The sequence below is a fragment of the Anthonomus grandis genome, chromosome 11, assembly GCF_022605725.1.
Source record: "Anthonomus grandis grandis chromosome 11, icAntGran1.3, whole genome shotgun sequence".
In the NCBI taxonomy this organism is placed as follows: domain Eukaryota; kingdom Metazoa; phylum Arthropoda; class Insecta; order Coleoptera; family Curculionidae; genus Anthonomus; species Anthonomus grandis.
The window spans coordinates 3,366,614-3,424,213 of NC_065556.1; the positions used below are offsets into that span (position 1 = coordinate 3,366,614).

The 57,600-nt window shown below is 34.4% G+C and overlaps 2 protein-coding genes across 2 annotated transcripts; one reads left to right on the plus strand and one right to left on the minus strand.

Annotated features, from left to right (window-relative positions):
- The first annotated feature begins 16,421 nt into the window (after positions 1–16,421).
- LOC126742159 (uncharacterized) lies at positions 16,422–48,764 on the plus strand. The gene is made up of 6 exons (XM_050448735.1): positions 16,422–16,931; positions 19,992–20,162; positions 27,921–28,079; positions 28,138–28,281; positions 28,784–29,015; positions 48,477–48,764. The coding sequence occupies exons 1-6, from the start codon at positions 16,864–16,866 to the stop codon at positions 48,492–48,494; spliced, it is 792 nt and encodes a 263-aa protein (XP_050304692.1). The 5' UTR covers positions 16,422–16,863; the 3' UTR covers positions 48,495–48,764.
- A 4,113-nt stretch (positions 48,765–52,877) lies between these two features.
- On the minus strand, positions 52,878–55,747 carry LOC126742161 (uncharacterized). The gene is made up of 4 exons (XM_050448738.1): positions 55,561–55,747; positions 55,377–55,463; positions 55,135–55,206; positions 52,878–55,078 (listed from the first exon to the last, which is right to left on the minus strand). The coding sequence occupies exons 1-4, from the start codon at positions 55,625–55,627 to the stop codon at positions 54,858–54,860; spliced, it is 447 nt and encodes a 148-aa protein (XP_050304695.1). The 5' UTR covers positions 55,628–55,747; the 3' UTR covers positions 52,878–54,857.
- Between the last annotated feature and the right edge of the window lie 1,853 nt (positions 55,748–57,600).

A 57,600-nucleotide genomic window follows, 5' to 3' on the forward strand; every position in this document is an offset into this window, starting at 1 on the left:
ATCGATTTTAATAGGTTATTCCATGCCCCTATTTCTAATTGATGTTTCGAGTGAAAACCGGTCGAAATAAATATGGCGTCGTCGAAGTGCGACTTTGCGAGCATTGCGGATTTCAGCTGAACTGTGATATGACGTCATTGAATCTCGACTATTCGAAATTAATTTCAACTTGAAGAAAGTGGTTGATGCATGCGATCAACCCCAATTCAGCCAGTTTATTAATTTGGAGCATAGACGAAAATGCCTCGCTGTGAAGTATATCTCAAATTTTGGAGATCATTAGACCGATCCAGGGAAATGCAGCGTCTTTCGTGCGAAAGTCTGCCCACTTTGTAGACCTTCTTGGAGGGATCGAAGTCGAGACCAATGACAGATTGGTGAGTTTTGATGTCAAAAGTCTCTACACCAATGTACCCATAGGAGAGTCTCTTAACATCATCCGAGACAAACTAAGCAAGGATGCAGCTTTCTCAACTCGGACCACACTACCTCTGGACGGGGTGATGGAACTTTTGGAGATCTGTCTTCGTAATTCTTACTTTTAGGTCAAGGATAGATTCTACGCCCAAGACGGAGGACTTCCGATGGGTTCATCTCTTTCCCCAGTAATAGCAAACATCTTCATGGAATGGTTCGAGGAACATGCAATAGACGCCTCCCATTGCAAACCCAAGCTCTGGCTTCGATATGTGGACGACACCTTCATCATCTGGGACAAAGAGGAAAAAGCACTTCAGAAGTTTCTGCTTCACCTCAACAGCTTCAGACCAACAATCAAGTTCACGATGGAGACAGAGAAGGAACCTAGATGTCCTCGTCAAAAAGGTCGGTGGAAATCTACGAACTTCAGTTTATAGAAAACCAACACACACGGGCCAGTATCTTCACTATGAGTCCAACCATACTGCAACCACCAAAGTAGGCATCATAAGATCCTTCTACAATAGAGCTCGAACCATCTGTAGAAACGACGAGGATCTCAAGACTGAAGTGGATACCATCTACAAAGACCTACAACAGAATGGATATCCAAAGAAGCTAATAAGTAGGACCATCCAAAGGACGCGTCCAAATCAAATCAGAGACGAGGCCACCACGACAACCAGACTTCTACCCATACCTTACATTAGGGGTACATCGGAACAAATCCGACGCATTGCCAGCAAGTACAATATTAGAACTGCCTTTAGATCTAGCACCACTATCAGAAGCGTGGTATCAAAGACCAAACCAGATGGCATGTTGGATATCAAAAATTGCGTCTACCGGATCCCATGTGAGTGCGGTGACTCATACATAGGTGAAACGAAGCGCCCCCTAGAAATCAGAGCGAAGGAACATCGCAGCTGGACCCAAAGAGGAGAGATTTCCAAATCTGGAATAGCAGAGCACGCGTGGCATAATGGACACAATATCCATTGGTCAGAAGCCAAGATTCTGCACAAGGAACAGCACTGGCGGAAGAGGAAGTTCGTAGAGGCAGCTTTCATTTCACAGAATCAGAGGATTTTCAGCCAGCCAAGCGTCGATATACCCAACATCTGGAAGCCTCTACTCTCAGGACAGTGTAGAATCTAGAGAGAGGCGTGTCCTCCCCCCCCCCCCAACTCTCTTCACGGATGACTTTCCTTTCCACATCGCTGCACACATCTAGTATATAAGCCTATAGAATAGTAGTTTGCTGTCAGTTTACACTTGATAACGGTTGGAGATACTTACCAACCGAAACGTCGTGTTACATTGAATAAATAAGACAATGCAAGTTCGACAAGATGTTTTCAGGAAGTTTAATATTATATAAAGCAGGTCTATCTTGAATGTACTTTATGAGTAGTTCTTCCCATGGCCCTTTATTTTTTTCCTGTGGTTCATCATGTTCTTTCTCAACTAAAAATAAATGTAACTATTAGTGGTGTATTAGTTTAATAATTGATACTTTCCAATTAGAAAAATCAAAAACTAATTTTATTTAAATCAACATGACAAATTATATTAAACAAGCAGTTATGCTCAAAACACCTACTTACCTATAGTAAGAACACCATTATCACTCACCAACTGGTGTTTTCTTTCATCATAATGTTGAAAACACTGATTTTCCCACAGGTTTTCACAGTTACAATTGATCAGGTAAAAACAAAGGCCACATTTATATTGCTAAAATAACAATTAATAATAATACTAATTATTGCTAAACCTTTTTACATACCTCTTTCATAATTAATATTAAATGTAAGAACAACAAATGAAACTAGCAAAAACCTCGAAAAAAACAAAACTAAGTATTTATGAAAATAGGAAAAATTAATACAAAACATGTGCACAACCCAAACATAAACAACGGAATACGCCAAAAGTTGAACTAGGACCAACTTTTTGCGCAACATAAACGAAAAGAAGCGGAACTGTCATTTATTCAATATGGCTGACTGCCGACCAATCACATCACTGCATTCACGTTGCGCCGTTCCGCTTTTCCGCCGTGATTGCGCCCATGAAGTCCCTCCATTACGTCCTAAATCTTTAAGCCTCGCATACATAGGCTAACGACGCGACCGACTAATTGATTGTTTCACGATATTTTAATAGTTAGAATGGGTTTTAATTAGGCACAGTATTATTAGTAGAATCTAACGAATAGGTAGACACCATTAGATTGGGTTTTAAAATATAATTTCTTTTATTTTATTCCGCTCGGTGAGCGGTTCAGGTTGACAGTTGTAGTTTTTATAACCCGAAGTTTCTTGGTCAACTTTGATCTTAAAAATTACCTTCTTGTCCAAATCTTTACCACATAAAGGTGTTTTAGAAATCCAAGTCCAAGTATAAAGTCTTTTGTAAGAACCACGTGAGTCCACCAGTAATGGCATTTTAAGATTGAAGATGTTATAATTAGAGGTACCATTGTATTGGGGCTGTTTTGCCGGTTTAGTGTGCCTTTGTAGCATTTTTAATTGGTTTCCCCTAAACCCTTCGTTGGTATATGTGGGACTTGGTAAGTTACTACATGTAACTTTGTTTCTAAAGTACATCTTTTTACACTCGTCAACCTCCTAGGATTTCACCATTTACATCTAGCTACAACAACCTCTAGTTTGAAGTCGAGAAAGCATAAAATAGCTGTGTGAACTTGTGCCGCACGTGGCACATGAAACTAATTTTTTTACTATAAGCTAGAAGGGCTTACCATGAAGTAAAAGAGGTATGTTCTTTACTTGCATTAATGTTTCGTTTGTTATCTCGACCATTTAAAGGTATTTTTAAATTTTTCGTTAACAAAGTATTTGGTTTGGGTCATCGGGTTTCTTCTTTTGCGTATCATATCCTAAAACACAATAACATGCTCAGGCTCCAGCCACCAACCTGCCACTGAGTGAATTTCACCAACCAGCCACCATTGAGCCACCAGTCGTATGAAACACCAGTGGTATGAACCACCAGTAGTATCAAACAGCAGTAACAAATCACCATCCGCAACTACCTACTTACAATTCTCGCAGGACAGCGCCTTGGCTAACATGACCATAGGCTGTTACAGAACTTCCGTCGACAAAATTCACAAATAAGACCTAATTTAAGTATTTACGACTGATTAACTTAAACTTCAAGGAACTTTTTTTATTTTGCATCCCTTATTTAAAACTTTCGCAACCATTTAAAACTCTTGTGACAATGTAAAACTTTTGTAGCCCTCGTAACACTGTTAGATTCAACTTTTTCATTTTCACTCTCTAAATAAAATACGGCTATAGTTTTTTTTAACATTGGCTTTTATTGACAACCCTACTAGACCAATTTGGAGTGAAGATCGAGCGAATAACATCTTGCCCAGTCTCATGCAGCGACTTAGAGTTTAACTTTAATTAGCAAGCTAGCCATAAACGTTTTTTGTCTAAGTCGTAAGACATCTCATCTTAACTTTCTGCAATTATTATGCAACCACTGAACGAATACTAAGGAAAATGGATTTAAAGGTGGCGCGTGGCAGGCGCGTCTCTCCTAATGGAAAAAATGGCGCGTAGTAAGCGCGCGGTAGGCACGTCTGTACTAAAAATTCTACCAGGTACGTTCAGTGTATACGCATCTTTAAAAGTGACAAATTCACGCAAATTTACACACTGTCCAATTAAAAACTGAAATTATTTAGAGGGAATTTTCAATTAAGCAGATATTTGTACTGCAGAAATTGTTGCTATTAATAAGAGCATATGCTATGCTCTATGCTCTAATATTCACTATCTTGTAATCCTTACCGACTCTCAAAGTGCAATAGAAAAACTTAACAAAATAAAATAGATCCAGAAATTACCCTGAACACTAAGAGAATACAAGCCACTGAGATATTTAATCTAAATTTTAACATTGAATGGATTCCTGGACATTCCAACTTGTCAGGCAATGAACGTGCAGATATTTTAGCTAATATTGGTAGATGACTTAATATCCCAAAAAAGTCTTCTTGAGCCGCCCACATTGAAAAAAGAAATTAGAGCTGAACATTCAAATAATTGGATAACCAATAAGAAAAAGAAGGAGAAGAATAAGAAGGGTATCTGGTACAGGCGAATTCAACCCACATTTCCTAACAAATCATGGTACAATACTTTCGAATTTATTGATCGGAGACATATTACTTCATCTCAATTTTAATATCTCAACACCTTTGTAAAATAGGTAAAAAAGCTGATTCACTCTGTGAATGTAGTCAAGTGGAGGACATATACCATATATTTTTAGGTTGCCCAATTAATCAGATACAAAATATTGATATGTATGAATTATTTATGAACAAAGGAATGTAGGCCCTATTATATATGGCTATAATTCTCTCAAAAGTTGATTTGAGAACTGTTTTGATAAATTTTGATAATAAATTTCTTAGTGTCAACAAGTTAAAATTCTGATTATGTCGACTATTAATTCCTCATCAATCTTCCAATCAATTAGCCTTTCAATAAAATTGCTGAAAATTAATTTTTGAAAAAACAAACCAAAAATGAAAATCTTATCAAATTAAATGCATATGTGTTGTCTTTCCAGTGGTGTGTATATCCTGTATTGTTCTGAATTATATCCAAAACCCTACTGTGTGTTATAACTGTTTGACACACACAACAGTAAAAGTAAAATCAAAAAGCCCTGTTAATCGGAAGCAAAGAGTTATGTAGAGCAAGCTAGGGATATGGTCTAGAGCCAGATACAACCCAAAGCTTAACCACATGAGCTCTTTGCAAAGAGCTCATGGCAAATTGCCCGAAAGGAGCAGAAGCCATAACAAAGAAGAAGAAGAAGTGGTTGAAATTTTCGTTTCGAGTCGAAGTTATGGACTGGAATTAGTCAAACGTCTATTATTTTTGTTTGTGTTTTGTGAGTCAAAGTAAATTTTTTTTCAAACCTTTCATCATTTAAAGTCGAAATACCCGTAATGGATATTATTTACTAACCTTAAAAGTTATTTTTGACTACCGTGCGTAAAGTACTCACTCTACACACTTTTCCGGGTTTAGAAAGCTTCACTTTTTACGCACAAAGTAATTTGACGTTTATTTGACATTCTTTTCTTGTGTTATTAATAAATCAGATGTGTCTTGCAGGTACTTAGTACACTTACAAGTGATGGTATTACTTTATGCAAATTTAATTCTTTTGGGGAAATTAGAACTTGAAGAGAATAGACGTGCACAACGGCTTATTAAGAAAATGCTCCAAAATACTCAAAACCCAGTTTCATTGAGCAGTACTCAATTTAGACAGCAATTTCGCTTAAATAAGGAAGCGGCGATTTACTTTCTAAAGTTATTAGAACCACATTTGGAGGATTGTGTTTATATAATATCCAAAATGTTTAGAGTAGGTACACCTACCTCATAATTGCAGTAAATATTACAATAAAATAATTTGGACAATTATTTTATATTGCAAATTTCCAAAAAGTGCCAATAAATCAAACTGTAACTTAAAAATGACTTACAAGATTTGACTTTTATTTCATGAAGATTGTTCTTTGTAATTAAGCCATGTATATATTAGTCAATCAAGCATTAGCCGCAGTATCACTGAAGTTACTAATGCAATAATTGGATATTTAACTATAAGATGGATTAAATATCCAAGGAATGATCTTAAGAAAAATGTTAAAAAAGGAAGGTTTTATTATCTCATTAAATGCCTAATTGTAGATATTAATATTTATTCATTAAGTACTTTTAAAGGTTTCATATAGAGTATGAATATGAAATATGTAAAAATTAATATGCCGGAAATAATAGGCATTGTTGATGGTACGCACATAGCATTAGTTAAGCTAATGATAAATAAACATATGTTCATAAAGGATATTATAGTTTGTGAGTGAAGTTTGATCCCATAGTTCTGAAACACCCTGTATATTTGAAAATTATAAATATTGTATCCCAATGGTCTGACAGCACACATGATGCATTTATTTCGAGATCAAGCTGAATTAAAACATCTCTGCATGCCAAATATGAAAATAAACAACGCAATGATGGAATAATGTATTTGTTTAGAAATCTTTATTTTATTTTATTTTTTCTTGGCAAATTATTGGAGACTATTGAATGGGTAGAACATTGAAAATAAATGCATTTCAACCTTATAATAAATATTAATTTCAGCACATCTATATGAATCTATATTAAAAATAATAATGCAAAATAATCTTACTTTTTTATCGCATCTAATATACAGTATCGCTTTGTATAATTTCTTTTAAATATACACACAGATCGTCTTTTTCGCATCGAGCATGCCCATAAGTGATAAATTTGGCAAGCCCAATTTGAGTGGGAAACGGGAACGAGAACGGACTCCGGTGAGAAAAGTGACGGTACCGTCCGCGTGTTTCGTGCGTTGAGATTCCGGAACCACTAATTTCTGGATTCAACCCAAATACTTGATTAATCGTGTGTGGGTGATGAATTGAGTAATCGCCATTCCAGTACCCAAGTCCGATTTAGAAACCTTATCAGGTAAGAGACTTGTGCGTATCGTCGCGCCGATTAAATCCAATTTTTTCTTACTTTATATTCTCATTCAATTTCATTATCTATTTCCTACATATTCAGTATTTGTTGATTAACTATTCAGTAGCTTTTTGAAGAGTTTTGATTAACAGAAGGATTTCATGGTAGGTTTTTACAAGGGTTTCTGGATATTCTTGTCTTCCATGACTGTTAGTACCAATTGCTCATACAATTACACCCAGACAAGAAGTATTTAATAACACATTCAAAAGGTCTCGCAGTGTTGTGCATTGGTGGAATGGTGCATTATAGGTCTCCTCACAAGTAGTTACAGATACCTTTTGAAGGCTGCAAGAATAGTTTCAGTCTTAGCAATATTTCATAATATTGCTATTTATTAGAGGGTGGAAGGTCCCATCCCCCTTTAAGACCAAATTGATTTAGAACCACTTCCATAACCTATATTGGATCAATAGGATATTGTTTTGAGAAATTTCGGTCAACAAAGTCGTCAAGCTTAAATGGACAATATTTAAATTTTGTCGATAATAAATGTAATTATTAGAATATTGAATATATTGTTTATGTGCATCATGTTTATTTTTAGATATAAAATATTTTTTTAAGAAAGATGATACAAAAAATATGTCAATTTATAATTATCAAAGCTAAATTAACATACATATGTAACAGATCGTGTTTTCGTTCGTTACTTATAGGAAACCGCATAGACGCAAAATTTTGCAACGTCGCGCGTGTACGAGTGCCTGCGACAGAGCACCGCCCCGGCCGGCTCGAGGACGGGATTAGTAAACATCTGACTTTCGTGGCAGCTGCGTCGCGTCGTTTGGCGACAAAATGTCCCAAAATATTCAAAATCCAGGCATTTTTAAAATATTTATTCTAATGCGGTTTTACAGACATGACAATGTGTAAAACCCGCATAGAATTGTAATCTTAAAATGTTTAATATGCTGTGTTTTGCATAATGAAAATTAAAGCGTTATTCTAATAAAAAATAAAATATCAACTCTGATAACAATATAATAAAAAATTAGAAATAAAACTCTAATAAACAAACTTAACAACATATCATTTTTTAAATAAAAGACTCAAATAAAATGCCTTCTTTCGCTAAACAAAAACTTAACCTATCGTAAAAGCTATTTCGCACCTCCAAAAGAGTTTCAGGTAAAATGGAATTGGCACCTTCGACAATTTTATTTCGCAACTCCTCTAAATTTGTTGGCCTACTAAATTCATGCTTGTAAATGGTCTGCTTAAGGTAACCCCACAGATAAAAGTCATTTGGAGACTTATCTGGAGATCTAGGAGGCCATTTAATATCGCCAGTCCCACTAATAAGGCGGTTAGGAAAAGTATTTGTTAAAAATTCTTTTACTCTAGCCGCGTTATGAGCAGGACAGCCATCTTGCTGAAAATAAACCGATCCCAGGTCTACATCAGGTAGGATTTGAATGGCAGGAAGAACTTGGTTTTGCAGCAACTCAAGGTATTTTTGGGCGTTTAAAGTGCCATTAATAAAAAATGGCCCTATAACATTGCCGCCCAAAATACCTGCCCAAACATTCAATTTCTGAGGATACTGGGTACGAAACTGAAAACATCTGTGCTCGTTTTCCTGAGACCAATAACGAACAATGGAAGGATTGTGTTTGCCATGTAATAGAAAAGAAGATTCATCAGAAAACAAAATATTTTTTAAAAAATATTGGGTTTCATTTGCCTTTTCCATCATGGTTTCACAAAATTCCATTCTTCGGCACTGCTCTTCAGGAAATATTTCCTGAGTTTTTGAATACTTGAAACATTTATACCCATATTTTTTCCAGATACGAGCAACAGTTTTATTGCTTATTCCCAGTTCCTCTCCAACACTTCTAGTGGACCGTGTCGAATCAAGTTCTAGGGTAGAATTCTACTGCAAACCATTTCTTCTCGCCGTTCTAGATCCTTAACCACTTCAACAGGTGGTTCTTGACGTTTTGTGTGGCATTTTTTACAATCTTAAAGACAAAAAGATGTCTCAAAATTTGTAACCACATTTAAAACCGTTTTTGCACAAGGAATCGGTCTATTCTCAAATGTCGCTGAAAACAAATCTCTACATTGTACTGCCGAATTGCCTCTATAAAACCATTTAATTAGCTGAACTCTTTCGGAAGGGGTATAAACAGCCATAGTGAAAAAAAAACACGAAAATTACGCTCAAAAATTATTAATGCAACATGCAGTAACACAGCAAAGTGAGGTCTGCTGACTCCCGGTTCAAAAAGTAAAAACCAAAAATTCCGCCGCCTGCAAGTCGCAACCAAGCGGTGTTGCCATTATTTTGGGTAATACGTAGCTCACGATAACACGATCTGTATAATGCCTAATACTTATCTTGTAGAAATTGAGAATTTAATTGATTTTAAATTTAAATTAAACCATTATTCCCACGTAAGAAATATTATTTATTTCTTTAATGGTTTTATTTCTAGCAAGACGATAATAAAACCTATAATTTTAAAAATTGAAGCATAATAATTATACTTAAAAAGTTACTGCGCTTAAAAATTGTTATAGGTTTCGTCGACTTTTCTCATTAGTGTTGCCTTTAGAAAAATAAACAAATATCTTATTACTGAGGCGTTTTTAGACGATACATGTTTAGCTTAAATCGACATAATAAAAAAAATTGGTAAATTCTTAATAGCCTCTTTGTGCCTTACACATGAGAAAAAAAATCTATATACTATGAAATACAGTGGATTAAAATTTACATATTACAATCTTAAATTATAAACTTTTCAAAAAACGCGGAAATCGCATTTAAAAATATGTGCAAAATGAGCCACAAACGACAAATGAAAAAGTGTAGCCAAGATAATAGTATACACTTACAGTATCGGACAAAATTAGAGCAACTTCTTAAATCATTAAGCTTAAGTCCCATGTTATGGTTTATATGTTTTAAATTAATTGGTATATAGAGTTTAATTGAAACACAGGTAAAATATAATTTATTTTATTATTTATTTTATTTATTTTATTTATTTATTTATCAACGTATATAACATTTCAAGTACTTATTAATAATTAACAGTAGTCTTAAGTAAAAACTATAATACTAATAAATAATACTGTGCTAAACCTAATCCAAAGAGTGGGAGTAGGGCACTATCCCAAGATAGTTGCCCTAGCTGACGACTTAAATTTATTTAAAGATGTACTGAAAAAATCAAGATCTTTTGCAAATCTATTCACTGTAGAAGCTATTCTATTTATAGGACTGTTTAGTAGATAGGACGTTCTGCAAAAGGGAATGTGGAGAAGCGCCTGACCTCGTGTTGTGTAAGAAGATACATGCAAAGAGAAAAGGCACAGACATTCCGGACTTCTAACAATACCATTCAGAACCTTAAACGCAAAGCAAACATCAAAAAACTGCCTTCTACTTGATAAGGAGTTTATGCTCAGGTAGGACATGGTCTCTGAACAGGTAAGATCCAGGCCTGACTTCATAAGAGTATATCTGGCAAACCTGATAAACTTGTGCCGGATATTTTCAAGCCTCTCAATGTGAATCAGAAAATGAGGTGACCAAACAATATTGGAGAATTCGAGAAGAGATCTCACCAGGCAAATATATAGTGTCTTCAATGCTGACACATTAGTAAAGTCTTTGCAAGATCTTTTGATAAAACCAAGCAGTTTATTAGCTCTATTTACAGTATTTTCGAAGTGGTGGGAGAAAGTAAGACTCGGGTCCAGAAAGACACCCAAATCCTTGACTGAGTCAAGCTCCTTCAAGGGGATACCATCAATAACATATTGACAAGGAGGGGAGACCCTTAAACGAGTAAACCTCATAAACCCACATTTCTTAACATTCAATGACATTTCATTCGACTTACACCAGGAAAACACTCTGTTTATATCTCTCTGAAGCACAACTGATCCTGAGAGGAGGAAATCCGCCGAAAAATTTTCAAATCATCAGCAAAGAGCAAAAACTCAGACTCCAGTAGGGAGCCGAGGTGATTGATAAAGAGACTGAATAACAATGGTCCCAAATGGAAGCCCTGAGGGACCCCTGAAGTTGTCAAAAATGGGTTGGACAAAAAACCACCAATTTTAACACGCTGCTCTCTATCCATCAGATAAGACTTGATCCAAAGTAAAAGAGATCCGCTGATGCCGAGATCTGAAATATGAGAGATAAGAATATTATGGTTGACCCTATTGAAGGCTTTACTAAAGTCCGTGTATATCGCATGTGTTTCATTACCGTCGGCAAAAGATTTGAAGATATAGTTGCTAAAAACAAACAAGTTTGTATCCACAGAACGACCTCTGCTGAATCCATGCTGTTGATCTCCAATTATTTCCTGAAATGTGCCAGATAGAACCACCTCTACACAGTGCTCGAACAGCTTAGGAATTGCAGAGAGGATACTAATGGGACGATAGTTAGTTATGTCACTCTTATTCCCAGATTTATAAATAGTACATACATGAGATAGCTTCCAGTTCTCTGAAAAAGTTCCAGAAGTTAGGGACAAATTGAAAATATGAAAAAGCGGAAGGAAAAGGGAATGGCTGCATTCTTTCAAAAGCCTGTTTGGAATTCCATCGGGACCCGCTCCCTTTCTGCTGTCCAGTTTAGCTAATGCTGTTTCAATTGTAGTAGCACTAAGGAACACGTGGTTGATATGGTTAAATTTACATGAGGTATCGAGACCGTCAGAGGCATTAGAAGAGTTAGTATTCTTGTTAAATACAGATAAAAAGTGGGTGGCAAAGAGATTTGCAATAGAGATACCAGTATCGGCCCTGAGATCATGAAGGAACATCTCATCTGGAACGGTAGAATCGCTTTGATTGGACTGAAGTCTTACAAATTTCCAAAAGGTCTTGCTATCGTTCTCTATTGCATTTTCGGCTCTCTCAATGTAATGTCTGTAGCATTCACTAGATAATGAACGGCATTCTGAGCGCAGAACACTAAAACTTAAGTAGTCAGTATTTGATCCTGACTGTCTGTACCTTCTATGAGCTATTTTTTTCTGAATAACTAGACTTTTTAGTTCTCTAGAAAACCATGGTGGATAATGTTTCTTGGGAGAATGTTTTTTTATTGGCACAAACAGATTCAAACAATCATAAACAACAGAATAGAAGTTTGCAACAGTGGTATTTAAGTTATCGTTAACAATTATAGACATCCAGTTGTATGTAGAAAAGTAGTTATTTATAGACACAAAATCTGCTTGATTAAAGTTGTAAAAATATGTTATAGGTAGTTCCAGGTAATTGGACTTACTATTGGGTAGTTGCAGCTCAAGGGCAGGATGGTAAGGATCTGACCCGACTAAACCATTACATTTAGTTGTTAAAGTGGAATGAAAAGTTGTAAAGCAAAGGTCAAGAATTGTTCCATGATCATTAACCACTGCATTGAGCTGCATTAAACCTAGAAAAATGAATGTGTCACATAACTTTATCAGATGTAACATTATTTGGGGTTAAGCCATAATGATCATCACTAGGTAACCATGAAATATTAGAAAGGTTAAAGTCACCAACAATAAGAACATTATTAAAGCTTTCGCAAGCCTTGGGTACAGAGGCACAATGCGCTGCATACACAGATAGATCCATGGATGGAGGAACATAAATGCAGCCAATGCAATAATCCTCGCCATCACCAAGACGCACAGAGATCCAGATTTCTTCAAGTGAATTGTCAGCAGTTGGCAAACGATGGGATTTTAGGGTGATGCTCACTGCATCCGCTATACCGGCTGGCCAGAGGTTCGGGTCAAGTAGTCCCTTCAGTAGGGACTCTTTTACCCCTATCCTAAAGGATACAACATCCTCATTCTTATCCAATATGGCACATTTAACATCTGAGATGTTTAGTTGCTTCTCAAGGTATTTTAGAATCTGCTGCTCAGTAGTGTCCGGATTGCATCTGCCCAAATACAACCACTGACGTCTATCAGCTGCAGATAGTGAAGAAGCTTCAGAAGAAGTCCCAATGATGACTGTTTGTCTGCCAGGGTTAGTTCGATGGATTGATTGTGGTGTCGACCTATTCTGTGATTTTGCTTCAGAATTGGCGCCAGCCATTGAAGAGCTACTAGGCGTAGTACTAGAGCTACTTTTTGCGTAGGTATGGGCTACTGTTTCTGTTTCTATCGGCAAAGACACAGTATTGTCCGGAGACAAAGATGTTAGAGAAGTTATATTAGTTATATTAGTTGGGGGGCAGGATGACTTTGATGGAATAAGATCCTTGAGCATGTTTAAATCCTCTTCCAGTGTTGTCAACCTGGCCTCTAGCACTTCGTTTTTTGCTTGTAGTAGTTTTAACAATTCAGAATCACTGTTTGAGGCAGAAACGCCCTTTCCTTCGATTCCTTTCTCGACCAATCTCATAAGTCCCTCCTGGAATGCAATATTAGCATCATGAAAACCACAAGAAATTTGGTTGGTTATTGTGTTTTGAAAGGATTTCATTTGAGCTTCCAGAAAAATAGCAGCATTTGTTGGGGAGCTGTTATCCGTGCTGGTTATCCGCAAGCTGGGTTTGCACACAGAACACACAAAACACATGACTCTAGTCTTCATTTGAGTGACCTGAGCCTCTGATGTAGTAAATTTTGAACATGATAAGCAATGCACGACACTACAGAAGTCGCAAACAATCTTATATTTTACCTCTCTATCTGTTAGACTTGCACCACACCTTCCGCAAGCCATGATATAGATCAAAATAGCAATATAACAGGCTCCCAAAAACTCCAAATCCGAAAACACAATGACTTGGAAATTATTATTAAAAAAATCAACAAATCAACAAATAATATTTACATTTAATTCTTGCGTCCCTATGATGTCCCTTGATTGTTATGACAACATCGGCTTAAATCGGCTTAGAATAATATATATCTATTTCTACTTTTTATTTTTAATCCAAAATGTAACGTCAATAACTTAAATTAACATTTTGATATATAGCTGAAAATTTCCTCGTTTGAAAATGCGTGTAAACTTGACAACAGAGAATGGATGAATATGTTTCTAAACAAAACACCCCCCTTGCCTTCTTTTATTTCTAAACATAACAAACTTATTGTTTACTAATCCTAGCCTTTCAATGTTCTAAGTGACCGCTAATCATAGAGTAATTAAAAGTATAATTTAATATTCATTTCTCTATGCCGCTAATAAAACGCGACTGTCATGGCAGAGTCGCTTTGAAATTTCGACATCGAAATGAAATAGAAAGCGCTCATATGTGTGAAGCACGAACTTCTAAATATACCTGGACTGCCAATTCAATGAAAAGTAAATGACCACTACTAGGGGGCCGCCATTTTGCGTGATTGTGTCCTTTCGAGGTTGGTCACTCTGACAAATTTTAGTTGTACCAACTGTAGGGAAACAAAACAATTAAAGTTTTTGAGAGGTTATGTTTACAAAATAGAAAGTTACATATAGGTAAGAATTTAAGATAGTTGCGTTAGATCTGTGATTTTTCTTGTACTTCATTAAGAATTTCGTTAAAATTTATGAAAGAAAGTAATCCTCACCTAAAATGAGACAAAGTTTCAATCAACTTGAAATAGATGCATGCACTTTAAAATATTTGTTTTATTATTCTGATAATCTTGAATCTTATAAATCCTAATAGGTACCATGACGATGATATTCATTTAAATTTTTGCTTGTATTTACTTAACAAATTCAGTTAAAAACACTTATTTTCTGTCTATTTTTACTATTACGACTTTTACTTTCCTTCTATTTACCACATTAATAGGTACAACCATCTATAAAAATCAACATATAGATGATTTTATAAGGGTTTGTAATTAGCAAGGGTTTATATAGTAAAAATATATTATTCTGTCAACAACTCTATACATTATTCTTTCATAAAAAATACAGACAATTCACAATAATTCGGTTTTAAGAAACTGAACCAAATACCTTTAAATAAAGATGGTGATACATCATTCACGTATTAAATAAGGAGAAAGATACATCGCCTGTTCCAGACGATATACCCCAACGTCGTTTACAAATCACCAAAAACTAGGCAATCCGCTATACTCACACGTCAAATGTCAACTTCATTGCCGTTATTTAATATATTTTTTGTTGGAAACACTAAAAATTTTCAGAGTGACCAACATCAAAAGGACACAACCACTATAGAAATGGCGGCCACCATACAGTGGTCATTTTTGGGTATCGTAGCCATATGCATTAGCAGTCCAGGTATATTTATTAAGTTCGTGGTGTGAAGCTTGAATGGTAGGGATCGGAATCGCAAGTCGGCCATTTTTCTTGACAATATTGACATAAAGCTAACATCTGTGTGTGAAGCTAGCGTCCAATCGATATCCAGCAACCAAATCGAGAACGCAGCATACGTCGGTCGTCGTTATTTAATTAATATTGTTATTTAATTAGCCCCGAATTCGGGGTTATTCTGTGATAAATATAATGCCCGCATCTCCTGAAATTCTTAAAGGTTTTTAATCATTTTTTGTTCAGATATTAACAATGACTACCTAAATCAAATTATGGTGGTCCCAAAGTCCCAAAGCTCTACAAACTAAGGTTTCGTTGTGAAAATGTATAAAAAAGTCAAATATTATAAAAATTAAAAAGGTTCGAACTCCCAAAATTCCTTGGGAGGAAAAGGATTTGGATAAAACATTTTTCTATATTAAGTATATTTTCTATAATTTTCTATATGTTGCAAAGCTCTACAAATGAAACTTGGTTAATAAAAAATTATTGAATTTTTAGATGTAAAATAGTTATTTATGTGCGTAAAATGATCCTTTTTTTTATGAATGGGAACTTGTGACAATTCCCAATACAGCTTGTGTAATGTGTGAATAAACATTTCATTTCATTTCATATAAATATTATATATTATGTATTTGTTGGTCTTTCATAATATACTAGCAACATAAAACTAAACTACTTGGAGCTAAACTATTTAATTGTGGAAAAGGAAATGAGAGGCCAGAAATGCCAGGCCATGAAACATCTTGATTAAAACCAACTGAATTTGATTTTATTACAGACTAAAAATTGACAATAAAAAAAATAACAGTAATAAATAAAATCCCATTTTCTTAATGGACACCTGGAATTGCTGCAAATAAACTAAAACATTAGTCCCCATATTGAAAAAGAACTTTTTTTTAGAAAAAAAATTACTGATTTAAAATAGCATCCTTAAAACAATCTCAACCCATGCTTCCAGCATACATTCAAATGAATAACAAACTCAAATGATATGACAAATGATGTTCAGTCAATGTCAACAACGTCATTTCTTTCAGCTCCTGTCAATTTTTCTAAGCGAGATGGCTGACATACCATTCCGATTTTCACCATACATGTGCATTAAACTGATGCAAAAAAAATGTGCTCGGGGGCAAGGGGTCGTTTTGTTTACAGAAATATTTACCGATTAAGTTTACACACCAAAAGAGGACCTTTTTAGCTATATATTAACATCCATAATAATGTTAATTTAACTTATTTGTGTTGGATTTTCCAGGAAAATTTAAAATAAAAAGTATAAATGGAAAAAACCTATTCTTACAATAAATATTACCTCTTTAATCTTTAAAAAAAACAAAAAAAAATTATTAAAACTTATTCCTAAAACTGCTTCTAAAAAAATTGGAACGGCAACAACGCAAGTCAAGGCGCAAGCGTGAAGTGACATCTTGTCAAACAGCTTTTTGTTTATATTCCTGAGCTTTTGTACTTTTGTGTCTTTTCTTGTATTTTTAGTTTCAAAACAAAAAGTAAAAGGCCACATTTGCGTGTTACGATGGTGAAAAGTTGTGTCGTTTGTGCCGCAACTTGGCAAAAAGGCGATTTAAGTCGTTCTTTTCACAAGTAAGTACTGATACTTTCATAAGATCACATTATGGGGGAACCATCATCATAAACGTAGAATAGGGGATCTTAGAAATAAACCAAAATTAACCCTTAAGTACGGACACTTGTTTTTCGAACAGTAATACTGACAGGGAGTCTCGTAGACTCCTGTCAATATATATATAAATAAAAACTATAACAAAAGCCTGAATGTCATATTTATACATTATTACATCAAATACATTTACCACACATTTATTGAAAATACATATTTGTATATTATTTACGAAAAAAACTAACAAAAAAAGTTAAGATATAAAATTTTCAATTTCCAAAACATAATACAACTTAAGGGTCCTTATTCATAGAATATGTTGATTAAACCTAACTGTATCGAAAACATTGATAACATGAAACAAAGCTAAAAATAATAAAAAAATAACTAAAGTTGAAGGACAAAAAAATCTGCAAATGAAACAGTAACGCTAATGTTTTAGACGTCTTCTGGACCATGACAACAGTTTATGCAACATTTACGTGAACACTGAAGGCATATGGGCTTTTTGCATGTTATACAGGTGTATGCAGTCTTTCTCCTCTATCGGGAAGGACAAATATAGCAGTATTTCCTGGTTTGTAGATGTTCTTCCTGAACTGGAGGCTACAGCATACTCAAAATTCGATGAATTAGACCTTTTACATATCTGTTAACATATGAAGTTTCTAATCGATCTCTCATATGATTCGGAATCAACTGAGATGCTAAGGTTTTAATAAAGGTGAAAAGGGGTATATATTATTAGGAAAGGAAGCATACATTATAAAAGAGTTTACACTGCAAATATCGACAATTTTATAAAAAATTACTAATGGCCATCGTCGAGTTCGGCAACTACACATATATTTAGCACATTTCTCATCCATGGCATTAACCTCTCCTTTCGTACAGTTATAAAAGGCATTTATTTCAGTCTTTCCTGTTGCTTCATCAGTTGCTTCACAATGGTGCATAGTTGATAAAATTATAACTGCTTTATTTTTTTTAGGAGTATGTGAAAAGATAGTCATAGAAAGAAAGAAAATGTTCTATATTACGTAAGACAACAAAATCTTGTGTACAAGCATCCTAAAAACTAAAAAATTCCAAATTCACTTTAAATTTCAAATTTCAAACAAACATTACATCTAAAACACTTTACCATAAAATTTACACACATTACCAAAATTAATCATAACAAAACAGATTGAGAAAAAAAAGCATCTTTTTGATAAATTTCATTAAAAAATAAGTAAAGCTGTCAATAAAACAGAATTTAGAAGAAGTAAATTAAATTATTTAACAGGAAACAAAACTAAAACACTAAAATGATGTCAGAGCACAGGTTAAAAGGTATCATTAAAAAAATTGTCAAGGCTATAATATGCCCTGGATAATAAAAGTGATTTTAATTCCTTTTTGAATCTCTTAACTTCTAAAATTTGTCTGATACATAGAGGAACATGGTTGTAAATTTTTTTGCTAAGGTATATAAGTGAGTTCTTGGCGAGGGAGAATGTAGGGATTGGTAAGGGAAAATCGTTAACCTGGCGAGTCATATGACCAGTGTTAGAGGGAGGTTTAGGACATTTATGAATAAGAGTAGCTGTTTCTAAGATAAAAAGAGAAAAAAGAGTTAGGATTTTTTGAGATATAAAGAGAGGTTTACAAGAATCTCTGAACCCAGCGGAACATAGGTATCTAACTGCCTTTTTTTGAATCACAAAAATTATGTTTAATAATCCCTTGTTGCTTAAACCCCAAAAAGGCAAGCCATAACTAAGGTGGGACTCAATAAGAGAAAAGTACACTGAACGTGCAACTACCCCTCCCAGCTCATGCCCTGCCATTCTTACTGCAAAGCATCCAGAGGATAATTTTGATGCAAGATTTAGGATATGATCTTCGAAGTGAAGGCGACCATCAATGGTAATACCAAGGAACTTACAGCTTTCTTTGTTTTGCAAGGGGGAGTTTTCACTAAACATAAGGCCCTGAAGGTCACACTTAAATCCCATAATAAAGGTTTTGCCCACATTAAATACAAGCCTGTTTGCAGCACACCACTCCGACAAAATCTTAAGATCTTTAAAAACCTGGGCTCTAACATTATCAGAATCTCTATGATTCCATAAAATGGTGGTATCATCAGCAAACTGAACCACTTTGCCCTGCAGTTTTAATGAACCCAAATCATTTACATAGAGCAAAAATAATAGTGGTCCTAACACTGAACCCTGAGGTACTCCAGTTTTAAGGGATCTGGAATCGGATAAACATCCAGATACTGTAACTCTTTGGGTACGATTAGACAGATAGGATTCCAGCCATTGCAATGCCACACCTCTAAAGCCATAATTATTGAGCTTAGACAGCAGTATTCCATGATCTACACAATCAAATGCCTTGGATAAATCGCAAAAGACTGCCGCCGCGGACTCTCCAGAATTTAAGGACACATAGACACTCTCCAAAAAGCCGAACAGCGTGATGAGTCCCTTTTCCCGTTTGAAATCCAAACTGATTTGCAGATAAAATGCAATTATGTTGCAAAAAAGAAAAAAAGACAAAATTCTGATTTTTGCAAGTTTTTCAACTATCTTGGAGAGGGTAGATAATATAGAAATGGACGGAAATTACAAGGCTCACTCAAATCTTCACCATTATAAAGAGGGATAACCACTGCCTCTTTCAAACATGCTGGAAAGATGCCATTATGAAAGGTATTGTTTATGGCAGAAGCTAAGGCATTCAAGTCAGGCAAAAGGAGTAGTAATTTTGATGATATTCCATCAGCTCCAGCTGATTTATGGTTTTTTAAGCTTTTAATTGCATCTTTAACGTCAGTAAGGCTAACAGGATAAAAGAAAAAAGAATTTTGAACTGACACTTGTTGAATATAATGCAAAGGATCAATATTAGTAATAAAGTATCAATAATAATAATAATAATAATAATACACACCAATTCAGTAGGCACCACATCAATTTCTTATTATATATTTTTTTGTTTTTTCATTAAATTTCAAATTCTTATTATAGATTGCCTAATGACCATGCCCAAAGACTACAATGGATTTCATTACTGGGAATTAACACTTTTAAAACGAACGTATTTGTTTGTTCAGACCACTTCCTTAAAAGTGATTTCTTATTTGAGGGAGAGGACCTTATCAGTAGGACTTTATTGAAAAAAACAGCTGTACCGCACAGGTAATTTTTAACATTAGACAGGGTGTCAATTTGAAAACTTCCCACCCCTATCATCTTGAATAGGATTAGGGTTTTATAAAATCGTTAAGACAGGTCAATTTTATTACTGAGGAGGAACAATTTTTATGTAGAAATCATTTTGCCTCTTTTAAGCTCCTACCCCCCAGAACCTCCCTCTCGAAATGGTTAAATGGCAATAGGGGTGGAGTGATACTCATTTGAAAGATCTCTTTATTCTCTACATTTTGGCGCCTCATTTTAAAATTTGAGTGCTGCAAACTTCTGCCGTTCTTCTTGCGCATCTTCATTGCTCGCCATAAATAAAAATCATTTAAATTCTTTGCCTAAATCGTGTATATTATTATAAAAATGTAAATACGTTAATTATTCTTCTAGTTTTTGTACTATTTTATTCGTGTTCTGTAGTTAAGTTGATTCCTAGGGTTTATTTAGGGTTTTACTTACGATTAGTTTAATATTTTTATTTATTTATTTATTTTTATTTATTTATTCATCAACGTATATAACATTTCAAGTACTTATTAATAATTAACAGTAGTCTTAAGTAAAACTATAATACTAATAAACAATACTGTACTAAACATAATCCAAAGAGTGGGAGTAGGGCACTATCCCAAGATAGTTGCCCTAGCTGACGACTTAAATTTATTTAAAGATGTACTGAAAAAATCAAGATCTTTTGCAAATCTATTCACTGTAGAAGCTATTCTATTTATAGGACTGTTTAGTAGATAGGATGTTCTGCAAAAGGGAATGTGGAGAAGCGCCTGACCTCGTGTTGTGTAAGAAGATACATGCAAACAGAAAAGGCACAGACATTCCGGACTTCTAACAATACCATTCAGAACCTTAAATGCAAAGCAAACATCAAAGAACTGCCTTCTACTTGATAAGGAGTTTATGCTCAGGTAGGACATAGTCTCTGAACAGGTAAGATCCAGGCCTGACTTCATAAGAGTATATCTGGCAAACCTGATAAACTTGTGCTGGATATTTTCAAGCCTCTCAATGTGAATCAGAAAATGAGGTGACCAAACAATATTGGAGAATTCGAGAAGAGATCTCACCAGGCAAATATATAGTGTCTTCAATGCTGACACATTAGTAAAGTCTTTGCAAGATCTTTTGATAAAACCAAGCAGTTTATTAGCTCTATTTACAGTATTTTCGAAGTGGTGGGAGAAAGTAAGACTCGGGTCCAGAAAGACACCCAAATCCTTGACTGAGTCAAGCTCCTTCAAGGGGATACCATCAATAACATATTGACAAGGAGGGGAGACCCTTAAACGAGTAAACCTCATAAACCCACATTTCTTAACATTCAATGACATTTCATTCGACTTACACCAGGAAAACACTCTGTTTATATCTCTCTGAAGCACCAACTGATCCTGAAAGGAGGAAATCCGCCGAAAAATTTTCAAATCATCAGCGAAGAGCAAAAACTCAGACTCCAGTAGGGAGCCGAGGTGATTGATAAAGAGACTGAATAACAATGGTCCCAAATGGGAGCCCTGAGGGACCCCTGAAGTTGTCAAAAATGGGTTGGACAAAAAACCACCAATTTTAACACGCTGCTCTCTATCCATCAGATAAGACTTGATCCAAAGTAAAAGAGATCCGCTGATGCCGAGATCTGAAATATGAGAGATAAGAATATTATGGTTGACCCTATCGAAGGCCTTACTAAAGTCCGTGTATATCGCATGTGTTTCATTACCGTCGGCAAAAGATTTAAAGATATAGTTGCTAAAAACAAACAAGTTTGTATCCACAGAACGACCTCTGGTGAATCCATGCTGCTGATCTCCAATTATTTCCTGAAATGTGCCAGATAGAACCACCTCTACACAGTGCTCGAACAGTTTAGGAATTGCAGAGAGGATACTAATGGGACGATAGTTAGTTATGTCACTCTTATTCCCAGATTTATAAATAGGACATACATGAGATAGCTTCCAGTTCTCTGGAAAAGTTCCAGAAGTTAGGGACAAATTGAAAATATGAAAAAGTGGAAGGAAAAGGGAATGGCTGCATTCTTTCAAAAGCCTGTTTGGAATTCCATCGGGACCCGCTCCCTTTCTGCTGTCCAGTTTAGCTAATGCTGTTTCAATTGTAGTAGCACTAAGGAACACGTGGTTGATATGGTTAAATTTACATGAGGTATCGAGACCGTCAGAGGCATTAGAAGGGTTAGTATTCTTGTTAAATACAGATAAAAAGTGGGTGGCAAAGAGATTTGCAATAGAAATACCAGTATCGGCCCTGAGATCATGAAGGAACATCACATCTGGAACGGTAGAATCGCTTTGATTGGACTGAAGTCTTACAAATTTCCAAAAGGTCTTGCTATCGTTCTCTATTGCATTTTCGGCTCTTTCAATGTAATGTCTGTAGCATTCACTAGATAATGAACGGCATTCTGAGCGCAGAACACTAAAACTTAAGTAATCAGTATTTGATCCTGACTGTCTGTACCTTCTATGTGCTATTTTTTTCTAAATAACTAGACTTTTTAGTTCTCTAGAAAACCATGGTGGATAATGTTTCTTGGGAGAGTGTTTTTTTATTGGCACAAACAGATTCAAACAATCATAAACAACAGAATAGAAGTTTGCAACAGTGGTATTTAAGTTATCGTTAACAATTATTGACATCCAGTTGTATGTAGAAAAGTAGTTATTTATAGACACAAAATCTGCTTGATTAAAGTTGTAAAAATAAGTTATAGGTAGTTCCAGGTAATTGGACTTACTATTGGGTAGTTGCAGCTCAAGAGCAGGATGGTAAGGATCTGACCCGACTAAACCATTACATTTAGTTGTTAAAGTGGAATGAAAAGTTGTAAAGCAAAGGTCAAGAATTGTTCCATGATCATTAACCACTGCATTGAGCTGCATTAAACCTAGAAAAGTGAATGTGTCACATAAAAGATTTTCTTTATCAGATGTAACATTATTTGGGGTTAAGCCATAATGATCATCACTAGGTAACCATGAAATATTAGAAAGGTTAAAGTCACCAACAATAAGAACATTATTAAAGCTCTCGCAAGCTTTGGTAACAGAGGCACAATGCGCTGCATACACAGATAGATCCATGGATGGAGGAACATAAATGCAGCCAATGCAATAATCCTCGCCATCACCAAGACGCACAGAGATCCAGATTTCTTCAAGTGAGTTGTCAGCAGTTGGCAAACGATGGGATTTTAGGGTGTTGCTCACTGCTAGGAGCACACCCCCGCCTCTACTTTTTGAACTGTTACTAGTGTTGCGGTCCGTTCTATACACACAGTAGTTGGAGCTAAGGAATTCACCGTCGTTGACTGTAGGATCCAGCCAAGTTTCAGTTAGGGCAAGAATGTGGTAGTCTTCTGCTTGGGCCGCACAGAGAAATCCCTTTAGTTTAGTTTTTAAGCCCCTCACGTTCTGATAAAAGAACGATACATCGTCTACTGTGGGCGCTGAGACAGTGTTGGGTCTAACTGAAAATTCGCCCCACGGCCCTGAGTGCGCCTGGGACGAAATTCCTTGACCGCTATACCGGCTGGCCAGAGGTTCGGGTCAAGTAGTCCCTTCAGTAGGGACTCTTTTACCCCTATCCTAAAGGATACAACATCCTCATTCTTATCCAATATGGCACATTTAACATCTGAGATGTTTAGTTGTTTCTCAAGGTAATTTAGAATCTGCTGCTCAGTAGTGTCCAGATTGCATCTGCCCAAATACAACCACTGACGTCTATCAGCTGCAGATAGTGAAGAAGCTTCAGAAGAAGTCCCAATGATGACTGTTTGTCTGCCAGGGTTAGTTCGATGGATTGATTGTGGTGTCGACCTATTCTGTGATTTTGCTTCAGAATTGGCGCCAGCCATTGAAGAGCTACTAGGCCTTGATCTGATTGGATCTACCCTTTTTGCGTAGGTATGGGCTACTGTTTCTGTTTCTAACGGCAAAGACACAGTATTGTCCGGAGACAAAGATGTTAGAGAAGTTATATTAGTTGGGGGGCAGGATGACTTTGATGGAATAAGATCCTTGAGCATGTTTAAATCCACTTCCAGTGTTGTCAACCTGGCCTCTAGCGCTTCATTTTTTGCTTGTAGTAGTTTTAACAATTCAGTATCACTGTTTGAGGCGGAAACGCTCTTTCCTCCGATTCCTTTCTCGACCAATCTTATAAGACTCTCCTGGAATGCAATATTAGCATCATGAAAACCACAAGAAATTTGGTTGGTGATTGTGTTTTGAAAGGATTTCATTTGAGCTTCCAGAAAAATAGCAGCATTTGTTGGGGAGCTGTTGTCCGTGCTGGTTATCCGCAAGCTGGGTTTGCACACAGAACACACAAAACACATGACTCTAGTTTTCATTTGAGTGACCTGAGCCTCTGATGTAGTAAATTTTGAACATGATAAGCAATGCACGACACTACAGAAGTCGCAAACAATCTTATATTTTACCTCTCTATCTGTTAGACTTGCACCACACCTTCCGCAAGCCATGATATAGATCAGAATAGCAATTTAACAGGCTCCCAAAAACTCCAAATCCGAAAACACGTTGACTTGGAAATTATTATTAAAAGTCAACAAATCCAATTCTTTAAACTCGTTGGCTTAAGCAGAGCGGCAAAATAAATACCAAGAATGTTCAGGTATTGATTCTCATAGACGCACAAAAAAAAAAAAACGTATTGTTATCTGAGAATTTCTTTTGTTTTCACTGAAAATCACAATTACTCACGAACCACCAATCACCAGCAGTACCAGAACAGAATATTGCAAAGACAATGCCAAGAAGCAGAAAATATGTAAGAATCTGAAGTCTACCTCTTTCTAATCGTGTAAAATAAAGCAAATTCGCGGAGCGTAAGAATGCGCGTGTTTACAGATGAAATTACGATGAAAATGTCTCATTACATGTACATTTCATCATAGTGTCTAGTTTTTAAGTAGTTCATCTTGTTTGAGGGCTCAAATTTAGGTTATTTAGATTATATTATTGAAAATCTGTATTTTAAATTTTATAGCATTTGTATACATACTTGCTTGCTTTGACTGTCAGTATTCTCCTAAAATTATTGGTCTCTTTCGGCAAAAACAATGAAGAAAGTTCTAGATATTTCGAAAATGTTCCATCGGGCTTTAAAAGAACGCGCTTCGTGAAATTTTTTTCAGTTTTAATTGTTTAGTCAGTTGAAATTGAAATTGTCGAAACAGTGGGCTGTCAGAGGCAGTTGTGCCTATAGGTCTCCTGATGGCCCCGTCATACCCCACTGGGAGTTACCACAGCCCAATGGCCTTAGAACAACCGATAAGGCTCTCTGGTCTGAAGGACTTGAAGTCACTCGGTGCACTGAAGATGTTACCCAAGTATTTGAACGCGTGATTGCTGGGCACTCCCGTGATTGCTGGGTTTCATCCTCCTCCCAGCACCACAGGCATTCCGGGTTGTCCACAATACCGATGGTATGGAGATGGCTTCTTAAGTGCCAGTTTCCGGTTAAGACCTGTCACTAGCCGAATTTCGCGTCTTTTTAGTAGTAGTAGATTTTTGGTAAGACATACAGAGGACCCACCTATGTTCGCTTTGGCCTGTCTCATACCAGGGGACTCAGTCCATCTTCGGTGGCTTTACTTGTCCAGCAGACCCTTCATTGACGCGACCGCTACGTATTTGGTGATACCAATTATGGGTTTCGGCTCCATCGGCATATTCGCGGATCCCAGTCTGGCAAGAGATTCCGCTTCCTCGTTATCTGCATGGTCTGCGTGGCCAGGTACCCAGACGAGCTGGTCCCTGCAGCTATCCTCCACCAGTTTTACCTTTACGGCCGTGATAGCCTCTGGTATGATGGTATGCTCCAGAATGATGGAGCCATCTGTGTACCACATGGTCCCCCTATTTAGCAATGCAAGGCTGTTGAAATGCTGCCACTCCTCTCTGCCTGCAATGTGCGTCACGAATCCCTCGCAGTCCACTGTTATCGGATCATGCAGTCACTGCCCACCAGAAGGAGAGGGCATTTCTGTATGGCCCGTGACCAGATTTTTGCGTGACCGGTCCGAGGACGTATAGCCTGTACGCAGTCCTCATTGCCTCGAATTGCACAACGAGGTCCAGAGGCGGAAGGCTCAGCATAGTCTCAAGCACTCCAGTTGGCGCCGTTCGCATGGAACCCGTTATGCTGAGACATGCAAGGCGTTGGATGGGCTCTGTCCAGTTGAGCACGAATTTTCGCTTTCTCCCTACATGGCCACCAAACGATAGCCCCGAATGGGAGAAGGGGTCTCACAATGACCGAGTAGATTCAGTGGAGAATCTTAGGAGACAGACCCCAGGTATGGCCAAAAGCCCGCCTGCAGACCGATAGCGCGCAGGTGGCCTTTTTGATTCTAGTGTCTACGTGATCATACCAGCAGAGTTTGGAATCAAACTGGATCGGCCTCTCTATCGCCTTCAGTTGTCAGTTAGACAGTTTTTACCTTGAACACAATTAAACGACAGTCAAGGCGAGTTAGTTAAGTGTTTTTGACGTTGCCAATAAAAGAGTGTTTCCGAATTTCGTTACAATTGTGACGAATTCCATTATAAACGAAAATAAACAAAAAACAAAAAAAAATTAAATGTTTATCTTTCATGATCAAAAGAATTTATCGGATTGATAAACACTTTCAGTGATAATTGCACCTGTTCTCTTTATGGTCACGTCAAACAACAATAAGTCAATAGGTTAGTGAAATTCAAATTCAAAGTAAATTTATTTATCATTAAAATAATTGATTACGAAACCGTTAGCACAGGTAGAAACCTGTGTAGCAAGGCCCCTGTGGAAAAAACGAATAATAAATAAAAAACAAAAAATATTAATAACTATTAACCTGGCCAATATAAGTACTTTTTGGATTTGGATAAAAATTTCATGATAATACAGTTTTTTTTGTTTTTTTAAGAGTAAAAGAAATTCTAGAGAGAGGTAGGTAGACGCGCAAGGAAAGTGCAAAGGAAAACGTGGAAAACCCTATAAAAAAAATGTATACAGCCATTTTCATAGTTTTTATCACATTAATTGTATTTATTTCAAATTAATTTAAGGATTCCATTGCTGTTTTTTAAGGAGATAATTGTAAATATATTTTTGAAAAATGATGTATTGATTTACTAACATAAAAAAACATTTTCCAAATCTTAGCTTTACCGTAAGTAAATCATTTACAGGAATAATGTCTAATAGTAAGTAATTTACAATGTTTAAATAACCCTAACTTTTAAATTTAAAAAATAATATAAAGAATAAAAAGTTCTTTTTAATGATGTATCACTCAACCCCTATTGCTATTTAAAATTTTTGATAGGGAGGTTCTGGCGGGTAGGGGTTTGAAAGAGGCAAAGTAATTTCTACACAAAAATTGTTCTTCCTCGATATTAAAATTGACGTGTCCTAGCGATTTTATAAAAACATAACCCGTTTCGAGATAATAGGGAAGTTTTCAAATTGACACCCTTTTATATATAAAATATTTTTTTAGTATATTTATAGGATATGACAATATTTTAATTTAGAATTATTGTTATTTACTACATTATGTAAGCTAAAAAAACAAACCTTTTAAAACAAAGTGCTTTGCCTGTTACAGTTTGACAACAAAAAGTATTAGTTATTGTCATATCAGTTTTATTTACATATTATGTGTATTAGGTATGTATATACTTAAAAATACTCTTTTATTAGGAATTCTGGGACACTGGTTGAAGATACCCCAGCCGATAATTCAGTTAATTTACTCAATTATTTACGCCTGAAAGCTTCTATTTACACTAGCACTATACAGGAAAGTTCTTCAGCTGCCAGAACAGAATTTAGTCCAAACAGTGAACCTAATATAGACAAGTATGAATAATTCAAATAAATTAATATTCTCGATACTCCAAATTTTGTATAATTACAGATCTGATCACACAACGTCAACAGTAACTGCATCTGGCATTAATAGTTCTGCAGTAACCGTAGGGTCGAAGTCAATAATTACTATTTCTGATCCAAGCCTTTTTAGTTCAGCTGTTGCACATTCCCTGCCTCCGAAAAGGAAAAGGTATAAATACACTCTAAATAGTGACCAATATAGCACATTCAAAAATGTATGTTCAATTCTTGCTCTAGTACAAATAAGAGTTTCATGCCATGCATATTACTTTTTTATTTAGAAGTGGCATAGTATTTTATTGCGTTATATTTTTTAAATTAAATGATGTATGAAATAAAGGTTCTTTATAATAACATTTTTTGATCAATTGGAGTAGCATAATACTTTTAACTACTTGACACTACACTTATTAATTTTTCGTTTTCTTCTTTTTTTTGAGACTTAGAGATGTAAAGGTGTACTTGGAGAAATATATTAATTTAATAAGATTAATATTATCATCACACAAAAATTAAGTCTAATGTTTTTATTATAATTACACGATTATATTATATTATAGTTCCAGTCATCAATAAAAGGTCAATATCTCAAAAAATATATATATAATTTTTTAAAAAATTGACACATTTTAAATTTTGGTAATACCATATTTTTATCTACATTATTCTAGGGTAAAACCAAAACGATATGCGGAGGACCTAATCACTGATGATTCCACCACTCCAAAGGCTAAAGTCAGTCTCCAAATTTTGGAAAAAACATTTAAAAAACAAAATATTAAAATTCGAAGATTGGAACAAACAAATTTGCGCCAAAGAAATCGAATTACATGTCTAAAGTCAATATTAAAATACTTAAAGAATCATAACATGATTTCCGAAGAAGCTCAACAAACTTTAAAGGTAAATACTCCTCTATCAATTTCTACGTTAGTTATGTTTTGATTCTCGGATATTTCAACAATTTCAACAATAAGTATAAACAGTTATAAGACTAAGAGTTTGTCTTGGTTAATATTATTCGAGTACCAAAAATATTTTTTATTTAGCAGAAATTATTTATTGTGTATAGTATATTATACCGTGTGTTAGAAAAATCCCGAACTACCTTAATAAGTCGTGAACGCGCTCTTTTATCAAAAAGTCCCTAATAAAAATTATATATCTGTTTCAGATCTACACTACCGCTCAAAAGTATTTGTCCATATATGACTATTTTAAAGTTATAACTAAAAATAATAAACCCATCAGTTATTTTTATGAAACGGTTTATTTATAACAAAATGAATATAAACAATACATTTTTCAATTAATTAAATTCAAGGAAATCAAATTTTGGATTCATCTACATGTCCGCCTCGATTTTTAATAACAGCTTCACAGAGTTTCGGTAGTCTTCTAACTAATTTGTCCAAAGTTTCCTGAGGTATCTTGTGCCACTCTTCTTGGATGATCCTCCAGAAGTCTTCTTTTGATGTGGGGCATGATTTTCGCACTTGTCTATCCAGTTCATCCCACAGTAATTCGATAGGATTGAGGTCCGGTGATTGTGGGGGCCATACCATAACTTTCAGAAGATGTTGCCTTTGTAATTGACCTAAATATTGCTTGCACAATTTCGACGTGTGCTTGGGGTCATTGTCATGTTGAAAGATGAAGTTTTCCCTAATTATTCGAGTACCAGAAGGAAGTACATTGTCACTTAAAATTGTTTTGTAACCCTCTTTTCGAAGAGTTCCCTCTATTCTAATTAGATCGCCCACTCCAGATCCTCCGAAACAACCCCACACCATCACTGAACCACCACCGTGTTTAACTGAGGCCACCGTACAGTTCTCAGCGACTCTTTCATTGGCATAACGGCGAACAAAAACTCGCCTCTTCGTTCCAAAAACCTCGAATTTCGACTCGTCACTCCAGAGAACTTTCTTCCAGTCATCAATGGTCCATTCTTTCTGTGATTGGGCCCACCCAAGTCTTTTCTTCTTATTAACATCCTTCAGTAGCAGTTTTGATAAAGCTAAATGTTCTGTAAGACCAGCATTATAAAGTCGCCGTTTTACTGTCGAAACACTGACCGCTTTTTTACGCTCCTTGTTGATTTGTTTTTGCGTTGTTGATATTGCGTTTGCTTGTAATTATAATATTTAAATCCTCCTTTGAACTTGTTGCCTTTGGCCTTCCCGATCGAGGTTTGTTGCTAATAGTCCCTTCTCTGGTGAATTTCCTAATATTATAATCGACAGTCCGCCTTGGAATTCCCAAATCCGTCGAAATTTGACGGTTAGTCTTTCCAGCCTTATGAAGTCCAATGATAATACCTTTTGTTTCTACCGATCACTCTTTTGTTTTAGCCATTTTAAAGAATCTTGAAAAACCAGCAGAAAAGAAACGGTGACAATCGTCAATAAGCAAGCGAAATTATTTACCAATGTTACACAAAATCAATTCTTGAAGACTAAACACCTTTAAATGTTTCAAATTTCATCGGAAACGAGCTGTAAACAGATTAGTTTTTTAGAAAAAGTGCATATTTTCACTAGTTATGTTTCTTATCGTGCGAAGCACGTTTTAAAAAACAGTTTTTATTTGACAATAAGTACAAACAGCAAGTATGGTACAACGAAGATTAAGGCATAAGGCCGTTACATGATATTATATAGACTTAAACTAGCAAATACAGTGAAATATAATACAAAGCAACGTTAACATAAAGGTAAGCAAATATATATATAGAGTGGTCAATATTGTGGCCATAACTCCTCCCTCCTAAGATTGAAACAACAGGGATGTCATGTTTGTTTCAACATTCTCGGTGGCGTCTTCTTTCTGTTCTGGATCTTCTGGAACTGTTCTTTTCTTGACGAATAATTCGTATACTGCAAAGGATATGCAGCACAGGATCAGTATGACTCCAAGGGTTGTGGCAAAACTCCATGTGGCTGGATGGATTTGGTCATCTTCTTCTGGAAGGGTTTTGATAACTCTTGCCTGGTCTTGAAGTGCTTTTATTAAGATCGGATCGATAGAGTCGAGCTGGATCGTTTCCATGGGTAATTGGAATTCAATGTTGGTAAAGGATATTTCTGGTAACTGGAAGGGTACATAATCCAGGATTGTTTCTTCATTTCAAAATTGGGATCCGAGGATTTCGATTCCACATTTGTATGGTATCTGGACCAAACTGGGTCTAGTTGCGAAGAAAATTCTTCTTGAATCACAGAGCATTTGGATTTTTACTTTTGAGGAAGTTGGGATTATCAATACAAACTCATTGGTAATAGTTTGTATAATGGGGGTAGACACATTGACTTTGAGGAGCTTGCAAGGTGAGTTCTCAGCTTTCTGGATCAGAGCTGTTGAGCAATCAGCTTTTGGTGGTCCTAAATTGTTCTGGCAAACGTATTGATCTTGGACGACAGGACAGGCTTCTTCTTGATATTGGTGCGAGTATGGCCCAAGTATAAGGTAAGGTAATTCCGGAACAATAATTGAATTGTTTATAGGGATGGTGAACAAGTGGTAAATATTAAAATTTTCTTTTATAAATAAAGGAAAATGTATGGCAAATATAATCTTGTCTTTTGAGAAATTTACTTGTAATCCGGCAATTTGATAGTAATAATTTAGATCTATAAATTTTATAACTTTTTCTTCACCATGTAGAGTTATTAAATTAGAAATTATCTGTTCTAATTCGCTAGCTGAAATTACTGCACTATGAAGCGTGTTGAGCTTTGCAAACATTATTGCGTCTTCTAGGTTGTCTAAAAATGTTATGAAACTTTGACAATTTATTATTAATTGATTTATGGTATTTTGAAGTTTTAATAAAATTGAGAGATCATTAATAGTTTTATTCATATGTTTTTCGAATAAAGCAACATGTTTGTTCAAAGAGTTTTGATTTTTTGCTTAGAATAGTGATAGTGCTATTGTAATTATTAATTAAGTCTTTTGTTAATGATATTTGCAAGTTAAGCTCCTTTTTATAAGAGTTTTGAGAAAGTTTAAGCTCATTTATTACTTGTTCATATCTTTCTCCATCGTCTGCATCTAAGGTACCAAAAAGCCATTTCGATGCTTTTCCTAATATGTTAATTAAGCCACGTTTAGCTCTATTGTGAGGTTTAATATTGTTAAGCTTAATTCTAACTTCGTTAATGAAATATTTAGCACGAGTAAGCAGGTCAATAGTGTTAATATGGTGCATAAGCAGAGAGTTAATTATGTTAGTTTCATTGCATGCAGCTTCTAAAATTCTAAAAGCGTTTTCTATGTTTTCTAAATCTAATTGTAGAGGTTTTAATTCTATATAATGTATAAAGGTATGTTTATTTTCTATAACTCTGGCATTTCCTAAGTGAAATGGGAGTAGTGGAGTTTCGATAGGATTTATTAAAAGGTTACGGTCATTCGCTATCGCTGCTGTCATCTGTAGGATGATGGCGAGGCTCGTCAGGAGGTTCATTTTTCCTGGGGAGAAGAAAGTCTTTTTTAGGAAAGGTTTTAGGCTTTTGAATTAAAGCTTTATGAATGACTTTCTCTTTTTGTGTTATTATTTTGTTACCTATATCTTGTTTTACATAGTCAATTCTTTTACGGGGTTTGTCCTTGGTTCTTAAGGCTGTTTTGTCCGTTATATATATTTTCTTTCCAGGGTTTAGTTCGGGTGGTATTTCACGATTTTTATTTTGCTTTTCATTTAATCTGGTTTTTGTATTGACTGACTGATAATAAATTTGTTCATAAATTATTTTTAATCTTTCTTTTCGATCGTTAACATAATTATTGATAATAATTTCGTCTGTCAAATCAAAAGGATCTAAAGCATTTAAACGTCCGTTTATTATGTCAAAGGGTTTTTGTTTTGTTACGCTGTGTACAGAACAATTGTATCCCATAATGTCATAAAGCATGAGTTGTTTTATTGTCGCATTTCGGTGTTTTAACTTTAAGACTCGAATGGATTCAGTAAGGGTCGAATGTAAACGTTCTACAGGGCTATTACTATTAGAGTTGCCTAGTGTGGTATAGTGGATTTTGATATTATGGAGTTTACAAAAATCTATCATACGGGATGTTTTAAACTCAGTACCATTGTCACAAGTGATTAGTTGGGGTATTCCATGATGACTAATAAATATCGATAGATTATCTAAAACAGTTATTGCATTATTGGTAGGCTCTAGTGGGTATGCCTGTGCATATCGTGAAAATACATCGATTACTGTTAAGAATTTAATATTAGATATCTGAAAAGTATCTAGGTGGATTGATTCTAAAGGTTCTTTTGGAGTTGGGGTTAATGAAAACTTTAATTTTAAGGGATGGCGATCATATTTTGCCTGTTGACAAATGTCACAATTATTAATATATTCAGTTAGATCATTTTTCATGTTAGGCCAATAATACATTTTCTTTAGAGACATTAAGCATTCATTAATACCTTTATGACATGATTTTTCATGGTGGTTTTCTATTAAGCTTCTTTGATGTTGAGTATCGACTATATCATTTAAAAAGGTGTTAGATATCACTAATTTATAAGAATCGTGTCTGAATGTATTCGATAAAATAGTAGCTATTTTATTTTCTAGATTATTGATTTCAGTTGTACAGTCAGACAATGTACAACTTTGGGGTTAATGTATTCTTTAAAGAAGTAAATTATTTCATTTTCATAGTTTTCAGTTAAGGTGAAATGATATCGATTTTTATTTCCAAAATGAGTAGTTTTAAAAGCATGATATTTTTTTTTTAAGCCGTGAGTTATTAAGATTTGATTTGTATAGGTGTTAAAACAATTTTTTGTAAAAGGTATATTTAGAATTGGGTCTTCTGTTGCAGAGTGTGTGGTTTCTCCACTTGTTAATGGACCAGGGGGTCTTATTTGGATATTTTGTAAAATTTTGATTTGACTTTCTTTTTCTGGAGGATTAGGTTGTGTTAAAGATGAATCAAATACTTCAGTTAGTTGGTCTAACTCTTCTAATGTAACATTTTCGTTAGAAAGGTATTGATCTATGTCGTTAGAAATATCTCCAGGGCTGCCAATTGTTGAATCATTCTCCATCATATGGATTTCTATTCTAGATAGGGCATCGGCGTTGGTATTTATGGATCCTTTTTTATATTATATTTCGTAATCGTACTCTTCAAGTTTTAATCTCCATCTTACTAATCTGGAATTTGGTTCTTTTAAACTGAATAAATACTGCAGGGGTTTATGATCAGTGATTGTTGTAAATTTTCTTCCAAACAAGTAAGGTCTAAAGTGTTTTGTAGCCCAAACAATGGCTAATAATTCCTTTTCAATAGTTGAGTAATTTGTTTCTGCTGGGTTTAAAGTTCTTGAAGCATAGGCGATGGGTAAATCTTGTCCTACTTTACCTTGGCTTAAAACTGCTCCAATAGCTATGTTAGATGCATCGGTTGTTAAGATAAATGGTTTCTCAAAATTTGGATATTGCAGAATTGGATTATTACACAAAAGATTTTTACAAGTTTCACATGCTTCTATATAGTCAGGTGTTAGTTTAATTGTTACGCCTTTTTTTAAGCATTGTGTAAAAGGTTTCGTCAGCTTTGCAAATCCGTTAATAAATCTTCGATAATATCCTAATAGTCCAAGAAATGATTTTATTTCTTTAGCTGTTTTAGGAATCGGGAATTTTTGTATGGCTTCGATCTTTTTTTGATTTGGCTTTACTTCTTCTTTGGTAATAACATGTCCTAACAATTCTACTTCAGTTCTAAGAAATTCCGATTTATCAAGTTGTATTTTTAACATGGCATTTCTTAGCCTTTCAAAAACTGTTCTCAAATTTTTTATGTGTTCTTCCAGATTTGCAGAAAATATTATTATATCGTCCATATATACTAGGCAGAATTTAAGGCCTCGTAGTATATAATCCATTATCCTTTGGAAAGTTGCGGGTGCGTTCTTCAATCCGAATGGCATTCTCACATACTCGTAAGCTGTCTTTTCTATCGAGTTAGGTGCCATTTCAATTTGATGAAATCCTGAAGAAAGATCTATCGTTGAAAAATATGAACATCTTCCTAAGTTGTCTAATATATCGGTTATATTAGGAATCGGATATCTATCGTCGATGGTTTTGGAATTTATTCCTCTATAGTCATTGACTATTCTCCATTTCTGTTTTCTACTAGCGTCTAGCTTTTTGCTAACTATCCATATTGGACTGCTCCAGGGACTTTGGCTTGGTCTGATTATTCCATCCTTGAGCATCTTGTTTATCTGTCTTTGGATTTCTTCTTTATGGATGAACGGGTAGCGATAAGATTTGGAGTGTACGGGAATTTCATCGTTATTATTGTAAATGTCTACGCGGGCAAAACCGTTTTCTGCGGTACATATCGTTTCGGGCACGTATAAATTATCAAGAGTACCTTCAGGAATGACAACATCGACAAATTCTTGCGTGGTGACAGGAATTTTTGCACTAAGGATTTCGTGTGCATTTACCGTTATCTTGAAACTTGACTCAGGTTCACGATATTTAAAGGGTAATATAAGGTTTCGAGTTAGATTAATGAGTTGTTTATTAGTCAGGTCGATATTGAGATGAAATCGAGTTAATTCTTTTAATCCTAAAATTCCATCATAAAATTCATGAAAATCATACAAAATAAATGAAATTGGTTCATTTGTTTTGAATTCGTTAAATGCTGGTAAATCTGCTTTGAAGAGAGTTTCTTTTTCTCCTACGCCTGTTTTTAATTTTGAGGAAAATTGATAAATTCTGTCTGGAAAATATTTTTCAGCAATTGAGGGTCTTAAAATGGAAGGATAACATCCAGTATCAATTAGTAATTTCATAGGGGGATTTTTTATTTCTATATAAGGTAAACTATTATTGGTTGTTTGAGTGTTTATTTCATAGGTCATTTTTGAGGATCGAAAATCGGGGTTGTATGAAAATTTTCATTTTCACAAGATATTTGATTTTCTTCTAAATCGCAATTTTCAATTGGGTCATTATAACCTAGACAAGTAGCATTTTCATGAGGGTAATCTGACTGATAATCTGATGGATCGTATTGAGGATCATCATATTCATGATTTTGGAAGTCTTCATGATTCGAGTTATCTATTTGGAAGATTTCTTGAGACCTAAAGTTTCTATTAGAAGGGTCTCTGGGTATCGTATAACTTGTACGAGTTGACATGGGCTCAGGTTTATTTTTTGGAACTTGGCCTGTTGGTTTAAACACATTCTTGGGTTTTCCAAATACTTGTTCGTTTGTTGGAAGGGGTCTTTGAGGTATGTATCTTGGTTGAATAGGTACAGGGCCTCTAGGAAATGTTGAAGAAGAATTTTGTTGGAAATTTTGATTATTTTGAGGGTTATTTTGTCTATAATATTGTTGTTGATTATAAGAATGGTTTTGTTGTTTATGCGAATTTGTTAATTGATTTGAATGATTATTTTGATTTTGATTATGTTTATGTTGTGGTTGTTTTTGTATTTGTGAGAATTGTTGTAAATAAGGTTTATATAAATTCTGTGTATATTGAAAGTTTTCTTCTTCGGTGATCATGGTCATGGCTGTTTCAATACAGTCAGGGTTTTTCAGTCTTATAATACTTTGCAAAGGGTTTGCTAAACCTCTAATGAATGTTTTTAAGCAAATGGTATCATATTGACGTAAATGTATTAATATAATAATATAATGTATAGCTGCATCCATTTCGCGGGATTCAAAGTTATTAATTTTTTGAGCTAAGTTACTCCTTATAACTTGTAATCTTTTAGCAAATTCGAGTGGATGTTCATTTCGTATGGGCGAAGCCACAAAAAGATCTTGTTCTAAGCATTCTAATTTTCTTTTATCGCTAAAGCAAATAATTGAAATAGTGCATTCTTAATGGATAACCAATCTGTTAATTCCATGCGACTACCTACTAAAATTTGAGCACGTTCTATGAGCTTCATTCTTATGGTCCTTAATAAATAATGCTTTAAAATAGGATCACTATCATTACTGTAAGTTTCAAAAAGAAAATCAGCTGCACTGATAAAGCTGTTTAAAGTATTAATATCACCATTGTATGGTAGAATGGTGTCTACATACATTTTTAAAAGGTTGTAATTTACAGTGATGTTTGGCATTGTGCTATAATTATTCGTTATTGGTGTTGACTCTTCTTGAATAGTTTCTAAATTTAAAGTTTCAGCCAACCTAGCCGCTAATACGTCTATAATGTGTGGTTCACTAATCAATTTTAAAGTTTCGCGCCTGTTAAAACTGATTTGTGCTAGTTATTAATTTATACTTTTAACTGAATAAAAGTATTTTATACTTTTAACGGAATAAAAGTATTTTTTATACTTTTAACGGAATAAAAGTATTTTTTTTATACTTTTAACGGAATAAAAGTATCTTATACTAAAACTAATAAAAGACTAGATATATAAAATCTGATAATATTATTATTTTAATATTAAATCTTTCAAATTAAAAATCATAAATTGTCATACACTTTGTATTCAAGACAATTAAATAAATCAAAAATAGATTTTTCATAAATCATAAATTGTCATACACTTTGTATTTTAGACAATTAAATAAATAAAATATAAACTTAAAACTACTTTCCACTTGCTCAACCGGAGAAAGGGAAAGGATGAGAGGATTGGGCACTTACCCCTCGACGGAGAGATGTCAACCTTTTCCTACTCAAGGTGAATCTCCGTGTTAGCCACCTCTTCTCTGCGCCTTGATTGCCAAATGGTGTCTCGACTGTTCTTCTTCCCGTGGTAGACCACTTCAGGGTTGATTTACAGTTTCGACGTTCGTTTGGAGCTGAAGAGTTGAAACTCACGATTGCAGTGACCACGGCGTCCCGATGACGTGAAAACTGGATCACACAAACTGCTCCAATCCTACCGACTGCGCCAGTTATGTTTCTTATCGTGCGAAGCACGTTTTAAAAAACAGTTTTTATTTGACAATAAGTACAAACAGCAACTATGGTACAACGAAGATTAAGGCATAAGGCCGTTACATGATATTATATAGACTTAAACTAGCAAATACAGTGAAATATAATACAAAGCAACGTTAACATAAAAGTAAGCAAATATATATATAGAGTGGTCAATATTGTGGCCATAACTCACTACATTGTTTGTTATTTGCAAGACTATTTTTAAATACTCAGTGTTTTTCAATGAACCATAGTTGATAGGTATGCTGTTTAAGCATATATGCAATTTACAAAAGAGATACAATCTAAATATAGGTATAAAGATAAGATTTTTGTATCTAATTTAAAATATTAAAAAGAATACATGGTGGGCAAATACTTTTGAGTAGTAGGGTACATAAGGAAGATAATTTGGCATATAGAGGAGGCATCACAACAGTAGTAGAGACCAAAGTTACGTTTTTTTGAATAGAATCGTATATTTTTATGCATTTTCCGATTCTACGCAAAATTTTAGCACAACTTCATATAGCGAATCAAGAAGGGCTTCTCCACAAATGAAAATGCCAATCTTTTGTCAAATTTATTTATGGGTGCCAACATAAAAAGCATTTACACAAGTCAACAAAACAAAAAATATATATATGATCATAAATACTGCATTAAAAATATCAAGTAGCACAATAATAATTACAAAGTGTAATTAAAAAAAAAAATTAAAACCTTTACTACAGATACACTATATAGGCCCAGGTTTAAAAGAAATGAAAGTTTGAAAATTCATCTACTAAATAAAATTAGTTTTCGATTAGTATATTTCTCAATTGGGATTTAAATTGCAAAAAAGGTAGTTCTATAAGTCTGCCAGGTAGCTTATTAAAAAACTTAATAGCCAAAAACCCCACACCACTCTGACACGTTGATACATTGTTGCACACAGTCAAACGTTGATATATGGAAACTTGAATCTGAATGGGGACTTGAATCTAAAAAAGTAAAGTTTTTGTAAATTTCGACTTACCAAAAATTATTTGATCTTTAAAGTAGAGGATAATCTAAAACTTTTGTAACCACTTATTATTAGATTTCTGTTTTTTTTTAAATAAATTGACTGATGTTTAAAGTCTTTAATAGAGTGGCACATATGCTAACGCCAGCTTATCAGTCTGGAGAGCCCTGATTGGTGGTGGTTTGCAATGAATCATTTTACCTTTTAAATTGTGGGCGTCATCTAGTTTAGTGCTTATTTAAGGTGCGGTTGTAAGAACCTTTAACTGACAAATCGGTCCCCACATAAGCAAAAAGGAAATGTAAAGGAATTTAACACATAGTAAAACACACAATATGCCTCAATTAACAACACTATATTATAAAAATATGCGAATACTGGTCAATGTTCGCAGTTTAGCCTTTCACTTGAATAAATCACTGTTGTAAAATTTATAAAATAGTTCTTGTCAAAAGTGCAACCCCTGAAATCAAAACTTAATGCACCAAAGTGATAAAACCTTAAAAAAACCAATAACTCGCTAGTATGTAACTACCATTTGGCTAGTCAGTATTTCAGCTAGGGGGGGAGCAGCTCATACCTGTTTCGAGAAGATGGTCGGTCGGGTATATTAAACAAACAATCATGAAAATTGACTTTTATTAATTAGTTTGATTGACACAAAACAAAATATAATATATAATAATCATAATATATATGTATATTAATTTAACAGTAATCTTCTCGAATTTGCCGAAAATTTGTCTATAAAAGTCTTCTTTTATGTTCCTTAATTGATCATCATCCATAAATTATGCCAAAGGTTCAGTTCTCCGGTGATATCCAGGTTATAAAATTCTTGGAATGATTCTGCGTTCTTGTGTAAGTCTGTAATGCTGGTTTTGGTCATATACAAGGGATGTAGCAAACGCCGGAGTATTTTCTTGGGAGGAAGAGGAGGAATCTAATAAAACATCCTCATCTGTTTGTTTTCCCTTAGGCATATCATGTGTATCGCAAAATTCTATATACAAGAAATAATTCATGACAATATTTGTCTGTTTTCGTCGATTGCTTTTTGGTGTCCACTTTGCAGTTGGATGTCTACAGGAATATTTTCAAGAACATTTTTTGCATCATTTGTCGCTGTTAGGTGAAGGTTGGTCGTTGCATGCTTGCGGCAGTCTTCATGCATATTCTTGAACTTTCTATATGGCCTGACCATAAATAATCCCAAAATTCACCCAAAGCACAATGCTTACAAAGACCTCCTTTTAGTCGCTTGGAATATACTAGCCATGGTGCATATTGATTCAACCAAGCATGATTAAATTTTGTTTTCAAATGGCTTCTCACTTTCAAATCGTAATTTCTGGGCTGGATTCAAGAGTTTCGTAACAACTCCCTCTTCTTTTCGGTCGATAGCTGGGTAGCCAACCCAACATAACGACCCAGATCATTTTCATTTATTTTTTTATTTTATTTATTCATAATACGGGAAAACCCCATTAACTGTAAATTTTACAAAGCAATAATATTTACATAAACAACTTTCATAATCTAAACCTACTTAAAAAATTAATACTAAAGTAAAAAACACCTATACTACATATACTAGAAACAACCTTAATAATTTATATGCAAGAATGTAAATACAAAATTTTATGCACAATTATGAAGTAAGTGACCTCTTTAGATGCATTAAGGAACTTATGTTAAACACATCAATATTCGAATTGTTTAACAAATTCATATACCTATCCATAGGATTGTTAATTCCATAGGATGTTCTGTGGATTGGAATGTTAAAGGTTACATTATGGCGCAACCCGTGATGAGGAACATTAAATCGTATGCGACCCAACAGATCAGGGCAATCAATAAGCCTATTAACGATCTTATATATAAAACTAGCACCAGAAATATTACGGCGTTGCGACAGTGTCGGAATAGATAATTGACTTTCAATATAAGAATAGTCATGGTTCTCAATAACAGTTAAAGTTCTATGAGCACAATATCTCAGGAATTTATGTTGAACTCTTTCTAAAGCATCGATATGAATCTGGTGGTATTGAGACCAAACTACAGAGCAGTACTCCAATATAGTTCTTACTAGGGAGCAATAAACCCTTCTTGTTGAAGAGACTGAGAAATATGAACAGTTTCTCATAACAAACCCTAGCAATTTTGATGCTTTTATAGAAATTGAATTAATATGATCAATAAATGTGAGTTTCTCATCAAAAATAACTCCTAAATCCCCAATAGAAGCAACATAATTCAGTGGCTCATTATTAATGAAGTAATTGGATTGAAACCGGTTGATCCTGCGAGTGAAACTAATAACACAACATTTCCTAACATTTAAATGAAGATTGTTTTGTTCACACCAATTATTTAAGCGATCCATATCTGCTTGTAGTAATTCTTGATCCACAATACTACCAACCACCCTCCAAAATTTTAAGTCGTCTGCAAACATCAAACACTGACTATACAGGAAACAGTTAACTATATCATTAATAAATAAATTAAATAATAAGGGTGATGTATGCCCTCCCTGAGGGATTCATGATAGCCATTGTCCACTTTTAGGAGTCGTTGAGATCATAAGTTTGTTGGGACGTTGATGGAGTAGAATAGTCGGCAACAGATATATTTACAGGTTCTGCTGGAGTATGTGACGCTTGTCCAATGTTAGCATGCAATGATCTTGGCATTTCATGAGAAGTTTTATCATGGTTGTCATTTTCATCGCTTCCGCTTCCACTTTCCCGACCTTTTTTTCTTTTTTCGCGTGTTGTCCCTAAAAAATGGATACACAAAATTACTATTACGGTGTTTAGGCCTATGACGAAAATACGAAAAATAAAGATCAAGATACCTATAATAATATCACATTCAAATATCTTTTAGTTCGGACTTCATATCAGTAATTTTTGAAAGTAAAATTGCGATATTCAAAATTCGTTAACATTATAGAAATCAAATAATCATATTAGGTTTTGTTTTGTTATGACTAACCTCTTTCAAAGAATTTCCTGATATCCATTTGACAGAGTAATATTTCCAGTCTCCAATTGTGGCGCAGTAAAGGTAAATTACATCTCGTGTCGTCGCAACTTAACTATAAGACACTATGGCGCATGAAATATTCGCTTGTATTAAACGCCGAACTAAATTGAACTGTATTCGTTGTCTCGTCGAACTGAATTGCCTTGCTCTGCCTCACGATCCCGCTTATATATTCAAATATTCCTGCTCCCGAAATACGTAGAAAATACTCGACTCTCGACTCTATTTCCGTCCTTGTCTCATACTTGCTATCACTGCCTTTCCAGCTAGAATGTTTTTTGTGGTATTGCTATTCAATGAAGATGTCGCTATTGACCGTATAAATTCATGCTATTTCAGATTTCTCTTATTCTCTTTACTGGAAAAACTACTGTCGTCCGTAACTAGATAGCGTTAGATGTTGTTTTCTCCCAATTATATTCGGCTTTAATCCTAAATGGCTCTGATTATCTCGTCGGGAGCGAAAACTACGAGATGCGACGGTTTCGCGGGAGACTTAAATTATATTGAGTCGCTAACAGTATACTATATCGAATGTTGTAGAATATTTAATTATAGATAAGAAAATAATAATCTAAGTTTCTAACACTTCATTTTGCGCAGAGTAGGAAACACGTTTTTAATTCCTACTTGCCAGGAAAAATAATTTTTCTTTTTTTTAATTTTTTAGATTAAACAACTAAAAATACAACTTTTTTATGTCTGTCTTCGTCAGATATCTTTTGTTACAGCTCCTAAAAACTTCACCTTAAAATTGGTTCAGGAATATACTGTTAAAATATATTGACATGATATGTGGGAGCACTCTGTTTTAGTGATTAAAACATACCTAGTTTTTGAATTTGATAAACTTTTTTTAAAAAAATTGTGAAACAAAAGGTACCTACTTAATTTTTTAACCAACAAAATTGATATTTAATACATAATAAAGAAAGTTTTCCATATATATGGCTACGACTGGATCGACAAAAATAAAATTAATAAATATTAATTAACTTAAGTGTGTTTCTCCTGAACATCCAGCTTTCGAGGGCCTATTTTTGTCTCGCAAAAAACTTAGCAATTTTAATGCATCGGCTTTCTTGTAGCGATTTTTAAAATCTTTATTTTTCGGGTCACATAATATCGGATGCTCCCTGTAAAGTTCTATTAACTTGCATGTATTTTGTGTATTCCACTCCTTGTCCCCCGACATGTTTAGAAAAATACACTAGTATTTATTAATCACTACACAACAACAGAAAAACACACTTAATTTTGATAAAAATTGTACATTTTTCCTCTCCTACTGCTTAACTCGTTTTGACACGCACGCACGCGTCCACACTGCGCGGACAACTTATCGTCAAATACACAGACTTTTTGATCTTTATCGACCTGAGACGGGACTTTTCAGATTTGCAAACGAAACAAAATTGTCTGAGAAATGTCTCACAAATGTTTTCGATTTGTCGCGACAAAGTCGCGACAAAACAGAAACATGAATGTTTTTGTTTTGTCTGCTTGGTCTGGACCCGGCAGAATTTTGTGTTATCATGATGCAAAAATGTGAAGAAAATCGATTTTTAAAAACATTGTTTTTTCTGATGTATCGACATTTATGATGAATGGCACATTTATTCAACATAATTGCAGATATTGGTCAGATGAAAATCCGCACTGGATACGTGAAACACTCTCGCAGTATCCTGAAAAGGTAAATGTTTGGCAGGTATATTTGGTAATAGGATAATAGGTCCATTTTTTATTAAGGATAATTTAAATGCCACCCGATAATTGAATTTCCTGAAAAATCAAAGAGTACCAGATATAAGAAGAAATGCTAATGGTAATTTTCATCAAATATAGTTTCAACAAACTGGCGCTCCTCTTCATTTTGGAGATAATGTAAGAAGATTCTTAGATTATCACTTTTCCAAATCATTGTATTGGCAGAAGAGGTGAAATTTAATGGCCAGCAAGAAGCCTCGATCTTATCACCCTAGACTTATTTCTCTGGAGGCATTTAAAATATAGTGATATAAAAAGTTTATATGACGAAGCCGAAAATATCACTCCTGATATGTTCGAAAACGTACCAAATGCTTTTTATTACAATTTGGCACATTGCTAAACCGTTCAAGGGAGCAATTTTCAACATTTAATTAAATAGGTTTATTGTTTAAATACTTTTTTGTATCATTTCTTTTTTTATGGGTTAGTATTTGCATGTTTTATTTATAATAAATTTTACATAATAATTTTTTAAACTATTGCATCTTTTAATCTGTGGAAGTTAGGAATAGTATTGTGGCGTTAACTTTACAGTGTTACTATTTTGCCAAGAGTTACACTGTAAAGTTAACGAGCAGACGGTAGCTCAGAATTATTGGAGGCTTGGGATTGTTCGAAGGTTCACTATGACTGGCTATTAAAGAATCTAAACTTCATTATAACTATTAAATAAGAGGGCGCCACTTAGTTTTTTTTTTTATAAATGAAAGAAAACTAAGAAAAAGACTACTTGGTATATAGGTTTCAATTAACAATTAAATGACCCTGGATAAAGTAGATTTAAAGAGGCAAAAAAAAATATCTTAACAATACAACAAAATTATATTTTCATCAAAGATATGTATCCACCTCATGTTCTAATCTGTTAAATGTTAATAATTTATTATGAATTAAAATATGAATAATGTTGATATGATTAAAATAAATTTGACAAAAGTAACATTTAAATTATGATTTCGCTACTAAGTAGATTTCAGCACTTGAAAAATTAATTGCAATTATTAAAGTTTTTAGTATATATTTATTTGTATTACGCAGGGGAAAGTTCATGAACCTTTTTACCTAAGGCATATCAGCCTTAACCGAGTTATATCTACTTAACTACCAAAAAAGATACTGAAAAATACTGAACAAAAAATAACTAAAATTATAGATAAGAAATTGACGTATTAAATTATGATATTGATTGAATATTTGTAGCAATTCAAGAAGAATAAAGAGGAAAACGGAAAAGTAAAACCCTGAAACAACGGTTGCCATTGTATTTACTGTCCATACAAAATGAATGGCGTTAAAAATGTGACACACTCACCTCGCTAAGTTTCATTCTCTATCCATCAAAATCTTGGGCATCCTTCACCAGAATTATGAATGAAACGGTTCCCTAAAGGAACAAGATTAAGGACTATAAATTACAAACCATATTGGCCACTTTCTGCTTCACAAACTTTGGAAATAAAAAACTGGCCTTTTACGTGCGCTCCTACCAGTAACACGGGAACAAGTCCTCGAAAAATGGACCAGTACCGACTAAATCAGTAACGACCCCACCTCTCGCCTGAGCTGTCAATATCAGTCAATCAGAAAAGTGACGGACCGTCAACAGAAAGCATGGATAATTAAACCAGGAGAGTGATGCGTTACAGTAGTAATGTGTCATTGACAGTGTGAATTTAAAGAAATATAAATAAAAGAAGTTGACTGAAATTATTAATGTAATTATTGAAATTAATGAAATATCAATGGAGCGTTAGTGAACATAAGGAGTAGAAAAATAAAACGCTACAGTATATGTTACATAAAGTTGTGTTAAAATTTTGCACAGAATCGGAAAATATATAAATATACAGGGTGTCAATTTGAAAACTTCCCACCCCTATTATCTCGAAACGGGTTAGGTTTTTATAAAATCGCTAGGACACGTCGATTTTATTATCGAGGGGGAACAATTTTTATGCAGAAATCACTTCGCCTCTTTCAACCCCCTACCCCCCAGAACCTCCCTCTCAAAAATCTTAAATGGCAATAGGGGTTGAGTGATACCTCATTTGAAAGAACTTTTTATTCTCTACAGTTTGGCACCTTATTTTTTAAATTTGAGTGCTGCGTTGCCGAGTTAGGGTTATTTAAACATTGTTAAATTACTTATTATTAAACATTATTCCTGTAAGTGTTTTAAATACGTTGAAGCTATGATTTCTATTGGAACGTGTTTGACCATAAAGCGAACCGGTGCATTTCTCACTGAAAGTGTTTATCTATCTGACAAATTCTTTTGGTCATGAAAGATAAACATTTAATTTTTTTTTTTTTTGTTTATTTTCGTTTGCAATGGAATTCTTCTCAATACAGTTCGATGATATGATCCGAAATTTAAAATAGTATTTAGTGAACTTTCCTACCAGTCAATGTCACTAGGTATTTAAATCAGTTAAAATTTATTTCGATAATTTGTGTGTTATTGTTAGTTACTATGGTATACACGCTTAGGCAAAGAATTGAAATGATTTTTATTTATGGCGAGCAAGGAAGATGCGCAAGAAGAACGGCAGAAGTTTTTAATAATAGAAATCCTAATTGTAATGTAAGTCACAGATACATTTTGGACGTAGTAGCTAAATTTAATGAAACGGGTTCAGTTGGAAACAAAAAAAGGACAAGTCGGCGTGTTTTAAACGAAGATGCTCAAGTAGAGATTTTGGGAACATTCGTTGCAGAACCCACCAATTCTCTCCGTACAGTAGCACGTCTAACTGGAATGTCACATGAAACTGTACGACGAGCATTACAGTTACATAAATATCATCCGTACAAGATGCAAATTTTACAGGAACTTCATGAGGACGATTTTGATAGGAGAATAGAGTTTTGCGAAATTATGTCCAACTTAATAAACACTCGTGCCATTGTGGTAAGCAACATTTGCTTCAGTGATGAATGTACCTTTTTCCTAAACGGCCATGTCAATAGACAGAATTGTCGATACTGGAGTGAGGACAATCCCCACATTTTCAGAGAGGGTGCTACACAGCGGCCACAAAAAATTAATGTTTGGGCCGGTATTCTTGGAAATGCTGTTATAGGACCGTTGTTTATTGAACAAAACTTAACTGGAGAGCTCTACTTACACCTACTTGAAGATGTAATTGATCCTTTGATAACAACTGAACTGGAAAATCAAGTTGGTAACATTTTGCAAGAAAACGAACTACACTTTCAGCAAGATGGAGCTACGCCGCATTATTTTCGGCCAGTGCGGGAGTGGTTGAATAACAGATTCCCTAACCAATGGATTGGTAGAAGGGGACCGATAGAATGGCCTGCTAGGTCACCAGACTTAACGCCGTTAGATTTTTTTTTATGGGGGCACATAAAATCGGTTGTTTACAAAACTCAGCCTGATGATATCGAAGATTTAAAAAGAAGAATTACAGAGGCAAGTAGGGCTATTCCAGAAGAGGTATTTCAGAATGTTCGGGAAGAATTTGAGAATAGACTTTATTTTTGTTTGGAGAACAATGGAGAACACTTTGAACACCTCTTAAAGTAGATGTGTTAATAAAATAAATTTTAGGCGTGCTTTTGTAAAGACCATAATTGTAACGGCTATGCAAATGTTTAGTAAAAATAATATTAACCTAAATAACATGTTTCAATGCAAATCATAGCTTTAACGTAATTAAAACACTTACAGGAATAATGTTTAATAATAAGTAATTTAACAATGTTTAAATAACCCTAACTTGGCAACGCAGCACTCAAATTTAAAAAATAAGGTGCCAAAATGTAGAGAATAAAAAGTTCTTTCAAATGAGGTATCACTCAACCCCTATTGCCATTTAAGATTTTTGAGAGGGAGGTTCTGGGGGGTAGGGGGTTGAAAGAGGCGAAGTGATTTCTGCATAAAAATTGTTCCCCCTCGATAATAAAATCGACGTGTCCTAGCGATTTTATAAAAACCTAACCCGTTTCGAGATAATAGGGGTGGGAAGTTTTCAAATTGACACCCTGTATATACCATTCCATTTAAAGAAAATAACTTTGATCTCTACTACACTATTATGAAGCTGAATGAACATAACTTCGCATATACAGGAGATTGTATATGCGAAGTTATCTTCCGAATATAAATCTGAAAGAAATCTATTATTTTATTTGGGTCGATAAAAGGGAGCGTTCACGTTATTATCACGGTCCGGGACTTTTTTTTAACACATGGTATATAAGATATAGTATATTATTTAATAAGTAAATTGTTAGTTTATTCGCGGATGTGCAAGAACAATAATTTTATTTTTAAGTATATTATTAGGTCTGCCACCCAGTGTTGCCAATATTCTGATAATTATCAGAATCTACCATAATTTAGGTGGTTGTTCGATCATCCATAATGCTGTGTTATCAACGATGAACTCTACGATAAATTGGCCCATCAAACAAAGAATTTTAAACATGAATCAACCTTAAAGTGCTTTACCAAAATTAAATATAAAGTGTTTTTTTCTAAATTAAATTATATTATAACAGAGCTATTAAAATGATAATCAAAAACATCTATTTTTTTAAGGTTTTTAGAACCATCTAGTACCAGATACAAGCATTTATGTTCAAAAAGAAAGGATTGGGGTCAGGTCAAATAATAGATGGCGTGGAACATCAGGGCGGGAGGGACAATATCATCTGTCATCTGTGATTCCCACATAACGTTCTCAGAATTTTATGTCAGGTTCATTGGCCTCTTATAGACGTTTTTATTTGTATGCTATATTAAGTTTAATTTATACAGTAAATAGTGTGGTGCATAAGAATAGGTAATATAATTAGGAATAAAAAGAATTATAGAGTAAAAATAAGACTTAAGATTCCGAATTTAACACCGACAAATCCTGATCTGATAACATAAGGATGATTTGCCCTTTTATCCGGATTATTATCATTAAAAGGACGTGCTGCTGCTCTAACAGATGGCGGTAATGGAAATGATGTGTGGCGGTACTCTGGCCAACTTATTGAAATCTATTTTTGTAAATTACAGGTACTATACTTTAACTAAGGCGCACGCTATTGTTTGACAATTTATATGGTTCTTTTGTTTTCAGTTCTTGTTTACAAAACAATTATCGTATTGTCGTAATAATGTAATTTTAAAGTTTTTGTAAATCCATGTTTGGTCCCATTCTCATGTATCTTAATGTAAGTTTTATGTCTTCAACGTCCAATTATTTGTTAATTAATTGAGCTTTTCATCATATTGTGGATGCCATTTTTATTGATTTTTAGTCGTTTTAACCTTGTCTGAGGCACTAGATCTGTAAGATGTATTGATGGATCCCCTTAATTTGTGTAAGTAATTTTGATACCTTTTGTAGTTTAACAATTTGAATCTATATCTTATAAGTTTCCTTGGTTCTTTTATAGTATCCCTGATGACGGACATGTTATATGTCCGAAACATGTAGGATTACTATTTTAAATAAATTTATTGGAGGATAGTGGAAGTATCTTTAATTACTCATTGATCTATTAACTCCACTGCAAGAATGGACTACTTTTTCAACATTGAAATTAGGGCTATGTAGAGAATAAAATTAGTGACGACTCTACTAGGACAAAGTACACACTTCTAGCCACCTCTATACCAACCTCAATGCGGACAATTCTAACAGTTTAACAAGCAGAGGCAATTTTCCCCTTGAAAGCAACAATGTGGGTCTTAAATTTCAATTTTGAGTCAATAAAAATCTCTGGATATTTGGAGCATTTTCTATTCATTATAGGCTCCACATTCAATGAAGCATTTAAGTTTAATATTATTATTTATTGTTTCTTGCAATGCATTGTTATTTGTTCCTAGCCACAATATAGTAGTGCCATCAGCAAATAACGTAAAGCATCCCTTAATACTGATAGACGCCAGGTAGATGATAAATGAGAAACTATAAAGGGCCAAGAACCGATCCTTGGGGAACCCCACGATCGATATTCTGCACAGATGAGGTGCTGTGTTGGTCCTTAACTAGCAGTCTTCTAGTTGCTAGATATGACTCAGACCACATCAAAGCACAGCTTCTAAATCAATAGCAAGCTAACTTGCTGCAATATTTTGCGATCCACACAATCAAAGGCCTTGGAAAAATCACAAAATACCGCCGCAGCCATCACTTCCGTGTTTAAGCCCAAATAAAGTGTCTCCAAAAGATTAAAAACTGCATCACCAGTTTTCCTTCCCGAAAACCAAAATAGTTCTTATGTACTAAAATTGTGTCTTTCAAGAAATAAAGTCACTCTAATTTTCACCATTTTTTCAATTATTTTTGATAGAGTTTTTATCGGACGAAATCGGACGAAAACAAGAAGGATCGTCGTTAGTGTCACCGCCCTTAAAAAGAGGTTTCACAAAAGCCGTGCACAAAATATCAGAGAAAACTCCCCTGTCAAAAGAAATATTTATGATCACACAAAGTCTACAAGTACAGAATCTGGAAGATTTATAAATAACTTAACTGCAATTCCGTCAATACCTGCCGAGTGTGTGTTTTTAATTGAAATTAATATTTTTTTAATACCATATATTCACTTTCTGTGGTGGAAAGCAACTGTAGCTTGTCTCCTTGTTGCCCATGAAATTGCAGCCCCATTCTTCAAGAAGAAAACGATTATCAACATTGCTGGCCCAGATCAGTAAAACCAACTATATGACCTTTCATCAAACTCCTAATTTGTTCTGTGTTGTTCCTCTCAAGTATCTAAGAATACGTTTGGTTGCAGTTCAATGTATTGGCCTCGGATCTTGTTGTAAATCTAGTTACATTATTCACAGCATATGAAATGTCAGGCCTCGATACTTGTGCTGCGAACAACAGGCTTCCTATAGCTTCTTAATATGGTACATGAGCTATTTTCTCAATGTCATCTTCACTTTTTGGAGACATACTTTTGGACAGCTTCTTCCAAAAGGCTGGACTATCAACAGGATTACAGTTTGACCACATTTTGTACTTAATTATCTCTTCAATGTACAACTGCTGATCCAACCAGATCTTCTTGTTTTTACGGTACCTAATGATCAGCATGCTCAATACAAATCTAGCTTCTCCAATACATTTCATTTTCAACTGAGACATCAGTTTACTCTTCAGGCTGTTTTTCTCTTTATTGCTATTAGAAAAAAATCATCAAGTCGTCGACGTAAATTGCCACAATCAAAATAACGGTTTCTATGATTCTGTAGTAAATACACAAATCAGTTGTGGATCGGGTTAGGCCATAGTTCTTCAGACGATCTTTAAGTTGAAGGTTTCAAATTCTACTGGCTTGCTTCAGTCCACCATATAGGGATTTACGCAGTGTACAAATTTTGTTTCGTTCTGCAAAACCTTCAGTTTGTAGCATGTAGATCTCCTCTGCGTCAAGCTGATCAATATAAAGATCATATTCGGCAGCTATTGCAAGTAAATATCTTATGGAGGTTTACCTAACTATTGGAAAGTATCTTTCCTTGTAGTCAATTCCCTTTTTCTGACTGCAGCCCTTTATCATCTACCTTGCCTTGTGTTTCAGTAACTTTTCACTGGCATCCTCCTTTACCTTGTATTTCAAAGGCTTCTTGTCTGTCGAATATTTAATCAGCTCCCCAGTTTTATTCTGTAATAAGGTAGAATATTCTTCGTCTATAGCCACACAACATTGGTCTCACTCTGGTCTACTTAAAGCCTCCTTTACAGTCTCTGAATCTGCGGGTTCTGCTATAGTGACAGAGCTTACGTCATGATTATCTATGCTCCTTAGTGGCCTTTTCTCAAGCTGACTCCTCCTCTTCTGAAACATACTCATAGAACATTCACTATGCTTTCTTCTCCATCTGAAGCACTTGCCTACGTTGTACTTGACTCCGGCTCAGAATCTCGGTCAGAAATCAGCTCAGAATGTCAGTTGCGCCAGGCTGAATGACATCTACATTAACCTGTTGGTCAGGTTCCAGTTCAGGCTCTGAGGAGTCCTCGAGAAGTACAAGAAAGTGTTTTTCAGCTTTATCTCTTACATTTTTGAATAACATACTGCCTTTCTCTTGTTCAAGAAATACAACATCCCTAGATAGAAAAACTTTACCATTTTGTGGGTTGTATAACCTGTAGCCTTTACTTTGTGTGCTATACCCAATGAATATACTGGCAATGGTTTCTTGTCAAGTTTTTTACGGATATTTTTGGGAGTATGTGTATGACCTTTGCAGAGGTTTGGTTTCACTCCAAGCCTCTCTTCTGGTGTATTCCCAATTAAACAAAGGGCGACCTATTTAATAAATTAGCTGAGGTATTAGCGACCTCTGCCCAGAAACTATTGGGTAGCTCAGAATCCATTAATAAGCACCTAGTTTTCTCAATAATTCTACGGTTAAGGCGCTTTACCCATTTGTTCAGCAGAATAGGAGACAGTTACTTGATGCAAAATACCCGAGTCTTTTAAAAAAATTTGAAAATCAGTATCTACATATTTATCACCATTGTCTGTACACTAAAATAACAATCTTGTTCTCCTTGTCAGCTTTTACTTGTTTTTTATGCCTTTTTTACTTAAACCAATTAATAATATTAGAAACTTAGATGCATATGAAAGATTAACAATATTCAAAAATCAAAAAACCATTCATAACAGAGAGAAAGATCCAATCCGTCAACTGTATAGTTTAGTTCTATAGCAGAGAGGTAAACAATGGTATGCCCATAAAAAGAATATTTAAGTAATAAGGAAAATAAGTTGTTACGTTAATTCACTTTAAGATTTGAGTGATTATTTTACATTGTACGAAAGTGTAATTGGGGTATTTAACTTATCGTTATGAAGGTTTTTATTAACCACTATTTTTAATTTATTTGAATTTGTATTTTAATTTTAATTTAGAAACTGTATCTTAATTTTGGACTTACGACTTTTTACCCCTATTTAAAAGAACAGGTAATCATAAAAATTTAAGCTTTATGTTGCACAATCAATTTTATTTCTTTAGATTAACCTTATTAATGTACATAAATTTCTTTGCAAAAAATGTTTTTAAAAAAAAAAATTATTAAACAAATACATTGGGATTCATAGAAGATAAAAAATCTTCTTCATCGGAACTATGTTGGCCTTTTGCTTTAGAAATCGGAAGATTTAAAAAAAAAATCATGAAATTGCTTAGGAACCCATTCCAAACTTTTTATTAAAAAATCATGTTTTTTCTTTGTTATTCCCTTTAAGTTACTGCGCAGACTAGGCAATTCATTGGGCAGTGGCATTGGATTTCGAACAGATCTGGTCACATTTCAAGTTTTAAACTCTTCATCGTTAAATTTCAGTTTGTAAAATATTGTGCTAGGATGATCAGCTTTAATTTGAAAATATAAAACTTTAGATATCAAAAAGTCTTGCTTTTCAGTATTTTTCTTCTTATTAATAAAAGGAAAGTTAGGTTGACTATACAAATAGTCAACATGTTTAAGAGAAAGAAAGATCTAGTTTTATAACAGTTGCGCCTGTGGATCTTATTAATTGTTGCCAGTCCCAAGGAGTAGGGTGTACGTGATCAGCTTCCATGTGTGTATGGCCCCTCAGTAAAAATTTGTGTTCAATAATTTTCAAGTTTGGACAAATTTTTAGTATAACTACAAACATAACTGAGCATCATAATAATATTGCGGTTCTGGCTGGGGCAGTGGTTGGACCAAATAATTAAGTGTTCTATAGTAGATCCAGCAAGAACCCTTACTGCCCATTTAATTAGTGCTGATGCGATTTCGTTGCCCCCTCTCTCAGCTTCGGATTCATTCCATACTAAGCAGTATGACAAATTATTTGTTGAGTCATAAATAGTCAGGTTTAAAGTCCACAGCTTTGAGTAATAGAAGCTTTGATTATTTGAGAGGTACGGGGTGGGAAGACATTTTTGAAGATCTAGCATTATAACCTTAATACTGTCATTTGAATTCTTGCTTTCTTTAACATTTTTCTTGATTTTGTATCGCGAATCTGCTTCCTTCAAATGATTTTCATATTCTTCGTGGATAAATGTTTTTTCACTACTTTGGGAGTCTTTAAGTCTTAAGATAAAGCTGTCACATTTATCGCAAGTATCAGCTAGTTTTTCAGTTATCAGCTAGTATTTCAGTTTCAGTTATCATCTCACATTTATTTCAAGTTATCAGCTAAGTTTTTTAAACGACAAATTAAATTCTGTATTAAAACATTTTTTATATATCCAAAGCTTAGCTATTTGATGTTTGGGAATGTGGTCTTCACATTTAGCTAAATATAACTTGTACATTTTTTCTCTGCTGCTTAGTTCTGGCCCTAAATATTGTCATTTACTTTTTTCACGAGAATAATGGCTTTCGTAAGATGGAAAGGATTTTATATGTGCTCTTACTCCATTAAGAACTTCCTCTGGTAGTTTGTTGGGTGGCACATGTCGCCCTCTCATATCCCTCGAAACAAAGCCACCGGCAGTGTATTTTTTTAAAGAATTTCGAACAACGGTTTCCGAAATTCCCAAAGGATTAAATATAAGTTTACATATATATATTAAAAAATAAGTTTTACATACATCAAACTTTTTAGTTTAACCTTTCGACTACACATCAAAAAAGTAGTTAATAGTCTGTTTTTTGCCAATTTTACTGTTGTCTTTGGGTCTGCGACGTTCAGTGGGTTTTGACTCAACGTGCGAACGAATAAACTGTCTTTTTATGTGCCAATTCTTTTCTTCACTCCAGTATTTCTTGAAAATCTGTCTTATAGCATCAGGAATTTTTTCGGTGCAGTTTCTTCTGCAAGGTGCACAGCCTGACTTAAATGCCTTTGCCATAATGGTTTTTCCCTTTTTTTGTCACATGTTCTTCGCCTTTTAATGTTGCTTTTGACCTTTTTGTGCTTCACCAGTTGTCAATCTGTCTTATGCGTTTTCTTGATTTTATTTTTCGTCTTTATTTTGTATACCCCGATCATTATTCTTATTATGTGTTTCGTCATGATCGTTATCTTGAGCAAAAAACACATTTCGGATTTCTTCGTAAGAATTTTCTACATCGTCGTCACTATTTTCGCTAATTAGACAGTAGTTAAGATCCTTTAAACTATCATCACTGTTGTCAATGTATTCTAGAATCGATCCCCTAGAAGTGGATGGCTGATCTAAAACAAAAAAAGGTAATTACGTAAAATTCCTAAACATCAAAAAATTATCTTACCATCATATGCTTGAATATTGTGCAATAAGGATGTTTCTCTACTACGCTCTGAAGTGGCCGGCTTTTCTAAATCTAAAACAAAAGCAGATTATAAAATTATTGGGTTTAAGTGAAATTGTAATTATTTTAGTCTTCCGTTTTAGGCCAAAAACTTTATAAACTTTTATTCTAAAAAAATCAAATTCTACGAGGCATGCTTTGGAAAAAAGTTTATAAAATTATATTCGAAAAAGAAGTCTTACCATTAGATGCTTCAACATTTTCCAAGAGCCTTTCTTTGGTTATTAATGTTTTTGTACTAGGTTCTGAAGTGGACAACTGACCTGAACCTAAAACCAAAACACATAAAGTTTTTTTTAGGTAAACCCTAAAGACACGTTTATTTCTGTAAAAAAACTGCAAATTTAAACTAAGAATAAGTCTTACCATTATCAGACGAAACATGGCTAAGTGATTCTTCAGAAAATGATTTTGTAGGAGTTTGACATTTCATTTCACAGTTTTTACCTATAAATTACCCAAAGTAACTAAAAAATACGAATGGCCTAGCATATCCAGGGCTAATCCAAAACACGGGCACGCGAATGTATATTTCTCTTAGGGCCGATTTATCAATGCAGGGTTAGCACCTTAACCCTGGGTTAAAGGTAAAAAAAATAATGTTCAACCATGGTAACTCAAAGTTTAACCCGGTTAAACTTTTGTTAAACGTTTTTTTCAACTTTTGGGTTACAGTCATAACCCTTCATTGATGCACCGGCCCTTAAATGCTTAAGAGATTTTGGATTGATCTTATTAATATAATTTTTCTTAAATGTAAATTATTAATTATAATTAACACTTAAAAAACTCACGATATCTGATTTAAAAAAATGTAAATGCCAAAAGGGCTTGGGCTGGGTTTTCTTATTAAAAAATCAATTTATTTTAACCCTGGTTATAACATAGATACTTGCTTTAATTTGTGGTAAAAGTAAGGTAAACACATACCTATTACTTACGAGGTTTTAATTAATACGTTTATGTAAACGAGGTAAAAGATCGTATGTCCATTAACTTTAAAATTCTTTATCATTACCATAACCGGAATAATTTAAATTCTACCTTTAATATACTAAAAACCCTGATATGAACTAAACACCCCAATAAAGTAATGTGGTTTTATTAAATTAAAAGTTTATATTTCAATACCATTAGAAATATAAACATAACCTTACTTTTTATTTTTGTAATTATTATTACCTAGTTCATTGTCATTATTTGCAATTTTCACCTGCTCCATTATTAAACGCACTCTTTTACCAACAATACGTTTTAACATGCTATCACTCTCATCACTTTCCATTGTTTTCAAGCACTAAAATATTAGTAATTAACTATGAGCACTTTGCCGGTACTTTACGTTCCGCGGACTTACTACTGTTTACCACATTGCGACACTGGCCGTAGTGAAACGTATCAGGAGATACGTTTCTTTACCCCACTGATATGTGGAGATACTACATTTTCAAAACTGAAAATACAGGAAACCCACAACGCAGGACTTTTACCATAATATAAAATTGAAGAAGTTCAGTTCTAAAATGATATTAACTCCATATCGAGTAAAAATGGAGTTACGACTGTTTACCTCTCTGGTACAGAGTTAGTGTTTAGGATTTATTCGGCCAGACTCATTGTAGTTTTTGCTCTGTTAGTTACATCTTCAGTATGTAAGGCCACTTGTCAGTAGTCTAAGTTTAGTTTTAATCTTCTTCCGAAGATGCTAACATCGTTAACGGATTGTCGAGTCGAATGTTTCGAGAGTAAAGTAAAGAATTGTGGTTAGTGCTAAAACTGTCTCGTCATTTGGCTATGTTGTGTTATCTTTCACGAGGTGTATGGTCTCTAGTAAAGCCAAAGAGTTTTTAGAACCTACAACTTAATTCTCAAAATTGCAACACAAAAAAGACCTATATGAAAAAGCAAAAATTTGTAGTGCCTCCAAATTTGTTATTGATTCGTGATTGTTTGTTTAAAGAAAGGTGATTTCGATTTCTTATTAACAAATTGGTATATTACATCATAAACCGACGGTACGTTCCGCCGTAAGACATCTTTCCACTGAACTATATCAGTGGCGAAGCGTGAACTTTTTTTTCGGGTAGACAAACAATAAAAATCGTTAATTAGAAAAAAATGTGTATTCAATATTATTCACTTTAATGAAATACAGAATGAAAGCGCATGAAATATTAACTCAAAGAGAAAAATTATGTAGTGATATAAAAAAGAAATAAATAAATACTACTTACAAAAAAACACAACTAAAATACAATTGCCAATATCGAACAGTCGTTCATAAATAACCACTAAAAAAACCTTTTCTATACACCCAAAAATAAAAATACTAATTATTAAATTACTATAGCACGCGCCCCCACCAATTGCAGACAAAACTGAAGATGTATTGCGGCCGACCAGATC

Coding starts and splice junctions, on each gene's coding strand:
- LOC126742159 (XM_050448735.1), top strand. CDS start 16,864: ATGGTGAAAAGTTGTGTCGTTTGTGCCGCAACTTGGCAAAAAGGCGAT. Junction 20,163..27,920: donor AAAACAGCTGTACCGCACAG/GTAATTTTTAAC, acceptor CTCTTTTATTAG/GAATTCTGGGACACTGGTTG. Junction 28,282..28,783: donor CTGCCTCCGAAAAGGAAAAG/GTATAAATACAC, acceptor ACATTATTCTAG/GGTAAAACCAAAACGATATG.
- LOC126742161 (XM_050448738.1), bottom strand. CDS start 55,627: ATGAAATGTCAAACTCCTACAAAATCATTTTCTGAAGAATCACTTAGC. Junction 55,464..55,560: donor CCATGTTTCGTCTGATAATG/GTAAGACTTATT, acceptor TTTTGGTTTTAG/GTTCAGGTCAGTTGTCCACT. Junction 55,207..55,376: donor AAATGTTGAAGCATCTAATG/GTAAGACTTCTT, acceptor CTTTTGTTTTAG/ATTTAGAAAAGCCGGCCACT.